Source organism: Cimex lectularius, unplaced genomic scaffold (assembly GCF_000648675.2).
Source record: "Cimex lectularius strain Harlan isolate CLEC.00 unplaced genomic scaffold, Clec_2.1 scaffold148, whole genome shotgun sequence".
NCBI lineage: Eukaryota > Metazoa > Arthropoda > Insecta > Hemiptera > Cimicidae > Cimex > Cimex lectularius.
Genome location: NW_019392849.1, coordinates 161241 through 233329, shown reverse-complemented (window position 1 = coordinate 233329; position 72089 = coordinate 161241). Strand labels below are relative to the sequence as shown.

The 72089-nt window shown below is 33.4% G+C and overlaps 2 protein-coding genes across 3 annotated transcripts in view; both read right to left on the bottom strand.

Annotated features, from left to right (window-relative positions):
• The window catches only part of LOC106669003 (NACHT domain- and WD repeat-containing protein 1), a 220857-nt gene extending 209396 nt beyond the window's left edge, over positions 1-11461 (bottom strand). For both annotated transcript variants that reach the window (XR_001340852.2, XM_014398243.2), the window contains exon 1: positions 11419-11461. The gene's annotated coding sequence lies outside the window, so the exon portion shown is untranslated. The remainder of the gene's footprint in view (positions 1-11418) is intronic.
• A 24891-nt stretch (positions 11462-36352) lies between these two features.
• On the bottom strand, positions 36353-40544 carry LOC106669031 (trypsin-2-like). Its single transcript, XM_014398276.2, has 3 exons — positions 40000-40544; positions 36714-36891; positions 36353-36650 (listed from the first exon to the last, which is right to left on the bottom strand). Exons 1-3 carry the CDS (start codon positions 40462-40464, stop codon positions 36370-36372), a joined length of 924 nt encoding a protein of 307 aa, XP_014253762.1. The 5' UTR covers positions 40465-40544; the 3' UTR covers positions 36353-36369.
• Positions 40545-72089: the final 31545 nt, after the last annotated feature.

Here is a 72089-nt window from a genome sequence, read left to right as displayed (position 1 = left end):
ATAAAGATTAACAGTATTGTTTACCTTAGTAAAGGTAATTCAATAACATCAGTTTTGAAGCATATGCAAACATGGTTAATTTACAAATGATCACACTTTTTGGAGGACCTGATATTATCCTGCAAATAATACTATTGGTGTATGTTTTCACTAGGTTTTGACACAGGAAAGATATAGAAATTATTATTGCATTTTGAAGACATATTTATAAAGATATTTTTTCTCTAGTAAGCTGTAAAATTGGTTGTCGTTTGAATAAAAAAACGTTTATCCCTTCATATTGTTTTCACCATACAACCACATCAAATAACCATGTTTGTCAACAACAGTTTGAAGGAATAAAAAATAAAACCATTTTTATAATATCATAAATAAACCTTTAGAATTTTCATATACATCGATATAAATGGTGTCAATTTTCTAGCGTCACCCTCAATGCTCAGATAGCTAGGGTGGTCGACTTAATTACCGGGGAATTCAATAAGAAATATGGAACCAGCATGGTTCTTCTCGATATGGAAAAGGCTTTCAACACCGTTCAGCAAGACGGCATAGAGTACTGGCTGATAAGTTACTAATTCCCAGCATATATCTCGTCAAGCTAGTGCATTCATACTTCATCAATCGGTCCTTCCAAGTTGCTCTCATTGTGGGGCTCCTCTTTGTGAATAGGATCGTTTCGCATTTTGGAACGTTAGTCAGTAGTTTCCACCTTAGACAAAAGCGACTTTTTAAAAAATTTCATTGTTCAGCCGGTTAGTAATGGCGCTTATTCTCCAGGAGGAAGATAACAAAATTTTAAGATTTAATTTATACAATTTTTTTTTATATTTGTTAATATTTAAAGTGTTATAATGAAATGGATTATAAGTTTGAGTTAATGTCACAGTCATTGGCAATGGTGTGGCTGAGCATATTTTCAAATTAATTTCATGCCATTTATTAGAACTTAATTATGTCAAATTGTACACATCATAAAATCTATCTACACTGTAAGGCAAAAAAGTGGACACCTTCGTTTTTTTTAAGTAAACTCTTGCAATCCTTATACTTTTTGTTTATAGTGGTTTACTGTATAATTGTAAAGAAAAATATAAGATATAACGAAATAATAAATTAAATAAAAATTAAACAGACTAAAATAATTTAACCAAAAATGTTGTTATGGAAATAATGAAGAAAATATTCAATTCACCCTTCCGAAAGTTATTCTAAGAATGTTAAGCACCCAGCCAACATACGCTTGACTTCTTCAATCTTCCACGAATGATATGATTCTAGCAAAATTTGTATGTGTTACAAACATCACTCAAACAAATTTGAAACTTAAAAATGGTACCACAAAAAACCCAACCACCGTAACGTTAGAAAGAAGCTTTACAGGAAAACTAACAACGAAAGAATTTATTTGCAAAATCCAATTTTAAATACAAGTGGGAAATTTACGTCTTGCCCTTTACAAAGGTGCAACTATTGTTGTGAGATATTCAATGGAGGATTGATTGTCTAAGATCATAAAAATATTAAAGGTGTCATTTTTTTTTGCTTCTCAGTGGAGTTAGATTGACTATTGAACCAATTGAACTAAAATGTATTCAAAATTTGTAATTATTATAAGCCGTGATGATGACGTTTAAATAGATAAAGCTTGGTAGAAAACAATTGAATATTGTTCCATCCACACCGTACCGAGATCCGGATTATTTTTATTATATTTATTATAATATATTTATATTCGTAGGATGTTTATACGTTGTTTGTGGTTCTTTTCATTGTCAATTGTAATGACCAAATATGAAACAACCTGAATAAGTAAAAAAAGTACAAATTTTAGAACGGAGGTTAGAACTAATTTTTCATTTCAACCACGTTTTATATAAAAATTATAAATCAATTTAAATCATTACAATTAATTAAGGTTTTGGTTGAGATAAAAATGTCAGTGTCACAAGTGGGATTCGAACCCACGACCTTCGGCTAGATACGCCGCTGCTCTACCACTTGAGATATCGTGACCTCGATCTACTCGGACACTAACTTCACTCAAAAATGACAAACAGGAAGGAAAATTGAAAAGGTGGGGTTGAGAAGGGAAGTTAGTGTCCGAGTGGATCGAAGTCACGATAGCTCAAGTGGTAGAGCAGCGGCGTATTTAGCCGAAGGTCGTGGGTTCGAATGCCGCTTGTGACACTGACTTTTTTATCTCAACCAAAACCTTAATTAATTGAAAAGAATTAAGTTGGTAAAGCGGACCACGAAACCTAATAAAATTAAATCATTACTTTTCGTTAAACAAGCCCATAAAAATGGATTATTATTAGTGTGAATGCATATGTTGAGACATTCGAATTTTGTTGATTGGTTGCGAGTCACCCAGTGGATCCAAAATCTTAGGTATGGTCTGAATTTTACGCTTTGTGAATGTATTTAATGGCGTGAATGGCGAGAGGAAGAAAGGAATCGAGATTACGAACAACCTGCCGGTTTCCCAACTATATATTTAGTTTCTACGTAACTTTAACTTTTTAGGGTTGCTCTCTCATTGGTTTTTCGAGAAGTCTGAATCCCATCAATCTTAGATTAGGCTATTATTTCTAATAAAATTAAGTTGTAATTGTAATTATCTACGTAAAATTAAGGCCACATAGTTAAAAAGAGTTAATATTAGAAACAGCAATGAATCCAACATTCCTATCCAGAAGTAATGGATCGCCTGGGCTGTTTTTTATAAGCGTCATTCATCGGATGATACTCATAATAAGTTGACCCTAGCAATCAATAGGCCGGGAAAATTGTATGCAATGATAATGTTATTTATTGCTTTAAATAATAGATAAATGCTAACAGTTTTACGTGGGTTGTCTGAAATAAAGACAAAAATTAGTAGTATTCACGTAGTAAAATAGTTGAAGTTTGACGATTAAGCATTTTCATTGACAATCTAAGAAACAATTTATTATATCGATATTCATAGGGCTAGAATTAAAAAGAAACCACTAAAATTAACCTAACGGATCGTATTTCCGCTTTTTTTCGCAAAAGAATTATTACTCTACTTGATCCCGGGGCGCTTTATTTATTTCAATACAGAGAGCCCATCCTGAGAAGGAATTTATTTAAAAAGGTTTAGTTTTCTTGTTCAGGCCCCTTGATTATACCCATCCCACTCCGGGGAAACCTGTTGAATTCTGAAGACTGCCTATGAAATCCGAAGGCAAACGAGGAAAATATTAACAACGCCGGATATTCCGGCCTCACTAATTGCTCACCGAGTCATTAACACTTTCATTTCGCTACGGCAAAAATTAAAATCCCCCTTATGAAAGAAATTTAATCTTTTGCTCGATAAGTAAAAGAAATGCATGTTTCCCCTTGTGTTTTTAATCTGATTTTGTCTGAAAACACGAACTATTTTAGCACATTGTAAATAAAATGCAAAAAGTATTTATTTGTGAAATGGCGTGTTAAAAGCCATCATTTGCTCTGTAAATTTATGTTTAGAGATTCCTTAAATACAATGCAACTTAAATAATAGTCCAGTAAATTTATTGGTCAATTGGCCAAATTACTTCTTTCATTTAATTAATCTTTTTATGTAAGGTTTTGGCTGAAATGAAAATGATCGCCTTTAAACTTCTTATAAAGATAGAAGTTTTCAATATTTGTTCTTATCTTATTTACACTTCGTGTTTCAATAGTCTGGGAGTAATAGCTATTCACATACAATTATTGTGAGTCCATCTAAGTCAATACGCCAAATTATTTTTATTTGCAACGTGTAGCGTTATTCGTCTGCCGACCACTAATTTTGACGGTTTGCTGTCATTCGTTCGGTTCGAGAACAGTTTCATTGAATTAAGTGTATACAAAAACATACCCACGATGAATACTGGTGAGATTTGTTCCATTTTTGGATTTTATACCACAATTTTGAACGGCTTGCTGTTGTCAAATCTATTCGAAAATGTTTCATATGATTCAGCGCACCAAAAAGCCTACCTACGAAATTTGGGGAACTTACGTTGCTGAACTTACGTCAAATAGCTTGGGTGTTCTGAATTTTGTCCGCTGTTTTGCGTTTTGGTCCTACTGTGCGGTTCGATTCCCACCGTCCCCTCTGGCATTATCTTTCACCCTCCTCGCCCTCAAAAATATGATATGCGTGGTATCTGTTTTACCATGAGTCAGCAAGTTTTTCTTATTTTTTAAACAGATACAAAAAGTGGTCAATGATAACTCTCCTTACATATTTGCGTACATTACAAAACGAATCTCAATTTTTTTGGTTATCAAGTATTGTCGACTTCACGTCAGATTTTTAATTCAAAGAAAAACTCCAAATTTTTAAATTTATTTCTGAACCTAGATTTGTTTTGTTAAAATCCTACGAAATTTCGGTTATATTTGTCTTATTTGAATTGATTGATACCAAGCATCCATACAATCATAATAGCTCAAGTGGTAGAGCAGAGGCGTATTTAGACGAAGGTCGCGGGTTCGAATCCCTCTCGTGGCACTAGCTTTTTCATTTCAGCCAAAACCTTTGCATAAAAAGATTAATTAATTGAATTAAATCATAGTTTATACATTTAATAACTAACCGATTTCAGAACTAAGATTTATATTTGGTCCGTATTTACAATACAGACATTCGAGTCAAACAGGACGTCCAAATGTTGCGAATAAATGGTTTGACACGTAATTATTTATCAAATAATTCTCAAATAAAATTTCGATGATTCCAACGCCATGGCACCCCGGCGATAGCAGTTTCTTATTTTTCGTCAAGAAAAAACAGAATGTAACATATTGAGAAGTATCCATCTTATATATCGAGATATTAAATTCCCTCTCTTCTGCCTCATTCATGCACGTTTCTTACTCTCAAACTCGTTTGAGCAAACAAAAGCCAGACGAAGAGAAATGCCTGCGGGATAACGGGAACCGCGAAGCCGGAGATCGTTAAGGCGTCAATGCCGGAGTTTCGCATGTCACGTACGTTCGTTACTTCGAGTTGTCTCCTTGGAATTTCCTAATAATATCCTATAGTGGTATAAATTTAACGAGCATCTCGTTTTATTTATAGTTTTTGTAAAACTTTATTAGGTTGTTAGTCAAAAATTAATCCTTAGCAGACACGAATTTCGGCATTTACTATGAACCTAAAGAATCTATATACCTACTTTTTTTTTTCTTAAACACTGATGAGCAAAATGACAAAAATGTTGAAGAATATGATGTAACTTTTTATAAATCTAAATTTTAACCCTTGTTACACCTGTATCAAAATGCTTTAATCAAGTAACCTTTTTGGTTTTGGTGGAAACCTTTTTGGAGTGGAAGCTAAGATGAAATTCGACCATTTCGTGAAAAATGATCCACATTGCTCTATCACTAGAAAATGCGCAATCGCACAGACAGCTATCTCTAGAAACTGACTCATTAATTAAATCAAAGGTTAAAGTTTTTTATACCTTCCAAAATTTTTCATTTCTTGCTTGTGGGGAAATCATAAAAGGATTTTACTGGCCAATACTTTCCTCAACGAAGCTTTGGTATTTGAGCTTGTAAATTAAACCGAATAAATTATATATTTTCAAAATGAACTCATGCTGCAATAAGGCTGTTTAGACGCAGCGAAAATTGCAGATGGATCTGGCTTAACCATGTTTTTATCACAAACGTTGCGTTAATTGAATGTTATTCTAAAATTCTCTAATTTCGTGGTCCGCTTGACCAATAAATATATTACTATTAATTAAGGTTTTTAGTTGAGACAAAAAAGTCAATAGCACGACCGGGATTCGAACCCACGAGAAAAATGGCAAAATGGAGGGAAAATTCAAAAGGTGGGGTTGAGATGGGAAGTTAGTGTCGAGTGGATCGAGGTCACGATAGCTCAAGTGGTAGAGCAGCGGCGCATCTAGCCGAAGGTCGTGGGTTCGAATCCCGCTCGTGACATTGACTTTTTATATCAACCAAAACCTTAATTAAAGATTAATAAATTGAAAAAAATTATTTCAGTTTTAAGTGATCCTGTGCCGGTTCTGCATAAAAATGATTACCGTTAGTTTACGTTTTAAACTAGGGTCTTAATATATAATTTAAAATTCAGAATGTTTACATCCTTCTGAAAGTTAGTTCAAAACAATAAAAAAATAAAATTGCTATTAAGTTATTATATTCATTTTTATCACGTTCAAATCCCGCGCGTGCCATTGACTTTTTTATCTCAACTAAAAACCTTAATTAAATGTAAGTTATTCTAAAAGACGGTACTTCGAAAACACCGGTAATTTAAGATGAATATAGCGATATTATTTTAGTATAATAAAAAGTCTATAATTTATACTTAAAAATGTCAAAGACGTTATTTTTTCATGTTTAAAATATTAAAAGATAATACAAAAAAGCAGGGATTATTATATTCTTAATGTACAGCTCGAGTTATCATTATATCATAATATTTTACCTAAATATAACTTTATGTCGTACCGGGTGTTCAACTAAATTTGGAACTTACCAATAAAATAAACATTTATTATAATCGAACCAAGAACGGAAGAAAATTTAGATCAGCATCCCTTGTTTCTGGCTTTGTTTGCAATTTTATATAAAACAAAAAATATTGTATTGCTGACTATGTTTTGGCTCCGCTGATTATTAAACTTTTAGAAAGGTACAAACGTATATTAATAAATATCAATTTAAAACTTCGTTATAGATTATTTATAAATTACATTTCTACGTATATTTTATTTATTTTTTTTTTCCATAAAAGAATTACTTCTGCACAATGCAACGTTTTTCCCCACACCCAAATGTTTAACGTTTTTAGCATTGCGTTGTAATACGAATAATATCCGTACAGAAAGCAAAAACTAAGTATAACACAATGCGGATCGAAAGCAAAAGAAATCACACTGATAAATGCGGATTTTTGTTTTGAAAATAAATTTCACTCTTCAATTTCACAGAGAAGGAAGGCGTAATAAACGTAATAGAAATATACATAAATATATAATATTGTAATAGACAAAGATAGATAATATTTAAATAGATAACCAAATAGAGAGAACTAGAAATAAACATACAGATAAATAAACAGATAGTTATTCAGATATCGTGAGATGCGGTCGGGAGTGATGTAGGTATCAGAAAAACATTTTTTTTTATCGTGCCAACGTTTCGATCTTTTATTGAGCCCTGAAGATGATCTCAATAAAAGATCGAAACGTTGGCACGATAAAGAAAATGTTATGCTGAAACCTACATCAACTATCGATTAACGGTCACTAATCTCTATACATTTCTAAACAAATAGTGATGAAGGAGAGAGAGAAATTGCTTGCGTATGTGGATGTATGAAAAGATAGATAAGAGAAAAAATAGAGATGAATGTAGTGATAGTCTTATACATATATAAAATTGTATGTATATACACAGAAATATAGAGGTTTGGATATGTAGACATGTAATTAACATGACGGGAGTAAGTAGAAAACTTGCCCGAAAAGAATAAACACGAATAGTAATAGTTAGAGATAGAAAGGTAGCAAAAAGGAAGGGAGATGAAAAAAGAGAAAAAGAAAGAGAGAGAGAGAGTGAATGAGAGAGAGAGAAAGACAGAAAGACAGAAAGACAGACAGACAGACAGAACAAAAGAAATTTTGTTGACAAAGTAATTTATAAAATATAATAAGTCATATTCTGAAAACAACCCTATTATAACTTGGCATCACTCAATCTAAAACTTGTTTCTCAACTTGTTATCTTCAAAATAGTGTTTTTCTTCCTCAGCCGTATGTTTCCAAACAATAAAAAGTTTTCAGATAAAAATTATTAAAGTTTCTTAGTATCTAAACGAAAAAGATATAAGTTATATGTACTTTTTTAAAATATATATACATTCTTGCAAATTTAAGTTCGCGAATCAGATGGCCGTTTACAGTTAATATAACAGTATTTCATAATACTAAGATAAAAACTTTTGTTTTTATTAAAAGTTAGTGAGTTGAGTTTTCCAAAGTGTTTGGTTTTTAGTAAACTCTTCGATTGATTGCGAATTATAAAATTTTTTTAGCCATCGGGATATTTTCTAAAATGAAGATTAGCACAAGGTAATCAATTAATTTAACTTAGAAGCACAAGTTGAAGGAAAGGTCCATAAATATCAAACACCTTTATATAATATAATTTATCACTTAGCCATATGCGTGCTTTTAGCATGAATATGAATGAACAAAATGGACTAGAAAGATAAAAGTCAAACAAACTGATGGATCGTGTAATTATAATTTTACGATATATACGTTTCAAATATTTCAGACGAAATTTTCCGCTAATTCTAATGAGCGATAAAAATTAATTCCAGAAACAATTATTTTCTTCAACGTTGTTTTTAATCATATTATGTACCCTAAAAAATACATTATTGATTTTTTTTAGTTGCTCGCGTTAGGCCTCAAGGTTTTTAACCTATGGTTTGATTAATTTTCATTTTTAGGAGAAAACACACCTACGTTTATGCAACTTTTTTTCTGTTTGTAGTATATCTTAAGAAAACAGTCGATGTTGAACAGTTATATGGATACATTTCTATTTTTAAATTATTTATAATTATCGGAATATGGATTGAACCAGTAAGAGAAGAAGAATAATTATTTATGTACGGATAAAATCCTGTACAGAAATATATAAGTGTGTGGTGATCAGTGACCGTTAATTGATGATTATTCAGAAATCGTGGGATGCGGTCTGGTTTGATGTAAGTTTCAGAAAAACATTTTCTTTATCGTGCCAACGTTTCAATCTTTATTGAGATCATCTTCAGGGCCTGGGATTTAAAAACATTGTTTAAATTTGACAAATACATGTAGGATGTGGAAAAAAGTGAATTTATTTTGCATTGTATAAATTCACTTTGTTCCACATCCTACATGAATTTGTTAAATTTAAGCAATATTTGTAAATCCCAGGCCCTGAAGATGATCTCAATAAAGATCGAAACGTTGGCACGATAAAGAAAATGTTTTTCTGAAACCTACATCAAACCAGACCGCATCTNAAGTAAATCCCAGGCCCTGAAGATGATCTCAATAAAGATCGAAACGTTGGCACGATAAAGAAAATGTTTTTCTGAAACCTACATCACACCAGACCGCATCTCAAGATTTCTGAATAATCAGAAATATATAAGTGTATAACGCGTAATTATACATAAAATGAGACCATCATGCTAACAATATTCATAGTAATAATCATTACAATTTTACACATAATGTGGTGTTATTAGAATTTATAGTTAGAAGATAAAGAAAAAATTATGTTAATACTATGAATATGTATGCCTAGATTGTCATGATTTCTTTAGCAAATTGTGAAGTTGGTTCAGGAAAATATTATTAAAGAAATTAAATAATTGGAAGTAAGGGATATAATTTGGAGAGTACAATTTTCTGTCTAGAGGTAAGTTTTTGCCATAGTTAGTTGTGGCGTGGAACGTTCTATACTGTTTAATCTGATAAGGAATAATGGTGAAATTAATATTGCTTAGAAGTTGAGAACAGTCAGTATATGAATTGTTAATTTTTTAAAAATATAGTAAGTCGAAGTGTAATCTGCGTGGTTTCAGTGGGATTAAATTTAAAAATGATTGAAATTGTTTATAATCTGAAAGTTTTTTCTCAGCTTAAAGGCAACTATTCTAAAAATATTATTTTGTACACTCTGAAGTTTTTGATTTTCATGAGCCGTGTGTGCATTCGTGACTGGAGAACAGTATTCAAGTTATGATCTCATCATGGAGGAGTAAGATAATATCATGGAATTTACCTTTAAATATATTAAAAAAAGCCAAGCGCTTTTAACCTTCTGATACATTCAATTAATTAAGGTTTTAAGTTGAGATAAAAAAAGTCAGTGACACGAGCGGGATTCGAACCCACGATCTTCGACTTGATACGCCGCTACTCTACCACTTGAGCTATCGTGACTTCGATCCCCTTGGGCCCGAACTTCTCATCTCATCCCCACCTTTTGAATTTTCCCTCCTTTTTGCAATTTTTCAAATGTCGTGTAATCGGATTGGATTCTCGGCGACAAATGAAATGGCCACGGGGTTGAGATGGGAAGTTAGCGCCCGAGGGGATCGAAATCACGATAGCTAAAGTGGTAGAGTAGCAGCGTATCAAGCCGAATGTCGTGGGTTCGAATCCCGCTCGTGACACTGACTTTTTTATCTCAATTTAAAACCTTAATTAATTGAATGTTATTAATTGGTCAAGCGGACCACGAAAAATAGTGAATTCTTCTCATAAATTTAAAATATGGTTAATTAAAATATGATCAATTTACGTGAAACTGTTGTTAACTCTAACGCAAGAGGTTGCAAAAAAATGTTAAAAGGAAGTAAATTCAAGGTGCTTCATTATGTGAATTAGCATTTTAACAAAAATGCACCTGCAGGTTAGTTAAGTAAAACAACAAATTCTAATTAAAAAATCGTAAAACCCGTTAAACAATTGGATAAAAAGTAGGACCAGCGTGCTAAGCTCTCGAGAAAGGGGTGCTTTATCAAGCCGATTAAATGCGTGGAAATCCTCTCAACTAGGTGGATGCGCAGCACAGATTCCTTCACGTTCTGAAGGATCTTCACCTGAAAGCAGCCAGCAATTATCTAGGCTTGTTGTGTGTTGGAAGGTGGTTGAGCCGGTCTATTGATGCTTCTCACTCCTCCCTATTTTCGCTCCCTTGGCCCTCCCCCTTGACCCGTCTGCCGACGACACGCGTTCCCCCCTCATCGGCATACCACGGATGCAGTGATCCGCCATCCGCAACAATATGCATATCGTTTAAAAAAATAATAATAATCGATTTTTAAGGTATAACAAAGCAATCTTTAAAGTTTCACCATTTGTTGGTGGGGAAATATTTTAAATATTGTAATGTGTATTATGTAAACTAGCCACAGGTGGAATATAAATATTTTACAAAGAAACATACTTATGAATTACAAAATAGAAAGATATAAATTCTAAAGTAACATTGTCATTTAAAGATGACATGTTGTGGATTATTAATTAAATAATAAAACATACTTTTTCTACCATTATTCTCTTTAACTTAATCTATCTTTGTTCTTCTATTTTATTCCTAAATAATAAAATGGAATGAGGTCTCTTAACAACATTATCCTTATTTTAATAACAAAAGTAAAAAGAATGCGAAGCCTGATACAAAATATTGTTTCCGAATAATCGCGCTTTATTATGTTATAAATTTTTTTATTTTTAATTTTTTTAAAAAGTAATTATTATGTTGTAGAGGGAATTTTTAAATGAAAACTCAGTGCCTATCATTTTTAAATTAATTAAAGTTCAGCAAAGGGTGAAATAATCGTTGTTTTAATTTATTTACCTTTTTCGATCGAGGACGAGCGAAGTTTAGGGTTGACGTTCTAGGGGTTAACTGAGGTGGTTAAAGGAACCCAGCAGAATCGGTGGTGGGATAAGCTTGCGCATTGGGTGCTAGCAACAGGTTTCTGCCCGAACACCTATGTTTACTATGCTACCCGCCCGCAAAAACTAGGCCGTTCTTTATTTACAAAAATAAATAAGGGAGGAATTGTCCACGCCACGTCGATGGTCTACAGAAGAACCAAACTGGACTGGTTCCAACCAAAAATACGTGAAATTATTTGGATTTTAGTACAGTTTTATTTTGAATAAGATTCGGTGGTTTTTTGATATAAAAGTCAGATATGTAACAGCCTTATGTCGACAAAATCAAAAGTTCTAAAGTTAATTGCCAATCAGTGTTGTCGATAGAACAAAACTATTTCTTGTTGGTGCCTAAATTATTCTATTTTATGACACTCTGATTGATATATTATAGCAGTAGGGGACCGAGCGTCCGATTCGTATTTACTAGTTCTAGCGGTTCTGGGTTCGAATCGCGTTAAAATACCATTTGAGATTAATTAGGAAAATATTATAGAGTGTCTCGACCGCGATACCCAAAAAGTGGTAGGACGCCCTCCTGTATTACACCCGATTAAAAAAAATTAACATTTGGAAAATAAATTTAAACAGTAGGAAATTAGAACATAAATTGCGAACTATTTATGATTCAAAAAATAGCATCTGGAAATCAAAGGAAGCACACTAGCATCTACATGAAAAATTTTAAGAGCTTGACCGGAAGACTTTGTGGTTATCTTGATACCAGTTAATTAATCTTTATATAAGGTATTGGTTGAAATGAAAAAGTTATTGTCATGAGCTGGACTCGAACCCAAGACTTTCGGCTAAATACGCCGCTGCTCTACCACTTGAGCTATCGTGACTTTGATCCACTCGGACACTAACTTCAAATCACAACCACAGCTTTTGAATTTTCCCTCCTTTTTGCAATTTCTCTAATGCCGTATAATCAGGATTCGATTCTAGGCGACAAATGAAATAACTACGGGGAGATTTAGTGAAGATATTCTTCGTTTTACTTATTAAATCCGTTATATTTCGTGGTCCGATTGACCAAATGACTTCTTTCAATTAATTATTCTTTATGTAAGGTATTGGTTGAAATGAAAAAGTTAGTGTCACGAGCCGGATTCGAACGCACGAACTTCGGCTAAATATACCGCTCCTCTACCGTTTGAGCTTTTGTGACTTCGATCCACTCGGACACTAACTTCCTCTCACATTTGAAAAATGCAAAAGGAGGGAAAATTTGAAAGGTAGGTTGAGATGAGAAGTGGGTGTCCGAATGGATCGAAGTCACGGTAGCTTATGTGGTATTAGCCTAAGGTTGTGGGTTCGAATCCGGCTAGTAACACTAACTTTTTCATTTCAATACTCAATTAATTATACACAATTTTTTTCGAAATGAAAAATTGTGTATAATTAATTGAGTATTTATATAATTAATAGAAACTGATAAAATTTAGTATTAATGTAGAATCACACCTGTGAATCGTACCCAGTCCCGCTAATCTAGTATAATCGTTAATAAAAAGTGTTTCTATATGAAGCCGCGATTTGCTTATAATTAGAATAAAATCGGGTAGTCGAAATGAGAAGTTTGTGGCATGGGCGATCGAAGTCACGGTAGCTCGGGTGGTAGAGCAGTGGCGTATTTAGTTGAAAATCGTGGGTTCGAATCCCGCCTGTGACACAAATTTTTCATTTCGAAAAAAAAGTGTTTAATTAATTGAGTATTTATATAATTAATAGATGCTGATAAAATTTAGTATTTTTCATTTCATCCAATACCTTACATAAAAATTAATTAATTGAAAGAAGTCATTTGGTCAATCGGACCACGAAATTTAATGGTCTCGATACCAGGTTTTTCGTCGGTGTCAAATATGCACAGCTTGCTTATAAAAGCACACTATGATCAAGGCGAGATCGTATTAAGATTTAGTATTATCTTAGAAGATCTTTCCGATCAAGACCCATGAACATGTGCTTTCTGATTTTAATAAGGTGAATATTCGGAAGCATTTTGCTTTTCCAAGGGATAGCTATGGACGTGTCTATTTTAAAAATTTTTAACCTGCGAATTACTATTACCAAAAAAGATTTCATTAAAATATGCAAATTTTGTAAGATATTTACAAAAGCCAAAAATAACAACTTTATCCTTTATTTAAGAAAATCAGCGAGAATATGGCGAAAATCGTGCTGAAATGTAATATTCTAATATAAAAGTTATTTACGTTAGGACGAAAGTTGAAACCTCTGAATAAATTAGGCGCTATTAAAATTTGTCGTACATACTCCAGGTGCTAAATACCAATTTATTTGCTCTTTATAAATTATTAATCAGTTACGTTTTCAACCCGAATTAATAAAATATGCGTAATTTCGCATCTCGCCCATTTCCGTAGAAAGTCCTTCAATTCCCCTAATGTTAATAAGACAGGTATCCGTCCAGATGCAGTAAATCCCATGGCTTTCAGCGCCATTTTAGGCGAGTAATGACCTGGTATTACCATAATGACCCTTTTAGTAAGGAGGGCGTTCGCCGAGGGCAATCTTAGGGTCAGTAATATCTTTTGAATTGATTCAAGAGTAAATTCGAAACGTACTTCACTTGAAATTGACTCAATTCAGAAAAATTAAATTAAGTTAAAGCGGATTATTTTTTTACCTGATAAAATTTATATTATTATTACAGTACTTTAGTTTATATGTATATGAATTATTTTAATTTTGTTTCATTTATTTAAGGGAGCACATCACTTTAAAAGGTCGCCTTCGGCAAAATGCAACTTTGCATTTTTAATTTTTTCATTTACCTCTTTTCCTGTCTCTTTCTGAATTTTTCAATTCTCGTTTTATACTGTTTTCTAAACATGGTGGTATTGAAAATATAATTATATTTAGAAGAATTTAATTTAAGAAGCTATGAATTTTTTCTACAAAAATAAACTATTTATACTATTCTAGAAAAATAAAAATATTCTTTAAAAAATCTCTCTTTCATGCCTATAGTAGATTTTGGAAATGATCTTTTTTTTCAAAATCTATGCCCATGGCTTGTTGATATTGATTTACGTCGTTCTCACTTCTTGGATGATTTACTAGTTGCTTAAGGCGGTCACCGCTTTGTTTACTGATTTTTGAAAGTGATTTTAGTGTTTTAGTGAATTCTTTAATGTTTTCTGTTACAATAAAAATACAAATGTAGGCACTCTAAGGGGCGTCGGTGGTCGCAACGCAGTCGCTGACACGGCGCTCATTACTGTTAGGTAAAGCTCCCGGGTTCAAATCTAGCGGCCCTGCATTCGAACCCGGCATACTTAGAAATCGGCTTTTTTCAAAAACATCGGCACCCTGAGGGTTTATATGACCTCTGCTGTTGTGAACCCTCGTAAAAAATATTTTAAAAAAATGTAGGCACTTTAATCCATGATGGTGTCTAGAGAGATGACTCCATACCAAAATTGGTTAACAATAAAATAAAACTATTTCTGGTTGTCCAAATTATATTCTTCCGATGTTATAATGTCAAGGAAAAGTTTTATTAGTTTTTTATAAGATCAAAAACAAAAGAAAAATAATTTTTTGACCGTTCGTAGTTCTATGCTTCCCTAAGCTTATTAATCCGATTTTTTGTTTCTCTTTTCAGCAAGATCTCCAATCTCACCCAGTTGATCTTTAAGGTCCCTTTTACCTGTTTTATGATCCTTTAACTGCAACCACCATGATGAAAATTATTTCGTCGTCTTGTTCTATTTGCCTGTTGATAGAGAAAATCCAACTGTTCGACATATCAACCACCTTGGGTTCTGTTTTTCTAGTTTTTTTTTTACTTTATGTATTTATATTAGTTTTGCTGTTTTAATTGTTCATACTTCGGATTACTGACATTATTTTAGATTTCAAGCATACTTTGCTGGAAAGAAGTCTGATTTAAAAGTATCATTTATGACTAGGATCGTCAGCAATTATTCAACAGTTTTCAGCCGGACCAACAAGACCACAATTCATAACAACTTTATAGCACAACGATGAGAACAATTTCAGAAGCATCATTCAGTGAAATGTCGGAATGAGCTTAGCGAAGCCCATTAGGGTCATTTCCCTAATCTCGCTATGTCCAATTTCGGGCCAGATCAGCAGATCCTAATCCGATTCCATGCCATTACGAATGGTAAATGGCAAAACGGTTAAAATTTGAACCGTAAGTATTTTTAGGTATTTCTATTTGTCTAATGAATGAATTGTATGCTTTTATGTTTATCTAATGAAATTATAAAAAGGTTTCAAATAAAATAAATCTCGGTATTTAAGTCACGTCCAACATTTCCATTTATATAATGCGTTAGACAAACTGAGAGGTAATTTTAAAAAAAGGCACATCATGGGTAATTTGGGTTAACCACTAAAACCGTGGTTCAGCAGCTTCCTAATTTCCTTTTAATGAAAGTAATGGGCGGGGCGAATTGGGTAACGAATTTTAATTACCAGGCGCAACCTTTCAGCTCAGGATAACCCGTTAACGCGGTGATACAGAGATTACGAAGGTAGTAATTACTGTCATAATTTAGAAGTTTCTGTAAAATTGTGACGCTTCACGAAATTGTTATAATATATACGCTTGTGGAAATTTATAAATGAGACTTAGATAAATTATTTCACAAAATCATAAATCCAACAAGCCATCCCGCGCAGCCCTTATCTGTTTATCATTTAGCCAATCTAATATAATACATTTTTAACTTAATGGAAATTTCACCATTTCGACCATTCAGCAGTATATTGTTAAAAAAGATAAAACTTAATAAATAAATTTAACGTTTATTTTTTGCTTTTTCCCTAAATTATTGCAAAACATAAATTTATTACATTCATATAAAATTAATCTACCGATTGGCTTTAGCTTTTCCATCATTTACTTAGGAAACAAATTACTTTCAATATGATTGATTTGTTGATTTATATAAAATCAACTCTGCCCACATGTATATGAGGTGCATACGCATAGCTTTTAAACCTAGTCGGAACTTATTATGTCGTGTGTGGTGATTATTGACCGTTAGTCGATAATTATTCGGAAATCGTGAGATGCGGTCTAGTGGTATGTACAGAAAAACATTTTCTTTATCGTGCCAACGTTTCGATCTTTATTGAGATCATCATCAGGGCTCAAAGTGTTTGTCTTCTGTGTAATTGAGCCATTCTTGCGTGTGTGTTGAGAGTACCCTGAAACCTACATAATTATCGACTAACAGTCACTAATCACCACACATTTCTACACGAGAAGAACGAAGAACATGGGATTCTATGAACTAATTTCAACTACATATGGACACGAAGCTAAAAGTATTCTGTCGGAATCGCCAAGAAGGAGAAGAAACTCGCATCGGCTATCAACCAGAGAACTTATTTGTTGAAATGCAGACAACACATGGTATTTCCTACTCACATGAAAAACAATTGTAACTTCACAAATGCCACAGTAATACAGCCAAACACCAGAATTAGCGACATACATAAAGCCACAATACATTTCAAAAGAAACATTTTAAACATAGAAATCAGCACGAGCATGAAAAATATTAAGACATTAACACAAAAATTATACCAATTAAAACTCAGTGCCGCCAACAGACATTTGAAAATTTTTTTACACACATCAAAAATGCATACAATGTCTACTTTGACCTAATTAAAAACAAACACACCAAAAAATTGAACAACTTAATCAAGAAACAAACACCTGTTAACACAAACAAATGGTTCCTAAACCAAACCAAAACTAACATTGGGCACTTTCAACTCGACACGCAAGAATGGCACAATTACACAGAAGACAAACACTTTGAGCCCTGAAGATGATCTCAATAAAGATCGAAACGTTGGCACGATAAAGAAACTATTTTTCTGAAACCTACATCACACCAGACCGCATCTCACGATTTCGGAATAATTACTTATTATATACATTCCTCCTCTCTCTTTACACATATTACATAATTCTCTAATTCATGATATCTGGCAATCAGTTTTATTCTATCGGTCCTCTCATACAGCACGCTGATATAAATACTTCCAATCACAATCTATACAAAAGAGAACATGAGATATTTACCAAGTACTGAATGCTATAAACCAACTCTATAACTTCTCAAATTTGGAATAACCCGCCTAAATATTAGCTACTGGGCTCAAAAATTCTCACATCGGTTGGCATTCCTACACACTCTCTATATGGAGCCAAGGAATGACCCCTTTATTTTAATGGTCCACATCTAGAAATCTTTCTCTAAATTAACATGAATTGTTGAAAACCTACAGTCTATTGAAAAGGAGGTTTCCTTTTACGATAATTCATTTACAAAAGTTATTCAAATCAATATGACGAAAATCCAACAACAGAAGAATATATATTTTACTTATTTATTTTTTTACGAGGGTATATCAACTACAAGGTTAGATGAATTCTCGGATGCCAGTGTTCTTGAAAAGGGGTTTTTGCCGAGCCACTGGATTCGAACCCGGATCTTTACTTTACAGTTATAAGCGCTGTGTCAACGCCTAAACGGTTGCGGCCACAGACACCCCTAACAACAAAAGGAAATAAACGCAAAAATTCTCATTTTTTTTAGATACGTAATTGTTTTTTTGACTGAATGAGCACCGCGCTACCATTTCAAAATCAGCTCTTTTCAATTTACTCCTTATTTGTAGAAAGGGAAATTTTACTACTAATTTTTGATATAACTTCATAAATTTCACGAGCCATTTTATGTTTTCAGTGAACTCTTCAGAAAAGGCCGTTAATTCGCAAAAGTTTAATGGCCGATCGAGCTTTTTATTCCTATTAGAATGTGCCACAGATGTGGTATAATCCATCACGTCACAATATTTTGTTCAGAAATGAACTTCTTGACTAATTTTCTCGTTATATTAGTAACAATCTTTTTTAAGGGCTGACTTGTGCTATATCCAGTTCAATTTATTTAATTGGCGCCCATAATCGCACACAATATTTTATGCTGTAAAAACTTGTGAATTTTTTAACTTCATTTTGTCTCTCTCTCTCNTCCTTCTTTCTTCATTTTGTCTCTCTCTCTCTCTCTCTCTCTCTCTCTCTCTCTCTCTCTCTCTCTCTCGTCTTACATACACAGATCCTAATTTTCAGTAATTCTCTAGTTTTCGTGCTCCGCTTGACCAAATAATAGATTTCAATTAATTAAGGATTTTAGTTGAGATAAAATTTCAATGACACGAGCGGGATTCGAACCCACGATCTTCGGCTAGATACGCCGCTGCTCGACCACTTGAGCTATCGTGACTTCGATCCACTCTGACACTAACTTCCTATCTCAGCCTGATGATAACAACATGAACCATTTGAAAACATTCACAATAGCTCTCCTTGGCCATTTCATTTTGTCGCCGAGAATCAAATAAATTACATGATATTTGAAAAATGGCAAGAAGGAGGGAAAATTCAGAAGGTGGCGTATCTAGCCGAAGATCGTGGGTTCGAATCGCGCTGGACGCTGACATTTTATCTCAACTAAAAACCTTAATTAATTGAAATTTTCAGCAATGTTGCGGGTACCTTACATTTTAGATGAATCAGATTAATCGTACCTGCCCTTTACTATTATTACTAGACAATCAGCTTACGCTATTGTAAGATACGCTAGCGTTTTTAGCTATTCAGGTCTTCAACATCCAGTGATCACAAGAGTGATGATAGCATGCCCCAATGAAGGCATCCATGTTGTGGTATTTCTGTCAGTGCTTGATAACCTATAGATAGAGACCTATCGTTATTATGTATTACGAGAGCTATTGTAAAATTTGTTCCCTTGAAAAATAAAATCGTCTGGTCAAATGTCATTTGAACAACGTAATATCTACTAATCAGTTGGTGTAGGGATCCGTCCAACAATAATTTAGTGTATTAAATATAAATGTTTACTGGAATTGCCTAAATTTGGCCTTTGATTATTTACGCTTATCGTCAGTTCGTCATACTATTATATTGTATGATTGAACATTAATCTTTGTCCTTTAGAAGAAATTAAGAAATTCCAATCACAAACTACTGCTTAATCATTAAGCGGAATATACTCCGTCAAAACGATCTGATAAAAGGATATCCAAGGCTGCCGACGGCGGAGGCCAAGGGCAAACTATTAATAATTCGCTAAGGAAGCATGAATCGGGATGCGTTCGGTCACTAGAACTGACGGCCCATTTGCCCTTCGGGCATCATTGGCATTTGGCCGTTGGTGGAATTAATCAGAACTGGCTTTGTGACAGCGCCGGGTCTGTCATCCTGGTGTGCTCTTGTCACCCTCTTCAAACGATAATATAGGGGACGATTCGATAATGTGCTCTTTGTTCAAATGACCTCAAGGATAATCTTCTAGAACAACGAGGCGAATTGTTTTATTCATTCGATAACTAAGAAAAAGTAACTAACAAAAATTTAATTTAATGCGTAGTTTTTATAAAAATGTAAGTAAATAAGTTTGTGTAAGTTTTATCATTAATTTTTTATTACTCTTCGCAGGTGTGTTAAAGCCAAAAGAATAAGTAACTTAAAGTTAAATAAATTAACTAATATAGTTAAATAAATAAGTAAATCCCCATACTGAAAAATGTCGTATACAATAAAAACTTAAGTAATTACAAAAAAGAAAGTAATGAAATACATATTCAAAAATCGTGAGATGCGGTCTGGTGTGATGTAGGTTTCAGAAAAACATTTTCTAATCTTGCCAACGTTTCGATCTTTATTGAGATCATCTTCAGGGCCTGGGATTTACAAGCATTGTTTAAATTTAAAAAATACATGTAGGATGTAAAAAAAAGTGAATTTATACAATGCAAAAATATATTTTTGCTATTCAAAGTATTTCTACTCACTTAAAGTGTTTGTTTTCTGCGTAAGTGTGCCACACACTTAAAGTGTCGAGTTGAGAGTGCCAGTGAGATATTGATGTTTTACGTTTATATACGTTGGATTTTGGAGGGGTGGGGAAGGAAGTCGGTATAGAAAGATATTTTTGTATAAGGAGTCGGCGTCTTTGAGGTGAAAACAAACAAAGAACAAACACTTTCAGTGAGTAGAAATACTTTGATTGAATATAAAAAATATATTTTTTGCATTGTATAAATTCACTTTTTTCACATCCTACATGTATTTGTTAAATTTAAACAATGCTTGTAAATCCTAGGCCCTGAATATGATCTCCATAACGATCGAAACTTTGGCACGATAAAGAAAATATTTTTCTGAATCCTACATCACACCAGACCGCATCTCACGATTTCTGAATAATCATCGACTAACGGTCACTAATCACCACACGTAATGAAATACTATTGAGGGAAATATTCATTGAAGAGAAAGATGTTGCAAAATCTCTTCATGGTTTCTAGAATTTAAGATTAGATATGTTTTTGTAACAAGAATACAGACAAGACAGGTCCTCGAGCCGGATGCAGTCTGTATGATAAAAAATAAAAAAACTAATATACTTAGCTTGGCAACATTAGATGATTATGTTGCTATAAAAATACATTTTTCGCACAGTGTTGTTCCAACACACCTATTTACCTATATGATTTTAACTGGGACCTACAATATAATAAACAGAAATGTTCTATTGATATAGTATTTAAATGGTAGGACTGGGAGACTGGAGGGAACTTTTAAACTATTGTAGGAAGATATGTAGATTTAGAGCTAATTTCACAATGTAATTTTTAGTTGTTTCGTGTTTCGTTTAGAGTTAATTTTCGTTGTATAATATATTAGTGAATGTATGCGATGCAGTTAACTTTGTCATAAGTTTTTTTAAAGTTATTAGTAAATCAGTATTAAATAAGTGCATGTTTAAGAATTGAAACACAATTATTAATTAATAATTAATAATTGGTAGACTCTTCTGGACGGTTAAGATAATTAAAGAGCCTGGCTTTATCAATGTATTGATGTCCATTGATTATTATAAATTAAATGAAGTCTAACAATAATAAAAATCAAAGTTCAATCAATATCTTGTATTCTGCTCGTAGATCCTGTTTTAGTGTTAATCTGTGAGTGAATGAAATAATTAAATTTGAACAACGTATCACCTCCGAAAAATTAATAAAATAATTCTAATTTTTGACGCGCTTGTGTTGCCAACCTATTTGGTTAAACAAGACCCATTTATAGCTAGCTCTTAATGTTTTTAAGCGGTTCTTTCCCTTTCCATCTGAATTTATGCCAGGATTATTTCTTTTGCAGTAACAACCATGTTGTTTAGTGACCTTTAAAAGAGAATTACCCGGGTGGCAGCAGAGCGCAGTATAGACTGGTAAGTAGAACATCGACTATGAGACTTAGAATTTATATTGAAGCGATTGGATTTTGATGTTTGAACGTGGAGTTCAACCCTATAAAAACATACAATGTTTTTATTAGATTGGTCGTTACCGATCATTTAACCAGGTTAAATGATTGGTAAAGACCAAATTATTTTCAACAATCCGAAGACAACACGGAGATATTCTTTTGTGCTGTAATATTTGCTTAAATCTTTGAGCACGTTGATTTTTCAAAATTTTGTATCTAAAGCTGTATTGAGTTCGTTTTAGTCATGTTTATGGATTTCATTGTTTATAATATTTTATTCCGGCATCGATAATATATAATTCGTGAGGCGGGATGTGTGACAGATTTGATTTTTTTCGATTTAAAGTGAAAATTATGTATTAATTACTAAGGATAACTCTTCCATTCACAATGCCAGGTTTTTTTTTATATAGTAGATTTTTTTTGGTGACTGGTAATCAAAGTCTCTCTTTCTTTCTCTTCGACCTAAACTAAAAGATCTTACAGCACAGTTCTTAATAGAACGTAGCAGTAACCAGATCCATATTTGGGAAGAAAACTGCCGTACCAATAACTTAGTGTTGTGAATGAAGGATGCATTGAGACATCAACAGTATTAAATAACAAAAGTAAAGATAGAAGCATACTTCCTTTTGAAACGCCAGGTAAAATGGGATGCAAAATAACAAGTGTTTAGGCTGGTTTGGGAGTATCGGCTTGTGAGGCAACTGCAAACATGATTCAAACTCATTAAGGAAGTACATTTCGGTTTTCCATGTCAAAAAACGTCCAGTCAATACTTGTGTTCTAGCAAAATTTAAAAGTTCTGGGTAATGAAAAAGCAGAAAAACATGGTAGAAGAAAATCTGAAAAACAAAATATAGGCGTAGAGCTTACTTGTGATAACAGCGATAAGCATAGACTTTCATCAACACTAACATATACGAGAAATGTTCAAACACCAGCAGTGCCAGAAATTGGAAACGCATGATTAAAGAGGCTGGATTTGCCAACGCGACAGAAGCGCTTTAAACCTAGCCTTGTAGCAAAGTTCAAGAGCATAAATTGCTTATGATTACAATCTACAATGTACGATTGAACGATATACATGAAGATAAAACGAATGAATTTTTCTCTTTCATTTGCGAAAATAAAACAGAAGAAATACGTAAAACTTATGATGCTGAGTAGCTTGACCGGATGTAGTAAAGACTGTTAAAAACTTTTGACAAAGAGTAATATTTTATGAGTAAATCTAATGAAAAGTGACGCTAGCCCTGTTGGCGACTACAATCGACCTATTTCAGAATCTTAATTCAATTTCTTACTTTGATAATAACTTTTCTGGCTACAATTTAACCTGGATGACCGCCAAAAAGCGGCGGCAAACTTATGGTTTTGAAACCATCTAGTGAAAGACTACACTTTTCTTTGGCAGTAGCATATCCGTTAAATGACTTAATTTTATTTGGAAATTTATATTTATATNTCGCCGTCCCTCCGCGTGTATTCCTTCTCTTTCCTGTCTTTCTTGCGTGTTTTGTATTGAATGGCAGCCATTTGAGAATCTTGATCTGGTTACTGACTCTCTGGTGGGAATTTATATTTAAGTACAGTTTTTTATACCAAAAATGTAACTTGTGAGGTGATAAATCTTAAATTTGGTCGTCACCGATAATTTTGGTTCTATCTGTCAGAGGGGATTCATTATTATACTCATTGAAAAAGCGCCTCTCAAATAACGGTAACGACCAAAGTATAACTTGTAACTAATGGTAACAAGTTTTCTTCTCTTTTGGAATTTCTATATAACTGTTCCAAAAAAATCATATCGGAGAATTTTTTGACCCTTGTTATTATGAGTGGATTTTCTTAAAAAAATTAAAATATTGTATTACTCACAAAATAGATTTATTCCATCATTCCATTTATAACCTCGGTTTATCTTTCCGTGAGGTAATTATTCGTTAATATCCATTATATTGCGTGGTCCCATTGATCAAATAACTTCTTTCAATTAATAATTTTTATGCAAGGTATTGGTTGAAATGAAAAAGATTGGTTGAAAAGTGGCAAAAAGGAGGGAAAATTCGAAAGGTAGGTTGCGATGGGGAGTTGGTGTCCGAGTGGATCGAAGTCACGATAGCTCAAGTGGTAGAGCAGTGGCGCATTTGGACGGAGGTCGTGGGTTCGAATCCCCCTCATGACACTAACTTTTTCATTTCAACCAATACCTTACATTCGTAAGGCATCGGCATCGGTAATATTCGTTAAAATGTTTATAAATTTTCAGTACTTTTCAATTATTAAAAAAAAAGTATTCCAGATTAATGAATTTTAACGTAATTTGCTTGTTATAAACCGATGTTTATATTGTTTTAATTTTTATCTATAAATAACCTTTATGATAAACAGTAATTAATCTCGGCAAAGACATCATAGACCGTTGCTCAGGAGGGCATCAGGCGGAAAATTGGGCAGCTGTGCCTGAGGGAACTCCGTTTGATCTGATCCGAAATCAATTTTCAGTGGTCTGCAGAGAACCAAAACTTTTGATCAGTTTCGAAACACGGTGTACATGGAGAGAACCAGTCCGTCCTTATACGAAGTTGCCCTAATTGACCCTTCAGATAACATTTTGTATCCAATAGCCATCCGTCAAAGAAAAATCCACTTTTTTAAAGAACACTTCAAGATTACATTAATTTATCATATTATTAATAAATTAATTGTAAGTTAGATCCTTTTAGAGCGATTAAATAACGAGGTGAAGGAGGTCGCCAAACGTTTCACCACTTTGCCAAATGAAGATTTTCCCAAGAGGAGCAAACCTCTAATGGTAATGGCGCTTCATAATGCCGAAGAGTCTCAATTTGTCTTCCTTGTCATTGGGAAGTAATAAAGTAAAAGTGACTGAAGAGAGTTAATGCCGGCATCGGTATTTATTGGTCTCGACCCTCAAGGAAAGCATTTATCCTCCGGCATGGAGTCTATTGGTTTCGTCAGTCAATGTTTTGAGTTTTGTCCCCTTTGACTTTTCCTCGTTTCTTTTTTCCGGCCGATTTGACCCGGTGAGAACGTTATTTTTCCGCTTCGTTTAACGGGCCGTGCTGTTCGATCATTACCGCCCTATAAATCCGGGGATTCACTGTTGAACCCCTCTCACTCACTCACTCAATCACGTTCTCTTTCAACTCATTCTGCATCTCTCTATTTTTTTATAGTAATAAGAGAATTATTCTTTCTCTTCTTTACCTTTTTCCAAGAAAATAAATTTCAATTTGTTATTAGTGGTCTCCATTATTTAAAAATTAGGTCATTGATTATATAAAATACCAAGTTATCAACGATATATATTTTTTAATAATAACTATATTTGACATACTTACTGATTGACTTTACTTTGATCTCGGCCTGCCTGTTAACAATTGAAATATATACGTTTCTAGTAAACCTACTTTTCCTGTAGAAACGAAAAAACGAACCAGAGCTTATTAACTCATTGAATAGCTGATTTATTGCCTATTTATTGATTAGTATATTTTAATTTAGGATCATAAGTATATCAGGGTTCTGGCCAATCAGCTGTTAGTTATTTATTAATTCCAATGATTTTTATTTCTATGTGTGTTTTTCTTAAATAATGAACAGCGATATTCCTAACAGTGTTTTGCGAGATTATGAACCTATAATTTGATCCTTTTTAAAAAGATAGTTCTGATTAAAAAGTTAGTTAAAAAGATAGTTATAATTCGATTGTACCGATATTGTTATTTTGGTATGTCGGAGAAATTTAGGCACTTTTCAACACTGAAGATAAAGAAATACCGATATACATAATATAAAACTTAATAATGTGTCATCAAATGATGTTAGAGATAAACCTACCTGTTGTATGTATCACTTTAATACCCGGAAGTAAATAACTTACTTACTTGATGTTAACCTTCATTAATTGAACTGCCAGATTTGGACAAATTTTAGCCCCAGAATAAAGTCTCTCTCTCTCTCTCTCTCTCTCTCTCTCTCTCTCTCTCTCTCTCTCTCTCTCNCATCCGCATTCACTTTGCACACCATGTTTTACCCATGCTATCTGGCATCAGCATAGAGAAAAATCCTCTTTTTTGATACCGTATAAGAAGCAATCGGTTGTGCTTTGACCTGGCTCTTTTCAAATGGTTTTCGCAATTCAAAAATCATAAGAAAAAGGACTTTCCACAAATTGTAGACAACAAACCGATCTTTGGGTCTGATTGCTTCTCAGGTCCTAACTTTGGCAGAACTCTTTACTGGCCAAGCCAATTAAAAATTTGCAAGTCTAAGTTCTCACAAATGGGCTGGTGCGGGAATCCGGGATTACATTGTACATAGAGCAATAAATATAATATTTCATAATGTGTCATCAAATGATGTTACGTATAAATCCACCTTACTTTACTTTATGTCCCAGAAACAAATAAAAAATAATTAAATATATTTTCCACCGCAAAAAGACGAAAAAAAGTCATAACTTTAACTAACAAAAATAAACTCCAGGGATCACACATCAAAATTTCCCAACACTGAAGATAAAGAAATACCAAAACCAACCCATATAGAACGACCAAAGTGATTGGTAATGACCAAATTAAGAAAAAAAGATAATTTTTATGTTTTCCAGTCTTATTGCTGTAACTAATAAATTTATTGATCTCAAGATCAGTCTCGAAAGAAAGATTATTAATTAAATAAACGTATACTTTTCCTCGTACACATACTCTCTTCTGAATGTTTCACCCCAAATTACGTCAAACAAACAATCCACAACTCCTAAAAATAGTTTTGAATACAAATTGATAACCAGAAACGCCTTTTTAAACTTCCCCTTCCCTCAAGAAATAGTTTTCCAGACAACCCTTAAATGCATTTCTAAAAACAACGCATTTTTTCTTCCTTTGACAATTCTCTGTCAATTGTAAAACATAGCAAAAAACCCAAAAACTTAACTGATACTTTCCTACCGTCCGATCAGCCTTCTTAAAGCGCATGATGGGACAAGCTTCTTTCTGACTGCAATCTCTTAACTCTTATTCCTGTCCAAGGGTCCAGCGACTTCCGTCATTAATATGCCCCAAGCCACCACCCCTGAGTTGATGCAGTACGGTCCGTCTGTCATCTCCAAATGTTCAAGCATTTGACCGAGCATGGCCCTTTTGACTGCTGTGGGAACCAAACAGATAATATTTCCTTCCACCTGTATCCTCATCCTGAAGTTTTATTTATCCGATAATCAATGTTCTCCAAGCTTCCTCTACATAAGTTATTTATCCTATCAACGGTTCCACGAAGAAAGTGTACTGGCACCAATCCTCTTACCCCTTAAACTGTGGGATTTAATAGGATAAATTAACTTTTTTTATTACATCTAAAAATGACATCGCAAATCATAACCTTTGCTGTTGCGAAAAAAAAACGAGACGTTTATAATCTGAAAGAGAAATTCACCAACATCAGTAATAAAGAACACAAATGATAAAGGACCTAAATGAAAACCCTTGGGCATTCCAGATTTTGCGACGATAAAATTGGAGAAAGAATTTTTAATTTTGAATTAAAGCTGTATGAAACTATGAACCACAACGATAAACGCCCATGGAATCCAAGAATATTTAATTTTAATAAAAGAAAATTAAATCTGACACAATCAAATGCTTTACTGATGACAGTGAAAATACATCAATTTGTTTATTGTGAGGAAAAAGCAATTAATATAAAATTTTCATACAACGGCAGATTTTAGGTTGAAAACCAGGGTGTTCGGGTTTTATCAATTTGTTACAGAGAGGTAATATCGTAGTCATGAGATTCGGCAAACGGGATAATTAGTATTTTTTGATAAACTTTAGAAAAACAGCAAGATTTTAGTAGAGTTTATGGAAAAATAGCGTAATTCAATGATTTTTTAAAATTAGACGTAAAGGGAGAACTAATGTCTCAGCACTCTTAAGAAGAACGTAAGTAATTTTGGCTGGATCGGTACAACTAGTTGTCTTGAAAGATTTCATTTTTATTACCGACAATAGTAATATTATTAAGGAAAGATTTAGATTGTTAAAACATAACCTACTCGGGCTATTATTATAACAAATTAATTAACCGCTTGTAAAAAATTCAACAAATAGATAACTGCATAACTTTCAGAGGTACTAGTTTTATTGAAATAGTGAACATTTGTAGAAGTGAGAGGGAAAAATTTCAAATCCTTTGTGTAAGAGAAGTAACATAAATAATAATTTACAATTAATTAAGGTTTTTAGTTGAGATAAAAAAGTCAGTGTCACGAGCGGGATTCGAACCCACGATCTTCGGCTAGATACGCCACTGCTCCACCACTTGAGCTGTCGTCACTCCACTTCCCACCTTAACCGATGATTAACTTCGACACCTTCGATCCGCTCGGACACTAACTTCCCATCTCAACCCCACCTTTTGACTTTTTGATCTCAACTAAAAACCTTAATTAGTTGTAAGATATTAATTGTAAGCGGACCACGAAACTAGTGAATAAATAATAAGACAAATACCAGAATATAGTTTTCGCCAGCCAGGTACGTTCTGTACAATTTTACCTAGACTAACGAAACTGAATCCTCAACACGCGGTTAAAACGTATAGACTGTTACTGACATGTAAACCGGGTACAAGCGTAAATTTGTACTAATTTAATTCTTTTTTTCTATTCACTTAATATTACTATTACCTGTTCAGTTATGCAAACGGAACAACATCATATTCGAGTAGTATCTATTTGGAGAAGTTCGACGTAAATGCTTCCTTCACTTAATTAATATGTGTTTTTGTGTATGGTATTGGCTGAAATGAAAAAGTTAGTGTCACGAGCGGGATTCGAACCCACGGCTCAATACGCCGCTGCTCTAAACCACTTGAGCTATCGTGACTTCAATCCCCTCCCTATCTCTACCTACCTTTCGAATTTTCTCCCCTTTTGCGTATTGAGCCGAAGGTCGTGGGTTCCAAAACCTTACATAAAAATATTAAATAATTCAAAGAAGTAATTTGGTCAATAGACCGCTAAATATAATAGATTTAATAAGTAAAACTAAATATAACTTCACTAACAGCTGCCCGTGGCCACTTCATATGTAGCCGAAAATCGAATCCTGATTACACAACATGTGAAAACTGGCAAAATGGACGCCACGACGTATTGTAGTATACAATAAATGGTATATTACAACCAACAATATACGGTGTATGTTGAGATGGGGAGCTGGTATCCGAGTGGATCAAAGTCACGATAGTTCAAATGGTTAGAGCAGCGGCGTATTGAGCCGAAGGTCATGGGTTCGAATCCCGCTCGTGACGCTAACTTTTTCATTTCAGCCAATACCTTACATAAGATTAATTATTGAAAGAAGTTATTTGGTCAATCGGACCACGAAATATAATAGAGTATATGCTTCCTTTATTTGTGAGGAACCATTCCATTTACAAAACCAAAACATCCCTTTCATCCTAAGCATTGGAAAAACTTTCTTTTCAAAATATCTTCTCAAGAAATCCATTAATAATTTATCAAACTGTACTCTTCGAACGACCCCCCTCCCCCCAAGATGACTGAAACGGCGGTTGTTAAATGCAATGGTATGCAAGGGATGAGCGACAATAATTTTCACCCGGCTCAGTAAATGTCTAGAGGCACCACTAGGCGACAGTCGTTTAAGCTACTCACACCATAGGACCACATTCAGTAGATTTGCGTATTTTATGTACCACATATAAAATAAAAATGGACGTGAAAAAAAACCGCGTCTTCTCTTATATAATTTATCTGTCGCCGCTTCCTCTGTTAACATACTACAGCGAGTCACGTGACATTTGTTGCTTTTACACGGAATTATCGATCGGGAATAAATTTCATTAAATGTAAATAATTCTACAAAAGTAATCTTTTAATCATTTTTATTTCAAGTAAATTTGTGCGAATTGGTCATGTTAAAACTGACGCACCTTTTGATAATATTCAGATGAAAATTATACTAAACATTGCAGAATGTTTTGGTGGTACGGAACGACAACATGAACAATAAATTTGGCATAGTATTAAAAGATAAAAGAATATGTAGAAAGACGTTATTCAACGAAACAACAGATAACACTTCATTGATTATTTTAAAAAATATTTTTGGATAAAGAAAAAATATTCCGTTGAATATGCTACATTTTACATTCATTATAAACTGTTGACTGTTTAATAGTAACAGTACTATTATAATTCATCTGAACAGTTTTCAACTTCTGGTGTAATTAATGTGACAATTTTCTCCCTTTGGGTTAATTTTTGTTCTATTTTCGTACGCACGTCTCTTCCTCTTGAGTTGTATTTAGACAAGCTATTATAAACTCTATCTTTTAAAAACGTACGCACCCGGGTCGATTGTGATGGTGGTTGGGGGTGTGAAACGGGTTGGGCTGGTTGCCGAAAGAGAGCAGCACTTGCAAAGAGTGTTCAATTTCAACCCTAAGCTTCTTAACACTCTGCCCATTATTCGGTCCACACACACCCATACACATGAAATGGCCATTTCAAACAAACGTAATTGAAGAGGCGAAAGATTACAAAACAATAAATTTTCTACATCAAGCCAGTATTTTTCTTCATTGCTCAATACAATGAGAGATATAGTAGGGAATGCATTTCAACACATGAACATAAAAATGAAGAATATGAACAAAAAATAATGCTGAAAACAAGGACATGTGACATACATAAAAAATAATTTTCATCACAAAATATATAATACTAGAATACATACAATTTACTGCAATGCATTATTATTATAATTCCCAACAATAAATCATTAACATACTTTTTAAATAATAGTTTTTCTTTTTGCATTTCTAATATTTATATTATGTAACGCTTTTACTTTTGTCAGTCAATGCCAAGTTGGTTTATAATAAATAAACTGATCTTACTGTCAGAATCCTTACTGGAGATCTATTGTCATTCTTAATCTTGCTATTGAAAATTCAATTTGATATGCCGTCAGGTTTAATTACCTATCAAGATGCAATGACATGACGGCGGATTTTCCCTGCAGAGCTACACGCTTTGTGAGGACAGCCTTTGCCGATTGTGCTCGGAAACTTAGTAGACTGTTTCATGAGCTGTCATTGAACGAATGAAGAATATCTAAAATTAATTAAAGTTTTAAGTTGAGATAAAAAAGTCAGTGTCACGAGCGGGATTAGCCCACGACCTTCGGCTAGATACGCCGCTACTCTACCACCTGAGCTATCGTGACTTCGATCCACTCGGACTTTTTTTTTGAGAGAGAGAGAGAAAGAGAAAGAGAGAGAGAGAGAAAGAGAAAGAGAAAGAGAGAGAGAGAGAGAGAGAGAGAGAGAGTGAGAGAGGGGTAGAGGATTGGTCGTTAAAGGTTTGACGGCGTTTGGGGAGAAACATTCAGATCAGAGTAGTGTACCCGGCTAAAGATATGTTTGTTTAATTAATAATCTTTCTTTTGAGACTGTTTATGACATCAATTAGCGTTACATTAACTTTTATCAGTTACAGTAGTGAGACTGAAAAACGAAAAATTATCGTTTCCTCTTTAATTTGGTCGTTACCCATCATTTTGGTCTTTCTCTCTATGTCTTTATCACTTTATGATCACTGGAGTTTATTTTTGTTATTAAAGTTATGTCTTTTTTTTGTCTTTTTGCGGTGGAAAATATATTTAATTTTTTTTATTTGTTTCTGGGACATAAAGTAAAATAAGGTGGGTTTATACGTAACATCATTTGATGACACATTATGAAGTGCTATATTTATTGCTCTATGTACAATGTAATCCCGGATTCCCGCGCCAGCCCAATTGTGAGAACTTAGACTTGCAAATTTTTAATTGGCTTGGCCAGTAAAGAGTTCTGCCAAAGTTAGGACCTGAGAAGCAATCAGACCCAAAGATCGGTTTGTTGTCTACAATTTGTGGAAAGTCCTTTTTCTTATGATTTTTGAATTGCGAAAACCATTTGAAGAGAGCCAGGTCAACGCACAACCGATTGCTTCTTATACGGTATCAAAAAAGAGGATTTTTCTCTTTGCTGATGACCACATAGCATGGGTAAAACATGGTGTGCAAAGTGAATGTGGATGTTGTAGAAAGATTTAGGGGATATGAGCACTTGAACATCCTATCGGAAACTATATTTTTGGACGCATTGGGAGATCTGGGGGTCTCCGTAATTTTGTCAAAAGTTTTTAAATCAATAATGTATTTGTTGTTTCTTATACCAGTGTCGCCTGCTTTAATTTTTCATCTTTGAAAAGAGAAAGGATAACCCTAATCGTGCTGGGACCGATGATGTAAAATATTATTAAATATATTCAATAAATATTTAATATATTATAAAGAGGATAAATTGATTTAAGTGACGGAACTTAAATTGGTATATAATTACTGTTATTTAAAATTTTAAACGAAATTTGAATATCCATTAAGTCAATATAATTATTTCTAATTGTTCTAATTAATGCCTTATAAAATAATATTATACAATATGTTTAACTTAAATTTTAGTTTTTACTATTTTAGTTATATTAAAATAATAAAAACTTTGCCTTAGATAGATAGATAAATAGATCAATCGATAGATAGATAGATAGATAGATAGATAGATAGATAGATAGATAGATAGATAGAGAGAGAGAGATAGATAGAGATAGAGAGAGAGATTGAGAGAGAGAGAGAGAGAGAGTGAGAGAGAGAGAGATGAATAATAAAAACTTAACAAAAATTTGTTCATCTGGCATTTCAGTGAAGGCTAACATTAAGTAAAATAAGTTGAACTAAATCACATAATACAAAAACTAAATATAATTAATGATTTTAGGGAAACATAGTAGTAATAATGAATTCTCTCAGTTTTGCGAACATATCACAAACAGTAAAGTTAAAAGTTGAAAAAAAGGAACAAGACAAGTTTTCTAATGTGACAAAAGCTCCTAAAATATTGTAAACTCTGTCGTCTCTGTTTGAAGAGAGATGAGGGTTGGTGCAAGATGGATTTAAAAGAGATAAGGGATGGCAGCTTTGCGGATAGACAAAGGAAAGGAATGCAAGAGATTTGTGACTCGAGCTACACCTCTCCAACATGGAGATTTTATGACGAGAAAGATAAAAGTCATTGGGAAACGAGTGGGTGTTAAGAGAGTTCATAGAGGATTTGAACAGAAGTGACTTGAAAATATTGTGAGGTAGTCGAGAGTTTATAGATTGGTAAAGGAAGGGGTCTAGGAAATACTTTCTACGGAAGGAGGGAAAAAACCAGGATTGATCTGAATACAGGTGGGAGACCCCGGACATTCCGGGGATGCAAGAAATAAATCTAACCATCCCTAACCATTCTTCTTCCTCCGAACGTCCACCACAAGCGACACAGCTGTAGTCGAAGAGAGGAAAGATCAGGGAAGAGACAAGTTTCCAAGTGGTGAAAGGAAGAGGGAGCCAGGATCGGCGGAATTGAATGAGGGATCCAATACAGCGTCGGGAAATTTGTGAAATGGGTGGTTCCATGATGAAAGGTTTTTGTCGAAGTTTTCATCGAGGTTTTGAACAGCAGAAGGAGATAGGCTGGTTGTTGATGTTGAAAGGATGGGGGGAGGTATTGGAGGTAGTTACAAGATACAAAGAAACAGTCCTGTTTGTACTACTTTAAAAATATATTTTATTTTTAAAACATTTTTTTTGTTTGATACAATAAATTAATAAAAAAATCTTCTCTTTCCTTCTGTCAAAATGAAAATTACAATATCCAATTAAATTCTGTAAAATAAAATATTTTGAACTTACACCCAGCCAGTAACTTGAAAAAATGGTACAAATAGAAAGGAAACTGGCCTGATATATTCTATTTAATATGAAATATTCTTTCCATAAAAAGGTCAAGTTGAGACAGGATCTACGGCTGTTATGCTGCTTATTAGCAGACGCCCTGTAAGCTCCAGCACAAAATAGAGTGTCTGTTCAGCACATCACCTCTGTCCCATCATGCTCAATCTATTTTTTCAAAAATATTACATAAAATTTCCGATTTAGATTTATTAGAAATTTTCTAGTTTTTCATTTGCCATTTATTTATTTAATATATATAATAATTTCTTTTGTTCCGTAAAATACTTCATAATATTCTACTTTTGGAACATCTATTTCTAAGGAATGATACGTAAGTAGTATAGAATAAGTTTGTCCTGCTCAGCCTTTGCTCTGTTTCCAGAATTAACCCTCTGCCTACTCTATGATATTTGATTATGAACCTTCTCATTTTTCAGGCTTATGTAACCATTATCAAACCTTTTGAAAGTTCGATCATTCAAAGTTTTCTTCTTAACAAATTGAACTACCAAATATATGGTTTTAGTAATAGTATAATGAAACGAGAATTTTTTACTGGACAGATGTTACGATTAATTTATCATCAAAAACAATTTATTACAATAATAAACAAATGATACCCTAATACATAAATCATATAATAAAAATTTAACTATATTCAAAGGTTTAAAGTAACATTAATGATAATAACATTGGAAAGCATGTTTATTTATAATAAGAATTCCTTTTTTCTAGCTGGTAAGTAAAACCCGCAATAGTATTTCCCGGGGGTTCGGAACATTATAAATACTACAGAAATATTGAGATTGTAAGAAAAAATCTCTCTTTTTTTTCCTTTGTCGTATATTTAGCTTTTGGGGTTGGCGAGATTTGTAGAAGAAGAAGAGACGAGGAGGGCTGAACCCTGCATAATCTCAAATCCCCGGCTCAATGGATTTATGTGAGGTTGCATCTGGGGCCTTTCTACCAAGCCTGTGTACATTTATTGTCTTCGGATATGGATATATATGGAGGAGTGTGTAATAAACACGTTTCCTCACCTGGGGAGATGTACTTCCTTTATAAAATATCAACTGAATCCGTTATCACACCCAGAACGTTAATGTTTTCTCTAGTAGAATATTCTAAAAATTTAAAGATAATTTAACGTATACGGTTATAGATCAATTTTACTTTGCAACTAATTTATTTCGCTTACCAATTTTGACAGGAACTATTTCGTTTCAATTACATCTTATGTCGGTTAATTAAATAACTTACCAATAAAGCTGTCGTATTTTTGATTTCTTTATTTAATGCAAAACAATAAAACAACACACTATACTATAAATTGAAAACTCCCATCTAAATTTATATCCAAGCTAATACAAATTTAAATCCTGTCCGCTCATTATCTCCATCTCTATTATCTAGTTACTTGTTTCTTTTAAACTATTTGAGAAATGAAATAACAAAATAATTAACTCTATTGTTACTATTAATATTTTACCAGATGTCAATTTGAATTTCGAACGCTTCAACCTACTACTCACGTAGCTTTTTTTTCTGCATTTTTTTTAACCTACCATCACTACTTACGTAGTTTAAAGTGTTACAGATTATATTTCCTTATGTGTACAAAGAAAATTCTTAAGTACAAATATTTTTCACACTTCACTACAACCTGCAGAACGATCTTGGGACAAATAGGATGAAGAAAAGATCTGGCGTTGAACCCCTCGACAGTTCTCTCTCCGCACATTGACATACAAAACCTACAACATACAGAACCAATACCAACCTCTTCACCTATAGAGCATTCACACCACCGGAAGTCAACCAGACTATTCACGATCTACCATGGAATAAAGTCTTGGCTACGACCTCATCAACTCAAAAATTCTTCTTTAATGTGTGGTGTTTAGTGTGTTAAGTGACCTTAGTTAATGATTAATTGGAGATCGTGAGATGTGGTCTGGTGTGACGTAGGTTTAGAAAAATATTTTCTTTATCGTGCCAATGTTTCAATCTTTATTGAGATCATCTTCAGGGCTCAAAGTGTTTGTTTTCTGTGTAGATATGTTCATTCTGCCGTGTCGTGTATAGTGGGCTCTGAAGATGATCACAATAAAGATCGAAACGTTGGTACGACAAAGAAAATGTTTTTCTAAAGCCTACGTTACCAGACCGCATCTCACGATCTCCAAATATTCTTCTTTAACGTCGCAAAAAGGCAATTGCTTACATTAATACTCTGCAGAGAAGTACCTTCATCATTTGTATGTTTTCTCCCTATACAGTTGCGAAATAATAAAAAAAATTAAAATGTTCTAGAAAACCATGTGTGAAAAAAGAGGTTGCTACTACACAATTAAGCTTTGCATTAAGCAGCATTAAACATTTATAAATTATCTACATATTATTTTAATTCTGGCAAACAGGGCTTTGTTTTTATTACATGTTATATTTTATTTAACAAAGTCATTATAAAATTCCAAATAATATATTACATTAAAGCTATATCACATATATAATATGTGATTAAATATATATAATTTGTACATAATAAAAAAAAGAAAATAGGTTTAAAGTTAACAATATAATAACTAGCTTTTTTCAATTTATTAGTGATTTACGTTGAAGATAAGGAGATAGCAATGAGAAACACCCACATACTGCTGCCATTCAAAAAATTCCCTTTACTCAAGAAGACCTCTCGGAAGAACGCCTTCGCGCAATCGATCTTGGCGAATACAGCTGGGTAACTAACGTTAGCACATCCGACTCCCCAGGAAACCATTCCAAGGAGGTATTTTCCACATTTTAACCCGCTGCCTGAATCACCCGTGCATGCGTCTTTCCCTTCGACTACTGACGCGCAAATCTGCGACGTTGGGTCGGAGACGGTAAAATCTATAAAAAAAAAAAATAAGCATAGTTTTTTAAAAATTCAGAATTCATTAAGAAATAACTTACTGCCTTTTGAAACTGCTGAAATTGTATCAGAACATGTTTTAAAAGGCATCAACGGGATGGCAACTTCCATGAGGTCATTGCTGACGTTCTCGTGGTTATTCTTCCCCCAGCCCGCTACGTAGCAGTAAAGACGAATTTCGGTATAATACGTCAAATTTACTTGTCCATGCTCTGTTTTCTAAAATAATTTAACTTCAAACATAAAATATTACGATTTTAAGCAATTTATAACATTCATCTATGTACTAGATCTTTGTGTGTCTTTTTCAACATGTTAAGAATTCCGTTGCCTAACAAAAAATAAGCTTATGTATTTAGGATTTGTTGTAATTTAATAATTTTTATCTATTTATTTTTTACAAGGGTATTTCAACAACCCAATGTTTTTGAAAATTTAAACTATTAATTTGATTTAACTAAAATGTATTAATACTATATTTAATAATTAGTAGTTCCTATCATAACTATATTTATGTATTTCTTATCATTTATCCCGTAATAATAAGCTTAAAAATGTCAAAACAAGCTTAAAAAAATAAATAAGCAAGAGGCTTTTGAGATTATTGGTTGGTGTCTAGGGCAACGGGAGTGAGAAAACAGCAAAGAAAACCTTTTAGGTTTTTGAGGATAATTTTCAAGCTTATTGTTGGGGTACCATTGGTACTGCACAAAGTTGTTAAAGTGGGCATTGCTCTGCACAACCCTTGGGCAAAAAGAGTCAAATTATAATTTGAAAAATTCTATGTTTGGCAAATATAGCAATCGATACAATATGCAGTGGTGGGATGAAGAGCCATCTTGGATGTAGAAGATTCCAGGATGGAGATTTTAGATTGGTGCCAAAAAAGTTTCCAATACACGGCAGGGAACATTAAAGGGAAAACACTGCACACGCCAACCATAAGCTCATAGGATTAGCTAAGCTTTAGCAAATTTGCTACAGTAGGTGTTGCCCTGAAGAAAAGTAGGGCAAGAAAGGATTAAACGATTGGACAGTAAGAATTTGGAATGTGGTATCGGGATTGGACGAACAATTATTACATGGAGTCAAAGCTTTTATGGATTTAGGAAGAAAAAAGCATGAGGGTTGAGTTATGGTCGTTAAAAACATTACGTTACGAATTAATGAGTGGTCGAATCCAGGAGATTTATGATAAATTTTTGATAGCATGCCTAATATCTTCATAAGTTGAAGAAAAGATAGAAGTAACAAAATATTACTGTTGTTTGAGTTGAGTTGAGTAGTGACAGTTAGTCGATAATTATTCAGAAATCGTGAGATGCGTTCTGGTGTGATGTAGGTTTCAGAAAAACATTTTCTTTATCTTGCCAACGTTTCGATCTTTATTGAGATCATCTTCAGGGCTCAACAAAGATCAAAACGTTGGCACGATAAAGAAAATGTTTTTCTGAAACCTACATCCTACCAGACCGCATCTCACGATTTTTGAATAATTACTGTTATTTATTTGACAACTGAAATTGTAATATAGAAAAACAGAAAATGCGAAAAAAAGGCGATCATTGTCTAAAATATGTTTAATCATTAGCATAAAACTTCTGATCATGCTTAAAGGTGACATTATAAGCATCATCTTTGCACGATAAATCAGAAAATTTAATATTGATGATAAAGTAATAATATGTATTTCTTAAAAAAAAATCGTTAACATTTTGTACATTCTAAAACATTTAGGTTTCAAACTGAAAGATATTCTTTCAGTTCTTTTGTATTCTACTTTAAAAAAATTTTGTTCATATCGATCCTCGTGACAAACATAACATTCCACTATTTATTAACAGATCAATACATAAAGCGTAAGAGTACTTATCAATGATTGCGGCTACAGGGAAAATCATTAGTCATGCCGGGTTTTCTGATGATTCATTTACCAAAAAGTAAAAGTTCAGTAATAGTTTTTAGCTCCAAGGCAACATGGTTAACAAGATTAATGAAATAGAAGAAATACACGAGTAATTATTAGACGTTCTATAAGAGAGGGTTTGATGGAGAAATATCTTTTCTGTGAAATATTATTGACAATGGATTGCCCCTTATTTATTTTCCACTTCTAACAGTTTAGCACGTAATTCCGATAAGTAATTAGGCTTCAAACTATGTGTTGTAATCTGACTCGCCTCTAGTTAACATAAGCATTATGTTTAACTAAGATTTATTTCAATCTGAATGTCGCTGACGTTTTGCGGCGCATCGAAAAATGTCTCACCCTGTATTTTATCCAAATACAAAATGAAACTCAAATCAGTGTCTAAATATAGAAAACATAGTTACAGCAAAATGACAGGTACCGTAACTTACATAAAAATTTAGAGAAAGAGAGAAAGTGAGATGTGTTAAAGAGACAGAGTTATAGTGAGAGAGGAATGTAGAAGGGTGTTAATCGCAACAAGTATATGAATTGTTTCAATTAATTAATCTTTATGTAAGGTATTAGTTAACATAAGAATGCTAGTGTCACGAACGGGATTCGAACCCACGACCTTCAGCTCAATACGCCCCTTCTCAAAACACGTTACCTATCCTGACTTCGATCCACTACCAACTCCCCGTCACAACTTCAAACTTTTTTTTTCGAATTTTCCCTCCTTTTTGCCACATTTCATTTGTCTCCGAGAATCGAATCCTGATTATACGACATTTGAAAAGTGTTAAATAGGAGAGAAAATTCGAAAGGTAGGTTGGGATGGGTGGTTGGTGTCCGAGTGATCGAAATCACGATAGCTCAAGTCGTTAGAGCAGCAGCTTATTGAGCCGAATATCGTGGGTTCGAATCCCGCTCGTGACACTAGCTTTTTCATGTCAACCAATATCTTTCATGAAGATTAATTAATTGATAGACGTTATTTGGTCAATCGGACCACGAAATATATTCATATATTCATAGAATATATGAATTGTATTTATGCAAAAAATATTACTTATGCAAGAAAAAGAGAAATAAAGAAAAGCGAACAAAATAATTATCAAAAATTTACATTTTCTAGTGCATTAATTGGATATGTTCAACTTTTAGTCAGAATGTGATGGCTGTGTCACGAACAACTGAAATCCCAAATTTTAATTAGTTATCAAACTTCAAAAAATATAATTGGAAATCTAATTATTGTTAAAAATATAAACTATAGCACGTGCTCGTGAGAAATAATAAATTAAAATGTTTTATGGCTATCTTATAGTGTACGTTGAAGTTTTTGTCATTGATATTTCTTTTGTTTTATTGTGAAAACAGCTGTTTTTAAAATTTTGCGTTTGAAGGTGACTTACAGTTAAACTGAACGGAAGCGAGATCGGTTTGACATAATCGTTGAAGATAAATGAAGGCGATATGCGAAGCAGTGCGATGTCATAATACAAGCTCTTATCCGTGATAACACACTTCGGATGAATGTAAATTTTGTCTACGTAGCGCAGCTGCTCGGACTTCGCCGAATATTTTAAGTTGACGATCCCAGCTCTGACATGAAGGAATATAGGAGGTACTTCATTTACTGAACCAGACACGTTCGAGCGGAAGCAATGGCACGCAGACGTTACCAGCGTTTTCGTTATAATAGACCCACCGCAAATATGAGGCTTTGATGTAGTCATGATGGACACTGCGAATGGATACTTTTTGAGACTGGTTTTTCTTCCGTTGATGATTTTCTTCTCGATGTAATCCTCCCCGTGCAAGCTACACACGAAACAAATTGCCACGCATAGATGTGAATACAAAGAAAAGAAAAACATCTCAACTAATTACAAAAATTCAGTAATCTTCAAAAATATAGAACACCTTGTAAATTACTTTTATATACAGAGTATAAAAAATAACATGTGTATTCTTTAAAATTATCAGAACTATAAAAGATTTAAACAACTTCCACCAGATAACGTGAAGCTTACTTTACTGGAGCTCTTCACAGTAATGTTTTTATCACATTTGTGACTTCCTTGAAAAACACTTAGCTGACTTTGTTCAATATTATGGAATTCCACCCTCCGGAAAACATCCAAGTGCCTTGTTTATTGCACAGCGCAGCCCGGTTGTTTGAGCGCAAGTTCATAGTTCAACCTATCTTATTTGCAATTTCTTTAAAATAATGCAGATGTTTTAAGTAAGGTGAATTAATTCCTCCTTCAGAACATTCTGCACTTGTTCAGGGGATTTTATTTATCCGCGTAAAGTCTATATAAGGTCATAAGGTCATCTTATACGTCAGACAGCTTTCTGCTTATTCACCCTTCATCGTGCAGATGTATAAATGAAATGTGCTGGAAATAGAAAGAAAACACCTCTACTCTCTCTATAGCTAAGATGTGGTAAAAACTGGCTTCATTAAAAAATAAACCTTAGCTTCTCTCTGTCCCAGAGTAGTATGAACAAAATTGTAAAGTATAATAAAATAGGAGGGTTCCTAACAAAATTTATAGTAGGCCCATAAAACCTCTGCCCAATTTTAAGCTGCCATATAAAATTAAGAATTACAAAATAATTAAGTTGACCTGATAGAAAAACAACCTAGGAAAAAGACAGGGTAAATAGTTCGTCAAGAAATTCTTGCCTAGATTTACAACAGACTTCAGCAGCAAAGTCCGATAAAGTAAGGATAATTGTATGTTGTTAACTAGACAAACATAATAGGAATATCTTCTATCAAGAAAAGGAGGAAACAGAAATAAATTCATTTCAACTTATGTAATTTAGAAATAATTTTCAAGTGAAAAGAGACTAATAAAAAGCATGAAGCTAAATGATTTTTAGCTAACAGTGGTAGGCTATGGACGTAGGATAACCAGTATTTATAAAACTTTTGTTTGGTGATACTAGGTTGAAACATAGAAGAAGTGACCGAGCGTTAGTACCAATATCTCATAAAAACTTATTCATTTAATAAACTTTCTTATGGTATGTGATCGAGACAAGTTTTCTCCTAATTTGTATTGGGCATCACGGAAGTAAATGGCGTTATTTGCCCGAAGTAGGCAAACTATATGTAAATAATACAATAAAAATAAATAAAAACTCCTCTTGTATATACGTGACCGTTGAAGCTGGACGTTTTTGGAATTTCGAGTAACCTTAAGAAAGCATATTACATGAAGAAGTATTTATGATGTTTGGCACACCTACAAATATGTTTGTTGAAAAGCAGTTCTTTTTGGCAATTTATCAAAAGTTTCTCATTTTTTAAATACTACATTTTGAGTCGAATTAATAAACAAACAACGGCGTTTAATGCAAAATTCAAAATGTGGTTACAAATTGGACCAGATGCTCTTGATCTTGAAAATATGCATATTTATAGCTTAAGGTCGGAATTTTTCAAAATGGCAGTTGCTCTGGATTAATAAAATCATTCACAAGAAAAACGTACTTGGGGTAAGTTCACATGAAAAAACAGTCTTGCACTCCATTGTTTAACAACAACAGGGTTGTTCCTTATGTCGAGGTTTTTGGACCCAATATTATTTCGGGTTTATGCTGGACCAACGTACATTCCACAATTTTATCCTCTAACTCGAATCCTGTCCAAGCTGCATCCAACATCCAAGAACACTTTGAGCGTTTCGAAGACTGGGTCAAGTGGAAGACAAAGTTGAATGAAGAAATATGTTTTCGGGGTAAGTTCACATTGAAAAAACAGTCTTGCACAACATTGTACATCAACAACAGGGTTGTTCTTTATGTCGACGTTTTTGGATCCAATTTATTTCGGATTTATTCTGGACCACCCTTTATACCGCAATTTTGTCCTCGAATCGAAGTGGAAGACAAGATTGAATGAAGAAATATGTTTTCGGGGTAAGTTCACATCGAAAAAAAGTCTTGCACTCAAATTGATGTATTGGATCTTCTTGAGGTCATTTTGACCTGAAAATGACATCATGAAGATCCAATACATCAATTTAAACTACGGAGGTCGATCAATATCAACTAGAAGTCTTGCACTCCATTGTACAACAACAACAAGGCTGTTCCTTATGTCGAGGTTTTTGGACCAAATTTTTTTTCGGGTTTATGCTGAACCATCCTATATACCGCAATTTTGTCCTCTAACTTGAATCCTGTCCAAGCTACTTCAATATCCAAGAACACTTTGAGCGTTTCGAAGACTGGGTCTAAAAGTAGTAGACAATATTGAATGAAAAAATATATTCTCGGGGTAAGTTCCAAGCTACGTTCAATATCCAAAAACACTTTGAGCGTTTCGAAGACTGGGTCAAAAAGTGTAAGACAAGGTTGAATGAAGAAGTGTGTACTTGCACTCTATTGTACATCAACAACAGGGTTGTTCTTTATGTCGAGGTTTTTGAACCCATTTTTTCGGGTTTATGCTGAACCACCCTGTATTTTCATTATAGTTCATTTATAATAATAGTTTTACTTTTTTTACTTTTGTATATCGCATAAATAGGCGTAAATTTATAAATTCTACTCTTTGTTTGTTTTGTAATAATTCATCTCCTCATATAATTTATAGCTTAATTACGCGTTTCTTTGACTTCCTTCCATTATTAAACAAACAAAAACCCATGATTAGATTTGGATAATCGTAGTTCGTAGTAAAGGCGAATTGTGGCAGTAATTTGCTAAACGTCGTCTGCTATCAGAGGTAAATGAGCCTGTGTAACAAGGTAACAAAGCATTGATTACTTGGTGACGTCAGAGAGTGTGGAGTGCAGTCGGTGGGGCGATCTGTGAAGCTATGATGAAACCAATCATAGAATTCTCGCCGGCGCATGCTCAGGTGAAGAGTGTCAAGCAGAGGGCATTGCATGGCTTAGTCAAATTCCATTCGCCTTGTGGGCGTGTTGTATGTAATCAAAGCTCCTCGCTCTCACTTGTGTTTTTTCCTGTCAAAGTGTATGCCAAGCAGACGGGTGACGGGAGTAATGCCTGCGGCCCTCGTCGCCTGTGTCCTCGCCGCCTTCGCGGCCTCTGCACAGGTAAGACTTGAATCTTGACCCTCTGGACGACGTCCCTCCCAGGACGTCCTGGCACGACGGCCACCCGACGTACAATCGATACCGGCGTACGTACAACGTGCGTGCCCCTTCTCGGACCGACGGTTGATAAGAATTCAAAGCGGTGACTCATCCCCCTTCTTTCACGAGATATCGATTCTAGTTTCACCCCTAGCACCCCTCGGCATCCCTTGTCCTCTAAACAAAATTCTCCGCAAAATTCGTTTATCTTTTCTAAATATTGCTTAAGATGCTCCTAGTATTAATGTAACTCTACTCCAGACGATATCGTTTTACCCAATGCTCGAATACAAAAAAAAAATCCATAAAAAATAATATTTTTGAATTTACATAATGTATTATACGATAAAACAAAACAAAAAATCTTCCAACGTTCACTTTTTCAAGGAAAATGATCAACTGCATAATGTAAACTGCTAAAATATCTTACTCCGCATCTTTCAAAAATCTTTCCTCCATTTTCCTGTATGCTTTTCATAATTTTAAACACACCACATTTCAGTTCAATTATGTCTTTATGAGAAAAAATAAAACTCTATTCGTATTGAATTTAGCCACATGAGAAAATCAGATTTTCTCTGATGATAAAGTATTGTGTAACTCCGTAAATAAACTATTTTCCATTTTTTCTAGACGAAACTTTAACATGCTGTACAAGCATTTCAAAAAAATTATATAATTATATATTTCGATTCAATTTTATCGAACTAGATAGCCAGTTTGCGACTTACGTAAATTGTAAGTTAAAAAAAGGCTAAATCTGATATTACGTTCAAGAAGGATAATTCGGAATGTTACATAATAAATTTTATGCTGATCTACTCTGCAAATATTATGGCAATATTGAAATTTTGTTTTCATTGAGCCATATATCTCAATTGGACTATTTGTTAAATTTCGATTTTTATAATATTGTAAGGAGATTTTATAAGGAGATTTTTAACAATCTTTTGTTTGAATTGCCATTAGTCAGTAATAAAGTTTTTTGACAATAGTAAGTTGGAAATAAGAAAATGTTAGGTTGATTTACGTACTTTGAATCATGCATTACGCATCGAGTTTAAAATAGAACTAAGTTGAAAAATCAATTATTCTGTTCATAATATAAAATTCATTGAGCACATTTTCTTTCACTTAATTAAATAATTTCTTTCTAAAAATAGTCTAAATTAATCGGTTTTTGATGCATATAGTTTGTTCTTTGATGCAATTATCTTCAATCATTTTTGGTTGAATATACTAAATAAATTTTATTACAATAGTGGTAATTATAATTTTAGAATACGAAGTTTCTTAATAGTACCATTTGTTTCTCTTTAATGCATATCGTAATTACAGAGAGCTCTATAAATTATGAATATATTTATCATTATCAGTATAATTATCAACACAACGTATCCAACCTTCGATATTGCGGTGGATGGATAAAATACTTATTGCAATAGTATATATAATTGGGTAAAGTTTGTTACAAATGAAATTCACCAAAATGCAGGGCGTAAAAAAGGTTAAACACTTTTTTAGTTAAACACAAAAATATGTCAAATAAAGTAGAACGAATTGAATTTTCAATTATTAGAAAAAAAATCAGTTTTTATTGAACATTGTATAGATGTCTTTCAATTAACTATAGGTTTGAAATTATAACCTATTTTCACTTTTTCTAACCAGTCTTCTGTGTATACTATTGTTAATTCTAATTATGTAAATATTCCGCAGTTGAGCAATTTTTTTATTGATATAGAAATTCTCTAAGATAAGTTTTAAACACCGTCAAAAAACAATATGAGAAAAAGTTTCTATCTACTAAAAGACTGGAAGTTATTAGGTAAAACTATCTTTCTTCGTTGATATTCTCTTTCCAATGATCATTTTTCTATGATACTAGCTTTCTAATGCTACAGAGAGAAAAAAAATGCTTTTACCTTTATATTTTGGATTAATATTTTTTTAATCCCAGATGGGCCCCCATGACTGAATGAGGCAGTGAAAGAGTTTTTATTATATGAAAGGAAGTTAGTTTGAAAGACCATAGTTGGATTAATTAAAAAATACTACTGGAAATGTAATATTCTGCCATGACTGCGAAATATAAGACTTTTTTGTATAAAATATTTCTGCAAATGCGCTAAAGAAAGCAATATCAGTATAAATTAAGCGTTTATTAAAAAAACTTTATTGCTATTTCCTGCAGGGACATTGTTTTAGCCTATTAAAATAGAAATTGGAAGTGTACAATTTTTCCACAAATGCACTATATGACAATTAGAAAAAACTTCTTACTCTCTGATATAAAAACAGCTTTAAAATTATTATTTCATAAATGTTTCTACCAGACCTCCCAAACCCTAAACCAAATGTAATCTAGTTTTTATTGATATTAGCGATCTAATGGTCCTTTTTATACGATTCAAGGCTAGGAAAGATGGGAAAGATTGAACTTTGATATTTTGGGTAAAGTCAATACTTTTGGCGTCAATGAACTGAATAAAATCAAGTCTGCGTGAAAATAAATTTTATTTGGAGAGTTTTGGTAGGATTCTAGGATGGTAGGATTTCTACTTTAATTGTATAACTTACGAGTTTATCTGATAATACCATAATGTTAACGTTTTCTTACTTGTTAAAAAATAAGTGTGGTTTGTTAATATGAGTAGAAAAGGTTTTTTGACAAACCAAAATTATGCAATTAAAATGATTTTTTTTCATTTGTATTTCCATTACGTTGGCAGCCATATAGTGTCACGACTTTGTATTACATTTATAAATTTTAAATTTTCGTTATTTAACTTATCAGGTTTAGCTCATAGGGTGTAAGGAAGTTTTTTATTTTGACGAGGTAGCGACAGTTTTTCGATGGAACACTGGTATTTTCCTGTTTTTTATTTGACTCAACTTATGTTGGACGCCTTTTAAGTTAGATACCCATTTTTTCAAAAAGGTCTGTACATCAAACTATAAATGTTTACTGTATTTCTGTAAATTTTTTAGGCGTTTTAGTTATGCAGAATATCCACGGTTTCAAACATAAAAAATACATGTATTGTTTTTGATAACTGTAATTTAATTATGCCATACATATTATTATCGGATATAATTCAAACCATAATGTTTTAATTATACGTTAAAATTTTCTCTAAATCTATTTGGCGTATTACAACGTCCGGCCTATTTTTGTTCGCGGCAGGAGAGGTTATATCAACCCTCGGGGTGGTTTTGTAAGTATATCGAGCTTGAATGCAGGGCCGCTGGATTCGAACCCGGGACCTTTACCTTACATTGATGAGCGCCGTGTCAACGCCTAAACCGTTGCGGCCACCGACGCCCTTATTTATGTTATTAGCCTACGAATTTGTAGCTATAGACTTTTCAAAATAGTAAATCGTTAATTTTTGTCAACATTTTTATACATTCTTTTCTCCAAAAAACATTCATTTCTCTGATCCCAGATTTTTTTAAAGTATTGCAAGCAACAGTTGCTTTCCTATTATTAGTCTATAAACTGAGGGAAAAAATCGTTTTAATATGGTGTATTGTTTTGGAGAAAAATGTACCCAAAGTTGTAAAAATACAAGTTTCCAGGAGTAGCAATTTTACGATCGAGCTCGATATTTTCCAGTTAATACTCAATCTTCGGAATTAAAACGCGTTACATTATTTTAATTGGGAAGGTAGTTTTTGGTATGTAATATAATTATTATAAAAATGCCGAGTGTCTTAAAACTTAAGTGTAGCCGTGTGGCACGTTCATCGCGAAAGGACAAACAAGAACACACTCATTTGTAACTTTCAAAAAATCATTTGAAGCACTTCTTAATCTCATTATCTCATAGCACCCAAAAAATTGTTACATAATATAATATTTAAATAATGCATTTTTACATTTTTTCTACTTCAGAAATGCAGGCTACTTATTATTCCTTAAAAATTGCATATTATCTTAAAAAATTAAATTGCATTTACTTTCGATGTTTATAATAAGAAAATACAGAGAAGGTTGGATCACATGAAATGTGTTATTGCAATTTTCCAACTTTCGTCGTAGGTCAACAAAATTGGTTTTCAGTTTGTTCAGTCTTGTTTTTCTGAAGTCTCTCTCTAGCTTGAATTATTCTAACAAAGTCCCTTTCATATGGACACTATAAATTACGTTTATCAAGAAAAAGTACCTGTTTTTTTTTAATTTGAAATCGTGGATATTTTGATAATATTGAAACAAATTGTAAAATTCTTCAATCTTGAAAGGTGTAGTAAAAGTGGATTAAATTGTGTTAGAAGTCGTTTAGCAACATGAAAGGATTTTTTTTGCTTGAAGGGAGAGAACGTCCAGGTAGACGGACGATGCCGGTTAACTGTAAAACATGGACAATAATCCACGTTCTTCCTCTCAATAGACACCATGTTTTCCCCGACATATTTATATTTTTACTGTTGATGTGCCAAGTTAAATATTTTGAAATATTATGGTTTTAGAAAACTACATCGACGGAATAATGAATTTTATTAGGCAAAAGTTTGATATAGGTATGATGAGAAGGCGTTTTTATGACCTACTTACTAAACCCAAACGGCCAATCACTTTTCTGTTTTCAACTCGACCTAAAACAAATATTAACGGTCAAAAAAGCTGTGATCCTTAACTTGCAAGGATCCGAAAGACTATTGACAGTGCAAATTCACTTTTTCCTCTTATGAACTTCGAACTTTAGCAAAGTTAACAACGGATACTGACCTATACCAAAATCAAGTTTTGCTAGTGCCGAGTAATTTTAAACTGAATTTCATTTTGCTTGACGAGTGTAAAATCCAGCATTTTAACACCAATACAAGTCTTTAGACGATAACAATGAAATCGAGTATGCGGTGCATATGTAATGTCTAACTAGACAAAAGGTCAGACCAGACCACATTACAATACTTTTATTTTTAAAATTAGTCGAAAATTAGAATTCATGTGTGTAAGTAAAAGTCAAAACCTCCGATGTTAGTTTTTTTAGCAGTTTTCATACTATGAATTTACGAAGAAAAGGTGATCAGGGACGAGGCCAATTAAAAACAAACAACACTCAGTTTCTTCCAGATTTTGAAGAATATATCCCCTTCATAAGGACTCTATATTTATAATATTACTATAAATAAGTTAAAAACAATCTAATGCAAACAATAACATAAATAACAATATAATATAGTTTAACATCGAGCACAGTGATTATTTGGAGATCGTGAGATGCGTTCTGGTGTGACTAGGTGACTCTCAACACGACACACAATAATGACATATCTACAAAGAAAACAAACACTTTGATCTCTGAAGATGAGCTCAATAATGATCGAAACGTTGGCACGAAAAAGAAAATTGTTTCCTAAAACCTACATCACACCAGTCCGCAACTCACGATCTCCAAATAATTAATAATTAACGGTCACTAAACACCACACACAATCCAGCACAGTTTTTAACCTAACGTATAATTTCATGTAAATACAACAAAAATTACCTTTATTAGAATCGATGAATTCTAATTGGCAAAGTATTGATATATTAGATGACTGTGAATAAAAAGTAAATTTGATATAACAGATCGGCTTTAATTGCGGAAAGGTTTTGGAAAAACACGTAAATGAACTTACATTAATTAGCTTGTAGGGTAGGCTTCGTTAAAAAAAGATGTCCTTATGCGTTTGACCGGGCCTTGGAGTATTTTCAACTTTTTAGTAAATGTATCATTAATAGAAAATAATATATAAGATACAAGTTAATTTCAACCTATTAAATAAAGTAAACTACTCAAAATTTTTTAAGGATATTGCCAGTTTTGTAGGATTTACTTTCCCTAACATTTTTTTTTATATTACAAATTGCTTTAAAATGTATTAGAAATTGTACGAAAAATAATAAAATAAATGTTTTTAATTCCAAAATTATATTTATTGGACAGAGTAATTTTTTAAACAATCAATACCGTGTATAATGCCCTTTGTAATAAAAGATCGGGTTTTGTCTTGTGAAACAGAACCCCATTCTTCAAAGGCAAGTTTCAACGCTTGTTAGAGGCGACGAACGATGTTCAGCAATTATGAAGTCAATTGCGAATCTCAATAGCTAATTATTACGTAAAATAGGCAATTAAATCTGAATGTTTTGTCTTTGAGCGTAAAAAAACCTGTGGTTTCATCGTCACCTCTCTCCTTTGATGTACTCCTTGGATATGGTTCTCAACAGTATCTGTCGCAGTAAAAACAAACGGCCGATTATATTCTCCGGTGTGTAACATATTCTAATTCGTCTTCTACTTTCTCTGCACTCAAACGTCCATTATTTTCGGCTGTATTATTAGTATGAATGATTGTTTCCATCTTTTTCTTTACTTTTTAAATCTTTTTACGCTGTCTTTTGTTCATCGAACAATCGAACAGAGGGTTCACGGCTTAAAAATTTGAATGATACACATTATTGAATTTGTGGAAACATTTTCTCGGAGGGAGGAAAATTCATCGAAATTATTTTCAATGAATGCTTTAGATAATAATAAGTGTTGTTTCTTTCCTGGTTTTATATCAATTTTACACTTAATTTAGATTGATTTTGACTTTATAACGCCTCCTGCCTGCTTTAACAAAGCTTTAAGCAAACATGTGTTTCATCCTTCCGCTGGAAAGTTATAAACGGGAAGTCGTTACAACGGAAAAACTTTCAATAGAAATCCCCACTAGGATTGAGACCCAGGAATATACGGAAAATCGTTATAAACGGGAGCGTTATACCCAAGTTTTGTTGTGTACGTTTTTCTCCAGGACATTTGTCCAGCCATTTGTCGTTTGTTGTTTAGTCAAAAACGTAGCCTGAGATTTCACTTGTTTCCTAGGTTATTTTAAAAATTTTTTTGATCTGTATAATGCAAATAACATTTGAAATGAAGATAAATTGGTCACAACTCGACCAAAATTTTATCTCGTATCTAGGAAAATATCAAAGGCATTGGAGTATTATCAACTACAGTAATATTTAGTTTTCATAGATTTCTAGTTAGGTACGTTTTAAAATAATGAGTATTTTATAATTTTTTAATTAGGTTAATTAATTATCTACAATGTAAAAACAATTGAGATAATCATAAAAAATACATTAATTTTATATAAGTTTTTAAAATTTTTGACAAATCTGTGTAGGACGAATGCTGAAAATTTGGACCCACAGTTCATTCAACTTTCCAAGTTTTCAGACTGTTCTTTTACCAGATCGATTTTCTCACCGCTCAGCAATAAAATATTCTAACTACGACGCTGTTTCACTAGAACGGTTTGACTTTTTCCGCTTTGTATTTTGTAAAAATTATCAAATACACCATTGGTAAATTTAGAAGTGTTGTAGCGGGCGTTGAATGTGAATCAGTCGTAAAACACGCTGATCTTGCGGTTGGTTATCTTTATGAGCTTCTTCTTATCTCTTTTCAAATTGCTATCAGCAGCAAGGATTGTTTTTTCATTCCTTTAGAAATTCCATGGCTGGTAACTGTAGTGCTTTTCGGATGTATTTTATTATAAATTGGGGCATTTAATTACAATTTGAGGCGCCCTGAAAACCTACATTTGTATAAGTGTCAGTACTAACAAGCATAAACGTACAATAAGCATTAAACGTTTGACTTTTTCCGCTTTGTATTTTGTAAAAATTATCAAATACACCACTGCAGTTTTATCAAGGAAATGTTAAATACTTACAAATTATTGTGATTGTTTTTAGTTAATATAATTGTTTATAGTTAATACAAGTTATATTGAACATAACTTAGACTCCTCTGATGGTCAGGTGCTTTATTATTATTACATCGACAGGCAAAAAATTTCACCCAATTGATTTTTTTCATTTTCTCAATTAAAGAAAGTTCTGTCCTTAATTTGTTTCATTGTTTTTATCAATAAATATGCTATGTTTTAAATTGGGAATATGAATTAGAGATAAACACACATAATGCTTAATCCAAAAAAAGAATAAAAGATTTTTCACTGTTTACGTTTCACGGAATTTAAAATGTTTATTCTGTCTCATTTGAATTCTGAAGCAATAAGCTGTTTTATTTTAATCTTTGTTTTCTTAATTTCAATTTTTAACCTTAAAAATGCCACTTAGTGCTGAGGATGCACTAAGATCTTCCGATGGGCGTAAAAGAGTGTAGAAACGGCGAAATGAAAGGTACGAAGCTTGCAATTTTTCCCAGAGCCAACCTTTTCAACTTAGCGCAGTGATGGTGTGGGCGGGAATTTCTATGGAGACTCGCACAGAGTTGGTTGTTGTTCGTGGAGGGTCTTTGACGGCCACTTGCTGCGTGGATGAAATTTTGGAACACCATGTGTTGCCTATCCTCGTTGAAATCAGCGACAATCCTACTCTAAAGCACGATAATGCCCGTCCACATGTCGCTCTCATAGTACACACGTACCTTCAAAAGCATAACATCAGGGTCTTAGATGGCCAGCCCGTTTTCCAGATTTGAACCCCATCAAACATTTATGGGTTAACTTCAAAAGACGAATAAGAGCACGTCCGTCACTTCCTGATAAACTATCGTGAAAGATTGTTCGTGAAGAATGGGCAAACCTCCAGGAAAGAGACATTTCCAACTGAAAGAAAGTATTCCGAGGCGTCTTCGAGACGTAATTAGGCCAAGAGGAGGAAATACGCGATATTGAAATGTTAACTAAAAATCTAAACCAAAACTAAAACAAATTTGATCTGTCCGTCTTTCTTTCCTTAGGAATTTACATTTGTTTACACTTTTAGGCAAAGACTCAATAATTAAACGTTAAAAAACGTGAACTTTCATTTCTAATTAAAATATATATACAAGTCGAGTTATATTACAGTTGACTAGTTTTCGTGGTCCGCTTGACCTATTAATATCTTTTAATTAATTCAGGTTTTTAGTTGAGATAAAAAAGTCAGTGTCATGATCGGGATTCGAACGCTCGAGTTGTGGTGTATTCTCTTGTCGCAGTTGTTGGTTCGAATCCCGCTCATGACCCTGCCTTTTTTATCTCAACTAAGAACCTTAATTAATTGAAAGATATTAATGTGTCAAGCGGACCACGAAAACTAGTGAATTTAATACGTGATTAAACGACATTTGAAAAATGGCAAAAAAGGAGGGAAAATTCAATAGGGGTTGAGATGGGAGGTTAGAGCCCGAGTGGACCGAAGTCACGATAGCTCAAGTGGTTGAGTAGCGGCGTATCTAGCCGAAGGTCGTGGGTTCGAATCCCGCTCCTGACACCGACTTTTTTATCCCAACTACAAACCTTAATTAATTGAATTATATTACAATTTTTTGCCTGTCAGGTGTATAAAAAGTAGGAAAAAGGGCGACTTGAAAAATTGCAACATTGTCCGTTAATATAGCCAATACTGGTAGAAATTTCACAGTTTCGTTTCACAGCTTTTACATTCAGAAATCTACAATGTCAGAAGTGTGAATCCGGACCGAGGCCCTTCTATTGTCGCGCCTGGTTATTTACACTGATCGTTAACAGGATAAACGTTACTGGATAAACACTGGACCTTTAGGACGGAATTGATTGAACTGTTGAACTATGGGTTCGGCCCGGGGCTTATTACGTTCGCGTTTTCGATCCGGCTGACAAAGCTGAACCCGATTCATACAATTATGACGCAGATCCCATTGTCTTCTCTCTTCTGTGCTTCAACCTTTATTCGGTTTTGAATGATTGTCAATCACTTCGAGTATAACCCACGTTGTCGACAGATGTCCCAATGAACAACTTTCTCGATATACATTTTATTTTTCAAACCAAACTGACTCGTAAAGAATGAAAGTATGGAAAAAAGAAAAAATACGAACCTAATTCCAGGCTTTTTCGTTCTTGTATTACCTCATTCATGCACAAAAAAGTTTATTTTTGCTTTAAAATGTGCAAGATGGCACCTTATGCACAGCGATTTGTCCGAAACAAAACTAGAACATAAATAATAATTTAAGTACAGTGTGTGAAGTACTAAGTGCAACATCGCGTCACGAACAAAGTTCTGTGTTGTCAAGGACCGCCTCCATAAATATTTTACGAGGCGTTAGTTTCCAGTCTTTACGGTACTTTTACTGGATTGAACCAAGTTGGATTTCCTAGAATTGACAATAAGTATTCAAAAGCACTACTTAGTGGTAGAAAAACGAATCTCTATTTGCGAAAATAATTCCAAATTGTCAGTTTTTCAATTTATTAAACTATTTTACAATTTTCTATAAAACAGGACTCAAAAAAATATCTTCTTAAAACCTCAGTTAGTCAAAACAGAATGAATTTTACCACAGCACTGACGAACTAGGTTTTGCGTAGTCATGCTAAAACCTACTCAATTTATATTACACATTTTTTAGTTCGTTTTTAGCAGGATGGTTTAACAAGTTTAACTTTGCTACGTTTAATCATTTTTCTTTCTAATTCTTTTATACGATAAAAACTTTATTATATCTTATACATTTCTGTGTGATGATTAGTGACCGTAATCGATACGATTTCTAACTAAATAATTATAAATTTATGTTGAACTAACAAAGATAATTACACATAACACAATATAATCAGGTACACATGTACGTGAACTGTCTTATAACTGATAACACACGGATTAAAAACTATGTTTTCATAGTAATCCAAAATGGAATAAATAGAAGAAGGGAAAGAAAATCGAAAAGGAGAAATATTCAAGTGTTTCTAATGATGACAGTTATGATAGCTAGCAAGTAATGGGTCAAAGTGCAAAACCACTTTAGGCAATTGACAGTTACTGTTTTAAGAAGCACTTATTCATTCACATTCCACATTCACACGTTCCAAAACGTACAATGCCAGAAAGTTGAATATGGTCCGTGACAAATAGTTATTAAACACAACTAAGTCTATAAACCAGTTTTATTTGGTTAAGTCCGCCAGAAGCGTTGGTTAATGCAGGTTTTATCTATTTATTTACTTAGAAAAGTACATTTGTCACTATAGATTTTCCATTCATTTCTTGCATTGTCAAAACTTATAATTGGTCAAACTCAAACGAATCATCTAGATCGTGGTCAACTATTAATGACTAAAAGTTTAACGTTTTGCTTGTTTGTGCTTGAGTTTTTCAATATCTTTACGTCATCGTCAAAATATTTTTTTCCATTTGATCATAAAATAATTATTTGTTTTCCCAAATTCCATAGCCGAAACGTTCTTAAGTTCAATTAACCTTTCACTGACAAGAATCAATAATAATCAGAATTAGTGGGTTTGCTAGTTAAGAACGTAACGTTTTCGCCTGTGTGCCGTTTTAGGTAATCGATGTTGTACTTATAATAATTGAGGAAAAAGTATGTATTATCATATTTTTTTAAAAACGTTAATTACAAAAGTAGATTTTTGGAAAAAGTAAAAATCTTACGTGACTTGTAAATTTTACATCTGTTTAACCTCAATCTCTTTGTTGTTTCTGCATAACACTAATCAGTGTAAATAGGTTGGTTTTCAGCGCTCACATATGCACTGGACGTCGCCTGATTTGAATAAATTTGTATTATAATGCCTCTGGGAGGTGTATTGTACTTGCCACCTGTAGTTTGGATTCTTGGCAAATGTTTCATCCTGTTTAGACCGGTTTGTTTTGTACATGTGTCGAAGAGCTGGGAAAGTGCTTTTCGTGCTTTTTTGCTTTGGTCAGGATGTTTCATGCGCCAGCAACGCTGAAAGCCATACAGGTCAAGGGCTCTCACAACACGCACTTTGGTTCGATTTTTTAATTGAAACATCTTTAATGCCCTTCATACGGTTTTATAATATAAGGAATATGGATTTTCCAGTTGATATATTATTAAAATGCAGCTTAAATCAGCCATTCCAACCCAACCAATTATCAATCAAAAGGTTCATCTAAAAAAACATGAATGATCTTGCTTCGAAGTTTATTGGGTTTTGATTAAGATGATGATTTTCCATGATGATCCAAATGAAAATTAGTTCAAAATCTGCAAGAGAATCACAATTCGGACGCTGATAATAAAAACAATATACTGCCATATTTGAGGATGAGAGGATTTACAGAGGTTCTGTAGACGAATGTGCAGGGGGATGTAGAAGATGGCCTGTTGAAGCGATCGGGTTGTCAGTTGGCGTTCTGAAGCAGGGTATTCCTGCTGGCAAGGTTTAGTGCGGCTGCTGGCTGGGCATCTGGGCAGAGGAAGATTCAATCAGGACTGTTCTGGCAGGAAGTCAGACTTTCTGGGTAAAAGATTTTTCGGATTTTTGGCGTTTTTTGCTGATAAACCCTCAGACTTTGTAGTTATTTAGTGTCCAAAGAGCGCAGACATTTACTATATACGAGAACCAAATCGCTTAAATACACGTTAGGGACAAAATAAATTTAAAGAAAAAGTACATTTGTAGAACCTAACTTTAGGATATAAAAAAATTACGTAATTTCTCGAGAGAGTTCCCTAATGGAAGTAAGAACAAACAAAGTTCAGTTAACAAACGATACACCTCAAGGCCAAGATGTCCTCAAGGGAGTTATAGTTAAACATTGGAACACTTTTCAAGGTCCTGGTCTGTGCCTTCCTTGCCTGTAATTCGACTGTAAACTTCTTAAATTTGTTAAATTCCATTTTAAATGTTTCGATAATTGTATTCAAATACAAAATTGTATTTCATTATTTCCAATTTAGTTAATTTTGCCCATCCTATATGGACCAAAATAGGCACTACGACTCCAGCTATTTCTTTATTTCAACACAGTAGAAAGAATGAAAATAGAAAATTTTCTTGTACAACGGAAAGGCATTTAAATTGTGGATTTACTATTTACTTCAAACAAAACATACAATAAAAAATACATGTCTAAGTAACAGCGGTCCAAAATTTTGCAATATTTGCATGGTGAATTCTAAAACAACCCTTCAAAATTGATACATTTCATTCAAATTGTATTCCCTGCCCAACGTTCAAAAACCGAACGATTCTCAATGTTTCACACTGATGTGGCGTACCAATACAAATAATCCATTTTTTATCATCTGTTATAATGATCAATATAAAAATGATTGTTATACCCATGATTTAAAAGTATGTTTTTTTAAGATGATTTGGCATAAATTCTAAGCAAAAAAAATTGTCTTATATACATCCTGAATAATTAGACAATGCCAATTACATGTTCAGAATAATAGCTGGAAAATATCTGCCCAATTACGTTAATATTGACGGTTGTTAAATGTAAAAAATAGACAAAGATTCTAAAAAATGGTACATTTATATTATTATAGATTAGAAATAAATGCCATTTACTTAATAAATTTACTAGAGATGATAGACAAATAAAATAATTTCGCGTTTTTGTATAGTATTTGTAGGTATTAAACGATAACAAAGTATACATTGTCGCACACAGGGGAAAGTGGGAAGCGTGAAAATCTTTATGTGTTATGTGTTTATGTTTTCTTAGTTCTCTTAATAACAATTTGACAACCTAAAAAAAATCGCTTATAGCCCAGAAGGCCGGCGGTGACCCCTTGGTATTTGTCGGGCATAAATAAATAATGTAATACAATTACGATACAATCTTCTTTACAAAAATATAAAATTTATATTATATTTTATATTATATGTGGTGTACGGAGTGATGAACCTGTAATTTAGTCGTAACTAGTCATATTGGTCTGTCTATCGATGGTGTCCATTTCGGCATCTCCATCTTCAATCTGTTTATTTGTATCAATCTACTTCTTTTATTATCTAAATATTGTATTCGGTAAAAATATTTGCATTGATGAGAACATCTCTGAAGGGGAAAAAATTGGCGACAATGGTTGCCCGTTGCGTTTTACCGCTCGACTTCATTTTCGCCTCGCCGCCAACCAAGTAAATCTTTGCATTATCAAGTTGAAAAAACAACTGTCCTTTATTTCGTTTAAAAAAAACTTTTTCCGTAACAGCTGCAAAGTATTTCATAAAAGAAGCCGTACATATTGATAACACGTGCGCATACTGTTTCTTTGAGCTTAGAAATACAGCCGTTGTAATATATTGTTTTAAAAACTTATAAAGCTAAGTTTGAAAAATTTAAAAAGAGCAAGACCGATTAAAAACCCACCTTTCAAGATAAACATTATTTCATTTTCCCAATCCAACCATTTAATTATTTATTTTTACTTTTTATGATATTTTAATATCTAGGATAGTCAGGATCCTCTTAGGATGTGTGTNAGAGAGAGAGAAAGTGGTTTACAAAACGCGCATATTCTAATGCGATTATTATGTAGAACTGTACATGAGATTGCCCTCTCAGGGTCAATTAGTGAAGCGAGAAGTCATTAGAAAGATGGATAGTGGGTGAATATTGGACTCAAAACAACCCTTATGTGAACTCAGTTTAAGTGGTGAAAGATAAAAATGGGCTGGCTTTTCAGACAAAACAGGGACCAAGGGAAAAATAATGCCCCTAGACGAAAATTTGCAATTAATAACATTTCGCGTAAGCAGAACCTGAGTTTGATTTATGGCAACGAAGGGATGAATTGTTACTCTACCCGTAGGGCAAACTCTGCTAAATAAGTGGTGGGCTAATAATATTTCACGGAGCAAGGGTAATTGGACAGTTCATCCAGCCTCCCTCTGTTATTTTATAGCTTAATTAAATACGACCTCCGGAGGTAATTGGAAGTAGGTTTAAATAAATAATAAGAATATTTGCCAGGGGGGACAAATGAATGGTCTGCTATGTAACGCGTTATTAATTATATACAAACGCTTTATTTACTTCCGCAGACTTATTCTACTATTTGTTTTAGATAAATTCACATTTTCCCAAAAAGTACACTACTAAATAATTATCTGATACATAAACGAACATTGAAATCAAATGTGCTTTTAGTGTGACCATTAACGCGTCACGCTCATCTAAATGCAAGCTGAGCAGAGAAGAATTATTTACAAAACATTTCTATGTATTCAGTTTTGCTATCAATTCAAGGCTCAGCTAATTTGGCTTACTGTTCCTAAAACAAATATACGCAAGTTAAATTAGGACTTATTCGATAAATCGCTTGTGATATTTACATACTATATATTACTGCATGCCCCAAAATAAATATTACTAGAACATTTCGTGAACAGTGGAACTGTTGTACACCATCAAGCCTAATTCGATGGTTTTATAAGCGGTCTCAATACAATCGACTGTTAATGTTAATAGCTTAGAGTTATATTTGCAACTATACCCTCCTTCCAATCCTATTTGAAAGAAAATCTGTCAAAAATAATCTTGGTAGATCGTTCCTTTACGTGTGAGATGGGTTATCAGCCATGTGAAGCTGGCATTTCTAAACGTTTCTCTTAGAAACTCATAACTCCATTCACCTCTCATCATTGTTACATGTTCTAAATTGTAGTGCGAAAATTATAATGAACAGTGGAATATGACAGTCATCCTAATCAAATGTTGTGATTTTAGATTTACATTTATCAATCAAGTTAAATATCATATCGTACTTACACCTCACCTGAACTAGTTACCAATTGGCTTAATTATAACTTAGTGCATATTAAATCCATTATATATAGTGGTCTATTGACCAAATTATTTCTTTCAATTAATTAACTTTTTATGTAAGGTTTTGGTTAAAATGAAAAAGTTAGTGCCACGAGCGGGATTCGAACCTTCGGCTAAATACGCCGCTGCTCTACCGCTTGAGCTATCGTGACTTGGATCCACTCGGACACCAAGGAGCACACCGGGAAAAATGGTTAAAAGGAGGGAAAATTCGAAAAGTTGTAGGTCGAGATGGGGAGTTGGTGTCCGAGTGGATCGAAGTCACGATAGGTCAAGTGGTTAGAGCAATTGAGGCGAAGATCGTGGGTTCGAATCCCGCTCGTGGAACTAACTTTTTCATTCGTCTACAACAAAAACCTCACATAAAAAGATTAACTAATTGAAAGAAGTAATTTGGTCAATAGACCATTAAATATAATGGATTTAATAAGTATAACTTCACTAATACCTCCCCGTGGCCACTTCATTTATCGCCAAGAATCGAATCCTGATTACATATTTGAATATATCGCCGAGAATCGAATCCGGATTACAAATTTGAAAGTTTGTAGGTTGAGTTGGTGTTCGAGTGGAAGTCACGATAGCTCAAGTGGTAGAGCAGGGGCATATTTAGCCGAAGGTCGTGGGTTCGAATCCCGCTCGTGGCACTAACTTTTTTATTTCAACAAAAACCTTACACAAAAATATTAATTAATTGAATGTTAGTGCATATTGTTTTCACCTCAATCCCTGCAACTTCACGGAGAAAAAAATGAATCCATGATATTACCTAATTGGTCCCTAATCTAGTCCATGCCTAACCATATCTAACCTTGGTTTTCTTTAATCCTAAATCTTACTAATCCATATTCTTCTAATCTTTCCGAATCTAGCCCATCCCATGAGCACTCCCCAGTTACGCGAAATCGATTATGTGAATATCATCTCTCAAAAAATTGTGTATCTACTTCAAAAACAAATCCATCTTCAAAAAATATTCAGCTAGAAAATATGTGTTTCTAATATTTTTTGTTTTTATAATTTTATGCAAATAATTAATTATTATTATTGAATAATTATTTTTACTTAAAAGTAATTAATTGCAATTTGGAAGTGATTCTGTGTATCAGCAGTAAGATCCTGTATAGTCATTTCGAACATTTATCACTAAGAAACTTCCTGTCCTCATAATGGCACTTGTCACTTACGCATGGTATATGTCTTTAAAGTGTCTAATCATTGAGATTATCTCAAGTTAAATAACTGCTATTAAAATAATGAAAACACTAGATTATGGTTTAAATAATGCCAGACACTCGTTTTGTTCAAAAGTTCATTAAATATTGATTATAATATTTTTATGTGGTAGCATACATTTGCACACTTGTTAAATAATGTGAGAATTCTTCAAATCTTGTTTGTAATTATTTTTATTTGTACAATAATCTTAATCGTAATACTTTACTAATATTTCTTCGTTACCTTCTGTAGTTTATTTCTGGTAGAATCATGTGGATTTTAGAAATTTTGGGATTTTAAATGAGGTGAATTATTGTGACTAATGACGATTTCTTTTTAAGAAAAATCCCGTAGCCACAGTTTCATTTCTAAAGATCAACCAATTCAATAATTGTATAATCCCCGCGCACATCTATATCGGTTTTAATGATATTATTTCTAATTTATTAATCTTCCCATTTTTTTAAAAATAAAACTATATTATTAAACGTAGGCGCCATAAAGAAAATGTTTTTGTAAAACCTACGTCACACCAGACCGCATCTCACGACCTCCGAATAAAATTATATTATTCAGTATGGAATTTAATTTTAATAATTTTTTGCTTGGTTAAGAGTGCATTCATTTGATTTACTCCTTTTGTTTGTTTGACGTGTTTCGCATTTTGTCATCTTCAGTGATTGAGGACAGTCCCAGATGATGCGCGGTTCGCATAAAACGAAAACTCACAATTAAGGTTCACACCGGAAACCTAAAAAAGAATATGTGGTGATTAGTGACCGTTAGTCAATGATTATTCGGAGATCGTGAGATGCGGTCTGGTGTGACGTAGCTTTTAGAAAACCATTTTCTTTATCGTGCCAACGTTTCGATCTTTATTGAAATCATCTTCACAGCTCAAGGTGATTGTTTTCCGTGTAGATGTGTCTATTCTTGTCTGGCGTGTTGAGAGTGGCACAAACAAACACTTTGAGCCCTGAAGATGATCTCAATAAAGGTCGAAATGTTGGCAAGATACAGAAAATGTTTTTCTAAAACCTACGTCACACCAGACCACATCTCACGATCTCCGAATAATCTTAAAATTTTACATCGAGACCGCGTCTACTTTTTCAGAGGCAAGATATTAAGCCATTAAGTATTCTTACAATTGTTCTTACTATTTTACTGCTCATTATAATTATCAATTATATATAATAATATAAATATAAATGTTCTGAACGTATGAGAGTTTCTTTATTTTCTTAATGAACATTTATTTATTAAATAATTGTTAGGTTTGGATATTTTTTTGCCCTTTTATTTGAAACTGGCTTAACTGTTGTTCTAAATCAAACTTTCGGCAGGTTTTTGTTTTTAAGCTCTGAAAAATTTGCGAAAAACAAGGTCCAACAACGATCGGCGAATGAACTGTGCTGTAATACTGTTTTTAATTATAGCCTAGCTTTTTTCTTTTTATGTGAAAAATGTCCAGCCTTTGTAAAAAATCCCGCTGTTGATAGAACCGAGTTTGGATTTTTCTTTGTTAAAACCGCTTCAACGTCCTTTTCGTTTTTCCCTCCGTTAAGCCGATGATTTGAGGATTAACACGACAATGGCGGGTTATCACCGCTTCGCTTGAAAACTGGAGTTGACAAAAAAAAAACTCCCGAAAAAGCTTTCTCTGACAAAAACAATGCCTACATACTCCCATACAAGAACAAAAAATCGATAATACGTAATAAGTTGGTGAGGAATTGACCTGAAAATAGTAAGTTTGTCTGTCCTCATGGGAGCTAACACAGTTTTCCACTTAACAAGTTCCCCCACATATAAACCGGCTAAGAAAGCTTTCTTTTTAGTATATTGGAAATAAAATATTGCCTTTTAAGGAAATAAATTCAGTACCTCATGTCATCTACTCTATTAATTTTTTTTAAGTACTTACAATCAAAGGTGGTCTGATCCAAAGGTGTACATATTAACATCAATTTCACAATAAAATGTAAATTAAATAAAAAGACGAATATGTATGTCTTTTAATTTGGATGTTACATCGTACTAAGCCTGCTCATTGTAAGCATTAAAGCACTATCACTGTAATTCTTTATCACTAATTGATATAATCTGCCAAAACACAAAGACATATTTTTTATTTTTTATCAAATGTCTTATTTGGGTCATATTTTTCAAACGATTAGGATTTCGCAGGATATATGTTTTTTTGCATCACCGCCGGACATTACATGAATTATGACATAAGCGATTCTATTTGTAATTACAATAGTAAATAAAATGTAGATTCAGTCTGGAATGATAATTTATTTAGCATTAGTTCGTGCAAACAATGATAAAAAATAGTACAAACAAAAGAGTCAAATATTGATTTCATATGACTAATGTTTGTTAATGTGTTTGAACATTTTTATCAAAGTATTGCGGCAAAATGACCCTTCGAGAAGCTGAGAGAAAATGATTCTGATAATCGGCTTGAAGATAGGTCATACTCCTTCACACGGACATCTGCTTCTGGGTTCTGGGGAATCCGCGCAGGTGTACCGTTAGTAGAGAAAGGTTGCTTAGTGTGTCACGTCTAGTGGAAGAGTGCCATGTCTTGGCCCTTATGGAGACCGAGCAGGCTAACCCTTGGCATAATGACGGTGCTAGGGCAGGCGAGTCAATTGTCCCTTGTTCCATTTCTTAGAAAAACGCGGGGGTTTCCATGTATGTGTTTTATGCCTACAGGGTGTGTTTAACTTCTCTCCCTCATTTTTTTATTGGGACGTTTGCGGGTGAAACCGGGTAAATTTTTATTTTTTTGTCTAGTTTACCATGAGCTGAAAATTGTTGATATAACTCTCCAGGATATACGAATAGGGGATTACCTATTTCAAATTGCAAGATGCTCATCAATGTACAGTTTTGAAAGATTATATGTCAATAAGGAACACAAACTGAGCTGATGATGTTTTTCTTAAATTTCGTATTCCATGGAATATTTTCGAAAGCTAAACATTCTTACGGTTTATGTTAATTCTGATGGTGTAATATTTTCGTTTGAAAAACGTTAAAATAAGGGCTGATGAGAAAAACAATTTTACTCTTTTATCCTCGAGCCTCTCCTGAGGATAAGCCGGTTTCATTTTTACTGTCAGATGTAGAAGCGACCAGCTTTTAATTAACTTTCTTTGTTGCAAGTTGTCTTATACTCAAATCAGGTCTTAACCAGCGTACCTCCCTTCATTTTCTTCTGGTATGTTTGTTTTTTTCACTTCAATACCGTGCCGGTGATGATGCAGACACATCGTCAATTCTAGCCAATCTCGGTGGAAAGTTCGCGATCCCAGAAATGAAACGATTTTAATAAAAAGTTCCCGTTGAATGATTGCCCAGGCTCACCCGGTTTCTTTGATAAAGACATTTTATTGTGCCGCCCAACAATGGCTTTTGTCCTCCTAAATTGAATGTAAAAAGTGAAAACAATGGTCTCACGGGACTTGGCTTTCCGTTTTGCAATTTTAATCCGCCGTAGTTCATGTATCACAGCTAAGCTTAACACGAACACAATGGAAATGAAGCGCTTACACGTTGAACGACAATCACTTGAGAAAGTGGTGCATCATCTCTGTCGCTTCTACATAGTACAATCAACACTTAAAAATTATAATACGTAGTTGTGATCAAATCCAGAAACAGTTTTATACTACCACCCGAAAACGAGTAATGACTGTTTTGTTCAAGGGGATCGCACAGCACATAGAATGATAAACATAAACTCTAAGTATATTGATTATTCAGAAATCGTGAGATGCAGTCTGGTGTGATGAAGGTTTCAGAAAAACATTTTCTTTATCGTGCCAACGTTTCGATCTTTATTGAAATCATCTTCAGGGCTCAAAATGTTTGTTTTCTGTGTAATTGTGCCATTCTTGCGTGCCGTTTTGAGAGTGCCCACTACAAACATGAATGACACATCTACTCGGAAACAAACACTGAGCCCTGAAGATGATCTCAATAAAGATCGAAACGTACGCACGATAAAGCAATGTTTTGTCTAAAACCTACGTCACAGCAGGCCGCATCTCACGACCTCCGAATAATCATTAACTAACGGTCACTAAACACCACACACTATTCTCATTTATGTTTTTTAGTGACCAGTTGATTAATAATTTGTTGAATTAGATAGAAGCGGTCAAGAATGAGTTAGTTCAGAAAACTTCTTTTTATTAAAATGCAATTTCATACAACACATATGACACCACAAGAATAGCAACACACTTTATGCCTTAAAGATGACCCGAATAAAGGTCGAAACGTCAGCTAAAAAATGAAAACGATTTTTTTACCCACAAAATTATCTATACTTTATCTCTAAGTACGAAATTATCAAAACCTTGGCCACATGACTTCAGGGAACCGAAGACCTATAGAAAACATTTTTATTCCTCCTCAGGCAAGGGTCAATACTGTCGGGTCGTCGATGACCTAATCATCGTTTTCAATTTTATTTAGCGCTGGAAAACGTTTTCGAAACAATAAAAATTAATTTTGGTTAGGAAAATGAGAACAAAATATATTTTAAATCTATATTTAATTTCATAATATCAATTTTTCAATCTCATTGTATATTAGAAAATTTAATTACAAAATTGAATATGGTTTAAAAATGGATGTAATCGATTGACTATGAAATAAACATTCAATCATAAAAAATGTTGAAGACAATAATTAATTTCATGGATAAATAAACTTTTAATGTTAAATAGGAGTTTTTACATTTATTACACTCTCTGTTTTTTTCTGGTTTGGTTGATTGGTATTTCGCACGTTTTTGCCCATTTCGAAATTTTTCTGCACGTTTTTGCCCATTTCGAAGTTTTTATTAACGTTTTGAAGATTTTATAGTACGAAAATCCGGTCTTTAGTAACGATATATTCACTTATTACTGATCATTACTTTATCCGTTGTTAATTATAGCGAAAAAGGAATGGCGAAGAAAAATTAAAGTATTGAACAGACACCTATGTCTCACCTAAGTCACCATGATTTAGATGGATAGATAATTACAGCAGATTGAGTAATGAGCCGAGAAAGATGCAGGATTTATTTCGGTCACTGCTGTATTATAAATTTTGCATTTTTTGTTTTCTTTTGTTTAACCCCCTTGTTTTGTTCTCACTCTATTCATAAACAAAGGAGTGCTTTTTCGTATCACCACAACAGACACCCGCTCTTGTTCTGGTTTTGTCTTTCTTAACAGTTTTCTCTTGTCCCATCTACACACATAACTGCTTTTTGAAAATACTTCCTGCACCCGCATTTTTTGAGTTAATTGTCGTACATTTATGTTCAGTCACTTTCTTAATATGTATGTACATATGTAACATGAATTTGAATACAGAAAAAATCTGAATATGGTAATGTGCGATATAAGCATGGCATCCTTTGTAAAATATTAGATCTTTTTGGGATAGGGGGTAATGTGTTGGAGTTTGTAAAAGTTTTCTGGCAAATCGACAAGCTGATTCGGCGATTAATGTTAATTCTGGCTTTAGAAATTCTAGTCAATGTGTATCACAAGGGCTAGTAATACGACCCATGTTTTTATTGTATATGTTAAGAATGTATGTGGATTAAGTTTCTGTCCTACAAGTGGCAGATGGTTCATTTTTTTTAATGACCACAGATCTATCTTGTCGTCATATCAAATATTCTTTATGATTATTTCTTTGTAAACTTCATGGCTCTGAATGTTAATAAAAACCATTTCAAAAATTTTAGCTTAAGTCTTTAAAATATATATAATATAAATCAAATATCTCGTGCCAAATTCCTTGGTATTTATTTAGACACAATTATTATCTGGAATGAACATACTAATTATGTTTGTTCCAACTCTCAAAAGTCTGTTTTACCTTGTAAAAACTAAGAGAGCTTGTAAATATTGAATTATTAAATATTTTGCCTGTGACTTTTTCAGGGCCAATTGTGTTATGACAGTTGTCTCTGGGAAGGTGGATCTCGACTTAAAAATCATTTTAACAATTCAAAAAAGGGCGCTTAGAATTATTTTCAACAAAACAACGAATAAGACTTACTAACTTTGTTCAAAACATTTAAAATAATGATAGTGGTAGGGATTTGCAATTTTCGAATCTTGAAACTTGCTTACGAACATTTAAAAGTATTCAGCTGCAATAATGAAACAATAAATTATAATATTAGAAATAAGGATGATATATTTTTTCCAGTAACCAGTAAAATCTAAAATAGCCCAGAGATCCTAGGGATTAAATTATACATGCTCAACTGTGGTATAAAAAATCTAAAATTAAATGAAAATTAAAGTCACCCTCCAAAGTTTACTGTTAAAGAATATAACAAAAAAGAATTTATGAAGATAATACAATATAATTAACATTTTCTGTTTATATGTTGACAATGTAAAAGCAATGTAGCTTTATTCAATAAACCTTTATTATTATTACTCTGAGAGGCAAAAAAAGTGGTTGTTATTATTATTACACTGAGAGGGAAAAATGTGGCCACCCTTTATATTTTTAATTATCTCTTACAAAATCCTCCGTTGATAATCTTACAACTTTTGGTCCATTTTAAATTATTAGAGGTAAATAAAACGAAAATAAAAATTAACTCCATACTGACATGAATATTTACTTCATTGTTTCCATAGCAACATTTTTGATAAAATGGTTTTATTCAGTTAAATTTTTTATTAGGTATATCTTATATTTTTTCTTAACAATATTCAATAAACAACTAAACATAAAAATTATAACGATTGCAAGTATTTACTAAAAAACGGACCTCGTTTTCTTCAATAATAAATCCAACCAATTTCACCCCTTGCGCAATTAATTTGTATTAGAAGGAAAGATGAGGTTAGAATTTGAGAAAGATGTTGCGGTTGATATGTAAACAACCCGTTTCAACTAGCATTTTGCCCGGTTACTTAAAATGTTCAAAACAGCCCAAACGTTCAGTATCGATAACTTTATTTCCCACGAGATGCCGACTTTAAAAAGCCTCATGGAAAAAAGACGTATTGAAATAAAGATTACATTGTCGTTACGTAAGTTTTATGGGTCCGTGAAGTATAGCTTGTTGGCACGGGACACCGCCGGCAGAGAGATGTACAGCGTCGTTTCAATCACAGCCTCTCCCACTTGGCTTACTTCCAATTAGACACTGTCCGATATATCGGCTACACTCCCCCCTCGTAATATATCTATAGTTCAATTCTACCATCAATTCCAGAAACTCGTTTAAGATAAATATGTTATCTTGGATAGAGGAAAATCGCATTTATTTCGGATTAGAAAATAAAATGGGCCTACCTAAGAAATACGCAAGATTCTGAGAGCTTCAGATTTTTAGTCGACCTCCATTGCCTTGCCAGCGGCTCCTTACTATACAACCTTACAGGCGGCTTTTCCTCACCTAGTTGCCTAGAATATGCACCAACACAGACCCTCNTTACATGCTGTCGTCCGGTCGCAACGTCTCCCGTGAGGCCGGGGGGTTTTACGCTGGCCATACGCAAGCTTCACGAAGGTCACAAATAGAAGACAGCCTCTATCTAAGTTCCCGCCAGGGGCTTCACCACGCACCACCACGAAACCATTACCAGTGTGACTAAGGCTGATTTTGAAACTTTTCAGTCACCCCATGGTACTGATGGCCATACACCCTCCCCCGTCTTTGAGACAGGATCTAGTGCACTGGCCCTCGTGTGACTGCTAAGGCACCCGCCGCCCATACCGACCCTTAGGCCGACAGGAGTACAGCTTGTGCTTTAGAGAGGTTGCCACGGCCTCTGGGCTGCACCTTTATTTTGTGTCCGGATACCCCCCTTGTAACCAAGGGTTAGGAGGGGTCACAGGATAGAATGAAGGAGCTCGGATTGAGAAAAAAGGGCCGTGGATGAGAACACGAGGTGAGCCGTTTCGGGGTCTCGAGTCTCGAACCACACTATACCACCCTCCGTCGCCGTGGTTCCACATAAAATGGGCCATGACTCCCAGGGACTATATAAGGGTGGGTGCCTCTTAAAATCAAAGAATGGTATTGAAGATGAAAGGAAATTTCCTTGAAATCTTGGCAAAGTTGGGACAGAGTTTCTTCAAGGAAATTTGAAATCGCCTGTAAAAACTTAAATATGTCAATCTGTAGACATAATTAAGGTTGTTTTGCCCTGATGATGGCCTTAAAATAAACCGAAAATATGGCAGTAGCATCTAAATTTGCTTTCTTCTTTTGTTCTTCAAGACCATACTTCGATGTAGAGTGTTCCTAAGTGAAAAATTAATCAATACTTCTAATTCTGAAAAAAGTATTTATATTGGTATTTGGAATCATTTATCTGTCCAATGCAACATACTAAAAAATGTGTAGAGGTTTGTTGAAATAATCAGCATTTTTGTCTATTTTCTTTTTTTGCAAATGCATTCTAAGCCCCACCATGTATCTATAGTAAACTTAAATCCTGATTTTTGTATTCTATCTTAGCTACAAAAAAATATGCATACACCCTTTAAAATATTTTTTTTTTGGTATTATTCTTTATTAAAATTCCATGGACTATGTCGGGATTCGAACCCGAACCCCTAGCGTGCCAATTGCAGTTGGGATGGCCATAAGTTAACTACGGCCAACTACTCGGCCAACCTAGTCCCCTTATTATTTAAAAATATTGTAGCCCAATCCGACCTCACTGAACCGCACATTTCCCAAAGCAATCCAACATCTAGTTATGCACATAACTGTATTATGTATTGTTGTAGTGAAGTTATAATAATATTGTACAATAGGGACTCTTATTCTTTTCTCGCCGTCTTGGTATATTGGCTAAATAATCGGTTATAATTAGGGTATATTTTTTATAGGTATTCCCTCCTAATCTCAACATTTCAGTACCGCGGATTCCCAAAGGTCTTGTCCTAGTTCTTAGGAACGAATACATATCTTGGTGAGGGTTACGGAAAACTGAAGGAAAAAGAAGATGGAAAGGCTTAGACCAAAGTCTAACAACAAACCTAAGAATTGCCTCCTCCCTGAAAAGATCCGGAGGAAGGACACCGGCATCATTGCAAAGACTATATAAAGGGCTTGTTTTAAACTCCCTTGTTGCAATCCTGATACCTTGGTAATAAATTCTATCTAGCGATTTTAAAGTTGATATTCGCAAATAGCATTGTTATTTTTATTAATAGTATACTAACGTGGTTAAAAATAGATTGGTTTAATAATCAATATTTACTAATATCTAAAATCAATGTTGATAGTTGTTGAGGAATTGCCAATTAGAAATCTAGTGCTTAATAATATGTAATATAAAACCAAAACTGTACCAAACGACATTTGCTGTTTAAAATAAATTGCTTTTTATCATTTAGAAAAGAAATGCTATGTACTGAATGTGTTTTGTGCTTTCGCTGATAACAGTTTTTGGGAAATTGCTAGTTGGAGAAACAATTTGTTACGCAAGTCAAATCGTACGTGAAGCTTTTTTATAAATGAGAATCGATTTGCATTAATCCGAAAACACTTTTATACCTGTTACAGATTTTTGTGTTTTGTTCGTCAATTGTGGTTGTTGTACAAATGATGTACATTGTTGATCCCTTTTCCTGAAAAATAACTGATTTTTATTTATAAGTTTTGTTGCAAGTTTATTAAAATAATGATTTCAATTAAGCCCGAATTAGTAAAATTTAATTTTTATAATTTGACAGGAAACACCAAGTATTTCTATTCATTTGAAATTTGTCATCCGTCGTAAACCGATTTGCACTGATGAATAAGAATGCGGAAAATTGCTTAAGGACTTATCTCGGAGGAACAGAACAAATGAAATTATCTATTCAATTATAACCGGGACTTGAAAAGTTCGTTAGGGGGGGCTTCGCTGAGAGATAACGTCTCCGGATAGCAGACGAAAAAGAAAAGTGGGAGACCGACAGGCATGCGCCGCGGACCCTTTTTAGATTGACACACAGGGAAACACTTTTCCTTAACAGGGGAATTTTCTTTGAGTCGTGTAAACGAAATTGATTCATGTCCAGAATACAAAAATGCCAAGGAAAGTCTTTTTCAAATGAACATTTCTATTTTGTAGATTTGTTTTAATAGTGGCTATTCCGGGTACTCTTTTGATGGAAAATTAACAAAGTTTTCCTGTATAAAGAGTAAAACTTTATTTTCATAAAACTCGATAAAGTTGAGTTTGTACAAAGCATTGTCTGAAAAATTCAATTAACTGTCAATATCATCAATCCTTTGGGCTTCTATAACTTATTGCCCACAACCCATCATTTAAAATCTACTTCAATCATATAAAAAAAATAATAATATAGCAAAAAAATTATTTTTTTTACTTGCCGATAATATATAATAATAATAATATTGTCGTTATATATAATTAATATTATCGTTACATATAATAACATATATATATTATTATATGTTATATATAATTTGGCTTATTTTTATTTATATATAATTTTGCTACATTAGAAAACCTGTTACCTACTTTTCTCAACTTTTAAGTTCACAGTTTACGTTCTCTTAAAACCTATTTCAGTAAATGTATATTTTATATATATATAAAATATATATATACATTTATATAAAATATATATAATATATATATAAATTTTATATAATATATACAAAATATATTATATTGCTTATTTTCTCAACTTTTAAGTTCACACGTTGAAAATATGTTCCCACAAGACAGAAACAGAAAATTCTTTATTATTACTACTTTTCCATAAATTCTTATTATTGCTACTATTATTTATATTTTATATTATGTGATTTAGTTCAATTTATTTCACTTTATGTTAACATCAAACTTTCGTTAATTCAAGTGTCAGATTTGTAAAATTTTTTGACTATATTGTTATTCTTAGAGTACTCTAGTCCCAGAATAATGTATTTCTTCCTCTCTATATAATAGTCTAATGAGAGTAAATATGATTTGATTTAATTATAATTGTTTTTTTGTCGATCGTGTAATAAAACGTTTTGTTTCGCAACGTAACATCAGTTTACACAACCAGATTTACGCTTTTTAAGCAAGCGACAAAAATGCTGGGTTTGAGTTAAAGAGGAGAGAGAAAAACTAGGGGAGCTTTGCCTTATCTTGGATAAGGATTACACAAAGAACACAACCAATTTAAAAATCTCTTCTTCGGCCGCAATCAGAGTCGGTTTTTCCAGGAAGGAAAAGAAAGTTGAAATTGGTCACGAGGAAAAAAATATCATTAAACAAATGAAAATTGAAATCCATATAAACACGCTTTTAACTCGTTAAAACGTCTGTAATAAGTCGGAGAATTTTTCGCAAGGCGTTGGATTGATATTGTTACAACTTTAAACAGCTTCTCGTTATATTGTTGCCAATGTTAGAAATAACTTTGGATTGATACACAGGGAAACACTTTCCTTTAACTGGGAAAATTTTTTGAGTCGTGTAAACTAAGTATTGATTCGGGAATAGAATACCAAAGTGGCAAACATAAAAGACATTTTTAGAAATGAATATTTCTATTTATATGAATCAAAATA

Coding starts and splice junctions, on each gene's coding strand:
- LOC106669031 (XM_014398276.2), bottom strand. CDS start 40,464: ATGTTTTTCTTTTCTTTGTATTCACATCTATGCGTGGCAATTTGTTTC. Junction 36,892..39,999: donor CGCTTCCGTTCAGTTTAACT/GTAAGTCACCTT, acceptor AAATTATTTTAG/AAAACAGAGCATGGACAAGT. Junction 36,651..36,713: donor TTCAGCAGTTTCAAAAGGCA/GTAAGTTATTTC, acceptor TTTTTTTTATAG/ATTTTACCGTCTCCGACCCA.